General features: G+C 50.7%; 2 protein-coding genes across 2 annotated transcripts; both read left to right on the top strand.

Moving 5' to 3' along the window:
• Positions 1-14,829: 14,829 nt before the first annotated feature.
• LOC137775808 (keratin, type II cytoskeletal 72-like) lies at positions 14,830-29,550 on the top strand. Its single transcript, XM_068561955.1, is given in 13 exon segments — positions 14,830-14,885; positions 14,887-15,005; positions 15,008-15,270; positions 16,744-16,958; positions 19,606-19,666; positions 20,025-20,120; positions 20,883-21,056; positions 21,664-21,788; positions 24,240-24,396; positions 24,398-24,468; positions 25,115-25,149; positions 25,901-26,017; positions 29,423-29,550. Coding segments are annotated over 13 exon segments (1,617 nt in total).
• A 6,664-nt stretch (positions 29,551-36,214) lies between these two features.
• LOC137775807 (keratin, type II cytoskeletal 71-like) lies at positions 36,215-56,862 on the top strand. Its single transcript, XM_068561954.1, is given in 12 exon segments — positions 36,215-36,302; positions 36,761-36,810; positions 36,812-36,881; positions 36,884-37,014; positions 37,647-37,861; positions 38,313-38,373; positions 52,267-52,362; positions 52,704-52,868; positions 53,048-53,173; positions 53,973-54,086; positions 55,489-55,577; positions 56,805-56,862. Coding segments are annotated over 12 exon segments (1,263 nt in total).
• The last annotated feature ends 5,955 nt before the right edge of the window (positions 56,863-62,817 follow it).

Below are 62,817 nucleotides of genomic sequence, written 5' to 3'. Positions count from 1 at the left end.
CCAGTGGATCTTGGAGCTGTGTAAAGCCTTTGATTGCAACCTTTTGTTGGGTACCCAGAGTCAGACAGACACAGGGCCAGAGGAACTTTCCTTAAACCCCTCATCCTCTGGGTTTTCATGTAGAAAAGTCACAGAGTTGATGGTTATAAAGACTTCTGGTTACAGGAAAGAAAATTCTCCTCTCCTCAGTGACTGGCTATTGTGGAGCCCTGGTGTGGCATGGGAAGAAAACAGTTAAGGTATTTCCCAAACTGACAACACTTTTGAAGCATCCTAGGTCAACTTCTTTGCTTGAGAGGATGTGTGTCTCCCCACATCACGCTGTGCTCTGCAAAATCACTTCTTGAAACTCTTCCTGGCACAGAAGGAAAAGCAAGGGGAACTCCAAGGCTGGTATTGAGGGCACTCCGGGGCCTCTAAACCTGTCATCTCTTTCATCAGCTGAACTGGGTGGCAAGCCCTCCACAAGCCCGAGTGGCAGCTAGCCTCCCTTGGGTTGATCCAGAGCAGGGAGCAGCATTCTGTAGAAGGTCCTTTTTTCAGATTAAGAAACCCACATCCTGATCTCCTCTTTTGATGATTTTACAAAAATCGAATCGCATGACAGATGCCCAGATAAACAGGAGAAGTTTGCAATCAAAGCAAGTTCTGGGATGGCGCTGACTAGTAGATTTTTAATGACTATTAGCTTGATAATCTCTCACCAGGAGTAGCTTCCAGGCAGACCAAACCCATGCACACCAACACCTAGTTGGCGGGTATAAAAGGGGACCCCGACCGTATCCCAACAGCAGAATCGAGTCTCCCACCTGAACTCTTCTCAGGAACCTTCACCTTTCCTCTCTGGGCAAAGGCATCATGAGTTGTCAGATCTCGAGCAAATCTCGAGGAAGAGAGAGGAGGAGGAGGTGGAGGAGGATTCCGGGGTTTCAGCAGCGGTTCGGCCGTGGTCTCCGGTGGGAGCGGGCGATCAGCCACCAGCTTCTCCTGCTTGAGCCGCCATGGCGGTGGTGGAGGGGGCTTTGGTGGAGGTGGCTTTGGCAGTCGGAGTCTTGTTGGCCTTTCAGGGACCAGGAGCATCTCCATTAGTGTGGCTGGAGGAGGTGGAAGCTTTGGCCCTTGTGGAGGATTTGGTGGCAGAGGAGGTGGCTTTGGAAGTGGCAGTTTCGGTGGCGGCAGCTTTGGTGGAGGCTGCTTTGGAGGTAGTGGTGGCTTTGGAGGTTTTGGGGGTCCTGGTGGCTTTGGGCCTGGAGGATACCCTGGTGGAGGCATCCACAAAGTCTCTATCAACCAGAGCCTCCTGCAGCCTCTAAGTGTGAAAGCTGACCCGGAGACACAGATCGTGAAGTCTCAGGAGAGGGAGCAGATCAAAACTCTCAACAACAAATTTGCCTCCTTCATTGACAAGGTGAGTCATGAGAAGCTGGCTTCGTCTGAGGCTCAGGATGCTCTACTTCCCGTGTTAACTGAAAAGCAAATGACAGATACATTATTTTTTAGGAGCCATAGGTGTGGTCATACTGGCCTGGGTAATTGGTAGTATGCACGTGGGAAAGATGCAGGCTTGGTGGCTACATCTTCCATAACAGTCTGCAGTTAGGAATTATTTGTGCCTTTGGCTTTATTGTCCTAAACAAACAATACTAAAGGAAAATTCTGAAAATCATAGAAAATCTGATATAGACAAGTAACGGACTAACTAGTTCAGGCCGTGTGACAGTAGGTTTTGGAAGGGATTGGTAAAATGTCTTCTGAGATCATACTTCCTTCCCTAGAAGTTATTGCTTTACTAAATTCTTGGAAGCTGAGCCTGAAATATCTATTTGGGGACAAATGAAATTCCTACCTTCAAGAGAAGCATTCTTAGCTTTGTAACCCATAAAGTTTTTAATTGGTGTCACTTTGGAGTATGATAGGGTTTTCTCCCATTTCAAGGCAGAGGAACCTGTCTAAGAAATTTACAAGGCTCTTAAAAACCAGACTGAGGAGCCCTGTCCTCCAGTGCTCTCATACGCATCACCCTTAGGAGCAGTGCCAGTGAATGCCTGCTTTTGGTTTTCCCCAGAATTTATGGGACCTTTGCTGGGAATTCAACTAGGATCAGGGAGGGAGATGGCCTGGAGTCTTGGGAGCAGCCGCAAACAAAATAGTGGGCGGTGAAGTAGTTCTCTGCGTAGGGAGTGCCAGATATAGCATTAGGAGCCTACAAAACTTTCCAGGTGTGGAGGCAGAGAGCTCAGAAGCTCTGCCCGGCATGATCTGGCATCCAGCTGGTGAGGATGAAGCCATGTAGTTTTCTCTCTCCCGAAGCAGAACCAGAGCTGATTCCGGCCTGCTGGTGGGAAGGGCAACCCAGAGCTCATGTGCTTTCCTTCTGGTCACCGTAGGTGTGGTTCCTGCAGCAGCAGAATCGGGTGCTGCAGACCGAATGGGAGCCTGCTGCAACACATTGATGTCAGCACCCGTACCACCAACCTGGACCCCCTCTTCCAGGCGTACACTGGCAAACTGCAGAATTATTTGGACACATTTTCTGCAGAAAGAACATCACAAGATTCAGAGCTGAACAACGTGCAGAAACTTGTTGAGGATTTTAAGAAGTAGGTGGCAGAGTAAACACTAAGTGGAGATAAACATTAATTTGAGCCGTCCATTCATTGCCCCAGAAAACACAAATCTCCCAAATGCATTTGTGGTGATAAAGGGGAGAGACATCTGTATCTTGGTTGATTATTTGTGAGGAAGACATTTAGGGCTTTAGAGATCATGTTTTTGACATGTTTGAGGGTTAATTTATAGAAAAGCATCCTCATTGGGATATCATCATTTCAAATTAGACAAAAGTGTTTAATATTCCCAGAGAATGGAGTATTTTGGGTGAATCCAGTAGGAAAAGGAAAAGAAAAAAGGAAACACACTAGTACTATTCTAGTAGCTGTGTCCCTGGGTACCAACAGCTATGAGGATGAAGTCGACAAGTGCACAGCTGCTGAGAATGATTTTGTGACACTTAAAAAGGTGAGTAGGAGGGTGTCATGACCGGGGTGGGAGTGAGGGTGCATCAGAAGCCCATTGCGCCCAAACAGACAGGCTGGAGCATACCTCTGAGTGAAAATAGAAGTAGCCAGGGAAAGGGGTGAGGGGTGTCCGTGGCTGGTTCTCTTGGAAATAAAGGTGTCTTTAGGTCAAGCTTCTGGAGATGTTCTGCAAATTTGCTAGAGCATTTCCCATCAATAACCTACTCAAAGCCTCTACTGGATCATGAAAGATGGAAATATAGAAAGCATTTGATTCTTCTTCTAAAGGGCTGAGGAAGGCATGGGACTTCCTTAGACTGCCTGCTTAAAGATGCTGTCAGTAGGGCTGACAAAGGTGTGAGCCTGAAGGCAAAAGTGTGGGTTCTCAGCCTGGTTCCTGTAGAGGCTTTGGTGTAAAATCCAGGAGAGGTGGGATGGATAGATAGGATGCGAGAGTTGAGGATTGCTAAAAGCCACAGAGGCCATTATGCTCTTTGGTGGAAACACACAATGTCTCAAGCAGGAAGGGGAGAATGGTGGACAAAGCTTGGTCCCATCAGAGCTCTGATGGTCTTGGGCGAGTGTGAGCAGTGACGTGGGCGTGGGGCCCCCAGCAGAGGTGCACTGTGGACTCCATGCCGAATGAGGTCCTGTGGTGGCGTGGATCATCTGAGGTGCCTGGGATTTTGGAGAGCAGCTAACAGGGTCTGGGTGGAGAACGGCAGAGAGAGGGCAGGGCAGGGCCCATACACAGAGCGCTGCAAGGTGGGGGCGCGGTGGAGTGAGCTTCACCAGAGGCCCTGATCTTCCCTGCAGGATGTGGACCGTGCCTACATGAACAAGCTGGAGCTGCAGGCCAAGCTGAGACAGGACCTGGGGTTCACGAAAATCCTCTTTGACGCAGTAAGGAGACTGCTCCTGGATGGACCCTTGCTTCCTACCCTTCCCCTCAAAGGAAGTCCTTCCCCATTGGGGAAAAGATGTTGTGGGTGGGGTTTATGGATGGCTGACTTCAACTTGCTGTTGTCCAGGCCACTGAGAGCTTCTATGGTGTAGGTCTTGGAGGAGAGGAACTTTCTCCTCTGATGTCATAGGAAGTAAAGCTCCACCAGGACAACTTCTCCGCACTCCAGCTCCCCTTAGGAAGAGACCCACCCTGTTTCCATCCCTACGTGTCCAATACACTTCAAAATATAACATGCTTCCCCCTTCCCTGCCCAAGTGCACACACATGACTCCTGCAAAAGGAAGTACAATTTAAGGCATTTGCCGTCGACTGGCTTCTTTCTGGGGGCACTTATCAAAACTGCATAAATGGTGAAGGCTATTAATTAGGAGGCTCAGAAATGCGGACCCCTTCCCATAATTCTCAGCACAACCTGGCAGAAGCCTAGGAATAGTGGCGATATCGCTTTAAATCCCACCCAGGCCATGCATAGTCTGAGAGTCTGTATTTCCCTGACACCAGGGAGGGGAATCCCTCCTCACTGCCTTTGGCTGTGGGCAGGGACGCCGTGGCCAGACCTGCCCTGTGTTGCAGGATCTGTCCCAGCTGCAACAGAATGTCACTAACACCAATGTTATCCTGTCCATGGACAACAGCTGCAAAATCCTAATTCTAATCCTAATCCTAATTCTAAATCCTGGGCAAGAGCCCCAGGATGAAGAATCCCTTCATTTGATTGTCTGGGTGGGGCTGGGGCTTTGCTGAACTGGGCAGGCATGAGGTGATGGGGTAAAGCCCCATACCCAGGGGTGGAGAGTCCTGTCCGGGCAGTCTGGGAACTGTCCAGAGATAAGGGGGGCTCATTACTCAGGAGAGGAGAGGAAAAGCTTCACCTGGCTTTAGAGGCTCTTAATGACCCCAAAATCTTGAGCCCCCCCTCCCACCCCACCCATGGATGTGATTCCCAGTATTGCTGGAGGGGCTTTCTCTAAGGAGGACCACTCTTTGTACACAATTTCTAGAGACAAAGTTCTCCTACCAACCTCTTTTTTTTTTTTTAAACATCATTATTGGAGTATAATTGCTTTACAATGGGGTGTTAGTTTCTGCTGTATAACAAAGTGAATCAGCTATACATATACATATATCCCCATATCTCCTCCATCTTGCGTCTCCCTCCCACCCTCCCTATCCCACCCCTCTAGGTGGTCGCAAAGCCCCGAGCTGATCTCCCTGTGTTATGCAGCTGCTTCCCACTATCTATTTTACATTTGGTAGTGTATATATGTCCATGCCACTCTCTCACTTCGTCCCAGCTTACCTTTCCCCCTCCCAATGTCCTCAAGTTCATTCTCTATGTCTGCGTCTTTATTCCTGTCCTGTCCCTAGGTTCTTCAGAACCATTTTTTTTTTTAGATTCCATATATATGTGTTAGCATATGGTATTTGCTTTTCTCTTTCTGACTTACTTCACTCTGTATGACAGACTCTAGGTCCATCCACCTCAGTACAAATAACTCAATTTCGTTTCTTTTTATGGCTGAGTAATATTCCATTGTATATACGTGCCACATCTTCTTTATCCATTCAGCCAATGACCACATACAGTTTTTGAAATATTTTCTCTCCAAACCAATTAGCTGGAGTCAGTGACACCCTCTGTCCCCTGGGGAAGAGTGTGCATTGTCTAGGTTTGTGCTTCCAGCCACGCCCCCATTCCCTGCCCCTTCTTGCATTGCCCTTTTGGTGGTCCTTTTCCCAAAGGGTATTCTGTTGAGGACCCCATCTCTAAGCCTGTGCCTTTCCCCTGGCAGTACCCCCAGGGAAACATGTTTCTGTGTATATAACCCTCTTGCTGGCTCTGCATCTGAAGTGCTGTGGACTTGGGGTCTGCACAATAAACCTCATTTGCAATTCATAGCATGTGATGTGTGTTTAATGTCAAGCCTTGGCAGAAGTGGGTAGCCAGGAGCTATTACTCATTGCTATCTGACTTAAGACACCAGAGAATGGAGAGCTTTGGAAATGATAAAAGGGGGGCTTCCTGGAGGAGGAACAGGCCACCCTGAGGCAGTGTGGCCTGGAGAAGCCAAAGGTGTTTTCTTCTGGAAGTCTTTAAGAGCAGAGACCAGGAGATGCTAGCTCTGGAGTCAAGGGATGCATGCGGTGTTCTCAGAAAGTATTTGCCAGACCTGGGGACTGTGCTATTGCCAGGAGATCAATAGGGGGATATGTGGAAAATTCTGTTTCCCAGAAAAGCCCCTTTTCTTAGGCATTTTCCCACAGACTCCCCTCCCTTTCTGACAGGAGCTCTGATTTGAGGCTCCTTCTCCACCAGGTGAACCAGCCGAGGCCCCTGAGCTCCCAGACCAGGCTGTCTGCAGCTCTGAGCTGTCTTACAATCCTCTTTCCTCCCCTTTACCACACTCTTTCTTCCCTGTCCACTCAAAGGAGGGTCATTAGACAGCTTGCCTCCTCCAGGAGTCCCTCTTGAATGGAACACTTGTGCTTCTTCTACTTGCTGTGATGTGGGGAAGGCCTTGCACAGGAGTTGGGAAATTTCAGTGCTGATCTCATCTTAGGGGTAATTGTTGGACACTGGACTAGTCATTTCTCCTCTCAAGGCTCGATTTCTGCACCCAGTAAGGAGATGGAATGAGATCATCTCTACATATCCCTCCAGCTCTGATAAAAAGAGCCCTGTCTGTGCTGCTAGGTTGGCTAGGCTCGTTTGTGAAGACTCCCGACCTAATGGGGGATTTGGGACACAGTCAGGAAAGAGGATTAGAGGCACCGTGTGTGGATGGGTGTGAGCACCTGAAGCTCTGTGTTGCTTTCATCTTATTTCATTTTAGTTCAGTGATTGTCTGTTGCACAGTGACTGTGGGTTAGGTACTGCACTTGGCTATTTTGGGGTGCCGACACTTACAAAAGACTGCATCTTGCAGGGAGCTTACAGTCCAATTAGGGAGTGGATGAGAAATTTACAAATAGCTACTAAGACAAGGCAACATGTAATTAAGAGCTACTCTGGGAGTAGAGGTGATGTATTAAAATCACCTGGGAAGCTCATTCAAAATGCACATTCCTGGTTCCAATATCCCCCTCTGCCCCGAGTTTTCACTAAAGAAGATTGGAGTGGAGCCTGGAAAAATGCACAAGCTTCTAGGTGATTCTGGTGTTGGTGATGCAGGGACTCTGCTTTAAAAATCACCCAGGGAGGCAAAGGGAGCAGACTCTGTTGTGGGTTCAGTTTTTGGCACCTTAAAATTTGGTGGGCACACAATAAAAAAACTGATGATCAGATGGAAGAATGCGTGACCCTGGACAAGTTATTTAGCAATTCTGAGCCTTGATTTACTCATTTGTAAAGAAGTAGTGATAATACTTCCTTCACAGGGTTTCTGGAAATGTTATATATGATAATAAATGATGAATGTTTATTATATAGGACCTGTGCCATCGTAAGCATGCAGTACTGTTGGCCACTTATTTTTATTACTACTGCTGCTGCTGCTGCTACTACTACTACTACTACTACCACCATTTACCAGAGTTAAAAACAGTACTGTGGGACTGGGGAAGGCTTCATGGATGAGATGATTTTACATCCCCGCACTGAAGGATATGTGGGATTAATTAAGAAATAAAAGCAATTTTATATAAACTTTTCCAGAAGATAGGAGAGGAAGGGATATTTTGCATCTTGTTTTATGAGGCCAGCATTACCCTGATACCAAAACCAGACAAAGATATTATGAGAAAAGAAATAAAGACAAAATCCTTCATGAATATAGATTCAAAAATTCTAAACAAAATGCAAGCATACTGAATCCAAAAATTATAAAAAGGATAATACATCATGACTAGGTGAGATTTATCCAGAAATGAAAGGCTGGTTTAACATTCACTGAATCAATTATTGTATTCACCATATTGGCATATTGCAGATGAAAAAAGATATAGTCATCTCAATAGATAAAAAAAATTTTTTGGACAAAATTCAACATCCATTCATGATTAAAAAACTCTCAACAAACTAGGGCTAAAGGGAACTACCTAGCCTGATTAAGAACATCTACAAAAACCTACAGCTAACATACTTAATGGTGAAAACCTTAATGCTTTTCCTTTAAGACTGGAAACAGGCAAGGATATCTGTTGTTACTACTCCTCTTTGGCATCATACTAGAATTCCTAAACAGTGCAATAATGCAAGGAAAAGAAATAAAAACATACAGATTGAAAGGAGGAAATAAAACTGACTTTATTCATATGTGATGTGATTGTCTACACATCACATATGAACAATTGGAAACTGAAATTAATAAGGCTGTATCATTTACAGTAGCACCAAGAAAGCATAACATACTTTAGATATACAGGTAAAAAATGTATGCATCATTTGTATGCTCAAAACTAAAAAATAGTGATGAAAAAAATCAAAGAAGACCTAAACAGATGGAGAGATACACCATGTTCATGGATTGGAACACTTGTGTAATTGGCTCTCCATATCCTCAGCTTCCACATTTGTGGTTTGTTGAATCCGCAAATGTGGAACCTGAAGACACAGAGGGCTGACTGTAAGGAACTTGAGCATCCTCAGATTTTGGTATCCCCTGCTGACCTGGAAGCAATCCTCTGTGGATACAGAGGGACGACTGTATTGTTAGGATGTTAATTCTTCCCAAATTAACCTATATGTTTGATGAAATCCCTATCAAAATCACAGTAAGATTTTTTTGGGTAGAAATTGATGAGATTATTCAAAATGTACACAGAAATGCAAGGTACTTGAAGTAACCAAAAAAAATTTTGAAAAAAAAAATGTGGGAGGACTCAGACTACTTGATTTCAAGACTTTTTGTAGTAACCCATACAGTGTGGTGGTGGCTAAAGTATAGACATGTAGATTGATGACACAGAATAGAGAGTCAGAAATAGACTATAAACATTCTTAAAAAAAACCAAACCATGAAAGAATTCTTTGTGACCTTGGGTTAGGCAAAGATTTCTTAGCTACAACACCAAGATCATGAGCTGTAAGAGCAAATGAAGTTTAAAAAATTAAACTTCATCAAGATTAAAAACTTTTCTGTGAAAGACACTGTAAAAGAAATTAAAAAAAAAAGAAGCCACGGTCTGGGAGAAAATATTTGCAAAACACATATCTGATAAACAACTTGTAGCTAGAATATATAAAGAATTCTCAAAACTCAGTAATAAGAAAAAAACCCAAATTAATGAAAATGGGCAAAAGATTTGAAAACACTTCTTCAGAGAAGAGACAGAGATGGTAAATAAGCACATGAAAAGATGCTCAACAGCATAAGTCGTTAGGGAAATGCAAATTGAAGGCACAGCAGCGAGATACCACTTCAACCTATTAGAAGCAAGCAAGCAAACAAACAATATCAAGTGCTGGAGAGGATGTGGAGCAACTGGAACTCACACATTGCTGTTGGAAATGCATATTGTACAGATACTTTTGAAAACAATTTGGCATGTTGTTATGAAGTTCAGTATACACTTATCAGAGGACCTAGAACATCCACTCCTAGGCAAAGTGACTGTATGGCTTTTCATTTCCACCAACAATGTATGAGAGTTTTGGTTGCTCCACCTTCTCTCCAACAATGGGAATTGTCAGTCTTTGTCATTCTAATGGCTGTTTTGCTATCTCATTGTCATTTTAGTAACATTTCTCTGATGGCTAGTGATGTTCAACATCTTTTCTTGTGAGTATTGGCCATTTGTACATCTTTTGGGAAGGGTCTGTTCAGATCTTGTGTAGATTTTTATTGGGCAGCTTGACCTATTCTTGAGTTGCAGGAGTTCTTTATGTATTTTGGATAACAGTCCTTTGTCAAATATATGCCTTGTGAATATTTTCTCCCAGTGTGTGGTTTATCTTTATTTTTTTTAAAATGACATCTTACAAAGAGCAGAAGTTTTTAATGTTGATGAATTCCAATTGATCAATATTTTAAAATATTTTGGGCTTTTGGTGTTCTAAGAAATCTTTGTCTACCTAATGGTCACAAATATTTTCTGTTGAATGAAAGCCTAAGAAAGAAGAGAAAAAAATAGAGAGGTTTGCACAGTCATGTTCTGCCTCTTCCTGGGAATCCACAGTCTCTCTTCTTGTCATTTTGTCATAGTTAATCTCTTCAGCCTGACCTGGCCTCTCACCTTTGTCTCACTCTTACCCTTTTAGTTTTCTGTGACCCACCTCAGACCCTCTCTTTCCCAACCCTCATGTCTAGCGGAGCCAGGCTGGTCTAGTGAGGTCCCCCAGTGTCTCTGTAAAGACCACCCTCTGTCTCTGCTCCCTTCTTCCTCCAAAGCCTGCTCAAAATTCACCACCTCCCAACAGGGCTTCCAATCCAAGTCTCCTCAGTATTTAAGGATTCAATATCTGATTCAATTCAACATTTATGCGTTGAGTCTGGAATTAGTCAGCCTTGGTTCAAATCCTGCCTTAACTAGTTGGATCCTACTTAACTAGTTGGATCATTTGGGCAAAGTACTTAATCTTTTGCATCTTAGTTTCCATTTCTAAAAAATGAAGATAATAAGATATCTACCTCATAGTGCTGTTGGGAGGATTAAATGAGATTGCTACTAGGAAAAGATGGGGGCTACTTGGTTAAGTAGCAAGGGAAGGTGTCATTATCACCCCGTTTGACAGGTGACCAAATTGAGATTGAAAAACCCACGGCCATAAAACTAAGAAGTATTGGAGCTGGAATGAAAAATCAAGGCTCTGATCTTGCATCCCACATCATTTCCACTCTCAGTGATCAGATTAGGGGTGTTCATATAGTGGGTGGGGCCTGCAACTGAGGCTTGCCTGAGCAGGGAGGGTACAGGATTATTGGGTGGGGGAGATATCTCGGCTTCTTGGCCTGAGTCCAGAGAAGGAGACCAACTAAGAGAGGTGACTGAGCCCTGCCAGTGCACGTGTGTGCAGGTATGTGGAGTGACTCCTGCAAGGCCTGCAGCTTCAGGGGAAGGAGGAGGAGTAAGGGTTCAAGATGGGACCACCAGTCAGTGTGATAACCTGCATTGCCCTGGCCTGGGTGAAAAGTAGTGAGAGGAGCCCAAGTCCAGAATATGCCCTCAGGCAGCTGCCCTCATAGTTACAGAGTGATGGAAAGAAAGGATCAGGGTCCTTGATCTGTGTTTTCTAAAGGAAGGGCTGCTTCACTTCCCTGCAGAGGAGTTTGGTGCCTTACAGGGCTTGGTTGCTTCTATTATAAAAGTAATACCTGCTCATTATTTCAAACGTGGAAAAATACAAAGATGAAAAATTTAAAAATCAACAATTACATAAATATCATTATATATATAATATTTGGAACATATTTTTCTAAAGTAACTTTAGTAAGTTTAAAAAATATATATATATATATATATATATATATATATATATATACACATACAGCTATGCTCATACTACATCTCTAATCTTACTCCAGGCCTTCTTCTTTTTTTTTTTAACATTTTTATTTTTTCTTTATTGTTTTGGCTGCATTGGGTCTTCATTGCCGTGCGCGGGCTTCTCGTTGCGGTGGCTTCTCTTGTTGCGGAGCATGGGCTCTAGGCGCACGGGCTTCAGTAGTTGTGGCTCCTGGGCTCTAGAGCACAGGCTCAGTAGTTGTGGCGCACGGGCTTAGTTGCTCCAAGGCATGTGGGATCTTCCCGGACTAGGGCTCGAACCCATGTCCCTTGCACTGGCAGGTGGATTCTGAACCACTGTGCCACCAGGGAAGTCCTAGGCACTCTTCTTGACATCGGTACAAAAAGGTGGCCAAGACCTCTGTCTACTGGGAAGGCGGGCAAGCGACCATGTGATCGGAGTATAGTGAAGTAAGTGCAGTCTCGGGGAAGTGCATGTCAGGAGCAAGGTGCCAGACTAGGAGCATGGGGAGACCTCTTTGATGTCGAGCCCTGGAAGCTGAAAGCTAAAGATGAGTTAGCCAGGGGGAGGGGAGTGTTATACATAGAGGTGCTGTATCCCCTGTGACTGGAGCCAAGCATGCGGTCGGAGGTCAATAAATACAGGCTGATAAATGAAAAGGAGGTTGACAAGAGCTTGGCTTTTTGGGCTTTTTCAAGGAAGTGAGGTCTGGCGGAACTTGGAGGGAGAAGTGGTGGGAGAGGTGGGTGAGGCCAGATCCTGAGATGAGAGGCTTTCTGGGTAGATTGACTGACTAGTTCTGTTTTCCTGGGGTATTCCTGGTTTTAATGCCGAAACTTCCAGGTCCTGAGAGCCCACTCAGTCCCAAAAAGATTTGGACTCCATTGCACAGTTTAAGCAGTGGAGTGTTATAGGGACGAGAGTGCTTGTCTAGCAGACAGAGTGCGCCCAAGCCTGTTGCTTGTCCCCCCATATCTTTTCTCCTCTTCTTCTACAGAAACAGATATTGTGGATGAGCACATGGCCACCCACCTAAAGACGACATTTCCAAGCCTCCTTTGCAAATAACTGTGGCCATGAAACAGCTCTGGACAATGGAATGTGAGCAGAAATCATATGCTCCTGATTGTGCCCTTAAAAGGCAGAGCCCAGGGCTTCCCTGGTGGTGCAGTGGTTAAGAATCCACCTGCCAAGGCAGGGGACACGGGTTCGATCCCTCGTCCGGGAAGATCCCACACGCCGCGGAGCAACTAAGCCCATGCGCCACAACTACTGAGCCTGTGCTCTAGAGCCCGCGAGCCACAACTACTGAAGCCCGTGCGCCTAGAGCCCGTGCTCCTCAACAAGGGAAGCCACCGCAATGAGAAGCCCGCGCACCACAACGAAGAGTAGCCCCTGCTCACCACAACTAGAGAAAGCCCGCGTGCAGCAACGAAGACCCAACGCAGCCAAAAATAAAAAAATAAAAAAAAAAAAAAGGACTAGAGTATGGAAAACTCCAAATCTTAAAAAAAAAAAAAAAAACCTTCCCTTTGAAAGACAGTTCTATGTCAGTTTCTCCTGTTTCAATTTAAATCCTTCTCTAACTTTTCTATTCTCAGTGGCCAGAACTAATAAACTCTTTTTTGGGCTTATAGGGGAAGAAAAAAAAAAAATTGGCTAAAATCGTGAGGCAGAGGGAGAAATCTCATGAAATAATGTAAAGCACAATCTTGAGTTTCTCGAAGGGCCTGCTGGTCACCCAGCTAAACTGACACTGGCCCTCCCCTCTCCAGAGAGAATGGACTATAGCGTCTCCTCTTAGGCAGCACAGAGAGCCCACTCTCTTCCCCCCACCAGGACACCCCAGACTCCTCTATGTATTCATCTGTGGCTGGCACCATCTCCATCTCACAGATGTCTCCACAGCCTTGTTCCCTGTGAGGTAAACACCTTGGCTGTTCTTATGCTCTGTGATTGGTTCAGTGGAGGCTGTGTCAGTCATTTACCCCCAGGCACCATGTGGCCAGCCCATTAGGGTCCCAAGGGAAGTCCAGGCTCCACGGAAGGACAGAAGGCACAGCATGAGCCTCATCTTGAGCTCCAGTGTGTTTCACCTTTGTCCTGAATGTCCCTGGTACCAAGGCCTAGGCTGAGCCCCAGGGGGAGCAGAGAGGGAAGGGTTAATCCAGAGCGACCTGTCAATCTGATGGAAGAATGGGACAGAGTCCCAGGACTCAAACAGACTGAGATATAAGAGTGATGAAATAGAACCCCATCTGGATGCCAGAGGAGCAGGAAGGGGCTGTTTCTAAGGGAAGAGAAGAATTGAAGGCAACTTAAGTTGGAGAAAAGGAAACTGGGTTAGATTGAAGAAAGATGCCCCTGAGCTTATGTGGAATCAGGTTCTAAAATCGAGTTCTTAATTTCAGAAAGGAAGAGTCTTCCTTGGCCTTTCTTGACCTGTTGCTGATAGTCCGTCACATTTTGATCCAGAATCGGACTCCAGGGCAGCAAACGTCCTGACCACAGGTTCCTTGATTGGACGAATGATCCTCTTCTGCTATTAAAAACACAAAACAGGACAAAACATAAAACCCAAACAAACCAAAAACCCCCCAAAACAAAACAACAGCAACAAAAACAACCCAAAAACCTCAGGAAAGACCATCTGCCTAAATCTTTCCTGTGCCATCTCCCCAGCCCACCTTCTTCCCACTATCCTAGCTAGTAGCTCCCCAACTCTTGTTCTAGAAATGCTTTTCTTGAGAAAGCTTTTAGCTGTGGCCCCAAATCACCTGCCAGCACTTGTGACCAGAGCTCTCACTGGCTTTATCTGTTACTGTGTCTGGTCTCCCAGACTGAGAAATCCCTGCAAATGGACCAGAAGTTTCTGCCCTTGGAACTTCCAGTGCAGGCCAGAGCCAGCTTCATCCAGAGGCCTGGGCAAGCAGCAGGGGACAGGCTAAGGATGATTCTCTGGAATATTCTTGACCCTGTTCATGTCCTTCTGAAGCAGAACCCGCCTGGACATCTGCTGCCCTGTTACCACGGTCCCTCCCCTACCCAGAGAGGCCAGACCTACTGAAAGCTTCCACTGGAGATCTTGGCAGTGATAGCCCCAGTGACTGCAGGGCAGCAAGGGGAGATAAAGTAGCCAAATTACTATAATGCAGGAGGCAAGCAAAGCAAATGCAGGGTTCTGGGCCATTTTATAGGGGATTCATGGGGAGTTCAGGGAGGAAGAGACAAAAATCTCAGAGGGGAGATGGTAATTTCCTAAATGGAGAACCAAGAGGCCCCATGTGGCCTAAAAGATGTTCCGACCTACAAATTAAGCGGACTCTGGAGGCCCGCGCTCCGGCTATTCAGGGGCCGGGCGGGGAAGGAAAGCCCGGCCGCTCGGCGCCGTCTCCTGTCTCCCGCACCGCCCAGCAGCCTGTGACCTTGACATCCGAGCCATGAGCCGCCAGCTGCACCTCTTCCCCGGCAGGGAGCGCCTGGCCTTCAGCGGCCATCATTTCGGGCCGGGTCAGCAGCTCCGCCTCGTTCCGGGCCGGCGTCAAGGGCGCGGCCGCCTTCGGCAGCAGGGGCCTCTTCAATCCCGGGGGCGGCCGGCGCCTGGCCCTGGGCACCGCGGTCGGGCGGGCTCCGTGCTGGGTCCCTGCTCGGTCACCGGCGGCGGCCGCCTGGGCGGCTTCGTGGGCACCGTCTTCGGCAGCGCCGGGCTGGGGCCCGCGTGTCTGTCCGTGTGCCCGCCCGGCGGCATCCCTCAGGTCGCCGTCAATAAGAGCCTCCTGGCCCCCCTCAACGTGGAGCTGGACCCCGACATCCAGAAGGTGCGCGCCCAGGAGCGGGAGCAGATCAAGGTGCTGAACAAGTTCACCTCCTTCATCGACAAGGTGGGTCCTGGTCTGCCTGTCCCTGCCTTGGTGACCAATGTACTCTGCCACTGACACTGGCGTGGAAACTTGGGTGAGTTAGTTACCCTCTCTGAGCTTCCCTTTCCTCTCTGTAAAATGGGCACAAGAGTAGCTCTAACCCCATAGGGTTGTAATGAGGATGAATCAGATGTTTCTATGGTGCTTAGAACTGGGCCTGGCACACACACCCCATAAAGGGGAACTTCACTCCTTCTTTGCAGGAAAAGACCCTGGGAAGGGAGGGGGTGTGTCAGGGGCAGGAGATGTGTAGAATGGGCCCTCTGAGGACTCTCAATGTCAGACGGAGAGACAGAGACGCAATTCCAGGATGGGGGGTGTCCCAGGATAGGATGCTTGGTGGATGGGAAAGACTTGGAAGGTAGGAAGTGGGATAAGGGTGTAAGCCAGGAAGGTTTCTAGAGGAGGTGAGAGGAAAGGGCCAGAGCATTGAAGGGTGGGGCTGAGGGGAGAAGATTTGGAAGGAGGGCATGCCAAATTATGTATGCACGTTGTGCAGGTGTGTGTGTGCCCAGAAATTGGGGCAACACGGAAGATGGCTCTGGAGATTCATAGGCAGTGACCCCAGTGAATGGGAGCAGACAAAGAATGGGCTTCTTTTGTCTCCGTCTGGAAAGGTCTAGACCATGAGAAACAGGGGACATAATACTAATAATAGCTGACGTTCCTCAGTGCCTGGTGTTGTCCCAAGTGGTTCTTATTTATCAACGCACCATTCATGATTCGATGAACATTCTGCCTTGCAGATGAAGAACTAAGACAGAGGGAGGCTAAGAAATGTGCCCAGGTTAATAGACAGACAACAGTAGCCTGTGTCCCTCACCACTGTAACAGTAACAGGAGTGAGGTAGTTGGAGGAGAGAGGGCAGGAGTGGAAGAAACAGCTGAGGAGATTGGTGAGAAGAGGAATGCTGGTGAGTAGCAGATGGCCTGAAGTTATTTAGTACAAAAATGTGAAATCTTCTGTCAAGTAAGAAGGAAACTTGTAAAGATGTGATAATCTGCTTCGAAAACCAAAGAAACAAATCGAGAGCAATTTAGGCTGCACAAAAGGAAGAACATGCGAACCACCAGAGTGACTTTCCAGTGCCATTCCCCAGTCACTGTTTCTCCCTGCTTCTCATTTCCCTTCACTCCAAAAACACCAGCATTTATAGCAAAAGAAGCTGCCTCAATCCATGGTAAGTCATGGTGGCAGATGATAGCATTGTTTACGCCCACTTCCTGATTTCGTTTAAGACTGGATCTTATTCCTTGTCTTACAGACAAGACGGGCATGTACTCCTGGCTGAATCCACTCTCTGATGAATCTTGCTCTTTCCTGACCCCCGCTCCAGGATGATGACATCTGACTTCTGGGGCCCTGTCCCCACTCTTGAGAGGCAAGAGCATTGGAGTGGGGGATTTGGGGCTATGACCACCTTTGGGTTCCAGGTGCGGATCCTGGAGCAGCAGAACCAGGTGCTGGGGACCAAGTGGGAGCTGCTGCAGCAGCTGGACCCGAACAACTGCAGGAACAACCTGGAGCCCATCCTCGAGGGCTGCACCAGCAACCTGCGCAAGCAGCTGGAGACGCTGTCCGGGGACCGGGTGAGGCTGGACTTGGGGCTGAGGAACGTGCAGGCTTTGGTGGAGGACTACAGAAAGAGGTGAGCGGAGAGGCAGAGAAACACCACCGGAGGGTCTTGATTACAGATGAGGTTGTGATTTGGAGCCAGCATTTTTGCCTTCTTGGATGCTTTGCTGATACCATTGCTACTTCCTTTCCCATTCGGGAGGGAGAGAGATCCAGACAGGATGAGACTTAGGAAGAGAAAAGATCTACCCAAAATGGCGCTCCAAGTTGCCTAGGAAATGGTGTGCTCAATTTTTAACATTGGAAATGAAGGAATGGGGGGGGGGAAGAGAATTGTCTCAAAACCAGATGGACAGCCCAAATGGCTTTGTAGGTCTTCCTGAGTGAGGTTTCCCATGGGAGTTCCCAGGACATGAGACATCCTTCCAATCCCAGAACCAATCTTAAAGCTAAGCAAAAATGAGTTTCTAAAAGTTTTTTTTTTCATGATGAGGCATCTCCATGCTGCTGAGTCCCACCATTAAAGAGAACAGTTGAGGGTGTGCTTGGAACCAAAGGTTGTTTCTCCCTCCAAGGTGAGCCAGTGAGGAGAGAGTGATGCATCTAGGCTCAGTGTAACCTGATATTTTGGTGGTTTACTTCCAGGTGCCGGGATTTCTAGGGATAGACGATTTCTTCCATAATGGGCTGGAGACGGTCAGAACTGAGCTCTTTTTCTTGGTCCACATTCGATCTGCCTGTCCATCTCTATTCTGAAGTCCCCCAAAGCAGGACTCTGGCCTGAGCCCAGTATGGAGACCCTGAGGAAGGAGGTGATGTGGTCCCGGACTTCTGAAAGCACACAGATTGTGGGGACAGGCTTAAAGAACACCTCCAGAGAGCTCCCACTTTTTATATGTGTGCACATACTCAAACACAATTTCCAAAACTTTAGCTCATTCAATTTATAGAAAACATCCACCATCTAGCTTAATTGGAAAAGCTAGCTTTCATTGTCAAACCAGAGAAGTAAGAGTTGCTTTATCAGAAAAAGTCTGGCTTCATATCTAAATTCAAATAAAAGTACAAACATGCACTTTGGGGACTGTTTTAAAATCCTCTCAGCAATACACTAAGGATGACATCTTGTACAGTAGGTTATTGAAAACATTAAAGATTAAAGTGATATAGATTTAACATAATTAATACATCTATATATGTTCTAAAACAGGATAAATCAATGTGTAATTTGTCATGGTTTAGCTTTTAATTATGCATGGTAACGTATTTTTAAAATTATAAGTTATTTATAAAGTCAGCAGTAATATAAAATACATTTTTTTCTTTGTAAATGTTGTATGTGTGTATTGAACGCTGGTGTTTGGTTTCTAGGAGTAAATAATGAAAAGTTATTTCTAATGTATGAATGTCATTAATTTTGATAGCCATTATGATCAAACTTTTTCTATGTATTTTATGAAACAGAAGGATATAAACTGCTAAAAGCTAACTGGTCTACAATCAGCATATACTTTTATTGCTGTTAATAGGATGAATATGATGTGATAATGTAAGATAATATGAGATGAAACTGATTGTAATAGAAACAACTATTTCATAGCATAATTTGATGGAAAGAAGTTTTCAATTATCTTTTGAATAACACCCATAGAATCTGAGATAAATCATTTAAACTATTTTCTGTGTTTTACCCAGTGTAACTAGAAAAATCTGGCAGTCTCAGAAAATGTTCCACTGTTTAAATGTTTTAAATAACCCATTTCACCAACCTGTACTTCTTCAGGCATCCAACAAAGCTTTTTATTTTTCTTGGCATCCAGTGACATGCCTTAGGAAGGAGTAAAAAGCAGAAAAGAACTGCTCATGTTAAAGTATATGAAAAAAAAGCCATTTTCTAGCATAAATTATTTCTCTCCAATGCTCTATTTTGTTTGTGGTCACAAAGGTCCTGGAATATGTTCTTTTTTAAAAATTCTTTTATTATTCTTTTTTAACAAATGGCTCCAGGGATAGGGGACAAGGGGAGGGGGAGGAGGGCAAGTGAGACCCCAGCCCCGCAAACCTTCCCCACCTACCCCTTTCCCCTTTATAAATTTACAACCTATATTCAAGCCCCGGGGGTGAGGGGCAAGTAATATGTTCTTCGATAATAGTAAGGGATGGAACAGTGAGGTCTTTAAGTGAAATGATGAATATTCTTACCCTTCCAAGCTACAATATGTGTATTAAGACTATCCCATTCCCATCCAACCACCCTATTTCCAAGACCTTGCTTCACCTGTATAAGAAACAGGCATAATATACAGCACAAAGGTGGGGATAGTGTTTCGATTGGTTCCTGGGAGGTTTTGCACAGGGCTAAGGCATGTATTAAGGTGCCAGCTGGCAGAGCAGGGACGGTGTCTTTCTGTTGTCACAAGGGAGGTGGGACGGCGGAACCTGCCCGAAGCCTCCGCCTCCATCACAGGTGCATTCCCCGGCAGATACATTTTAGGGTAGCCTGCCTGTGAACGAAGGAGCTGGACATTGATTCCTTTAAACCTGTTCTTGTCATATCCCGTTTAGGAAGGTCTGCATGCCCTGGGGGTACATGAAGCCCAGGTTGTGGACCAATGCCCTGCAGCTTCTGGCACAGAGGTGATAGCTAACTGCTCAGTGAGCATTTGCAGAATGGACCTATCCCAATGGTGATGCTGTCTCCTTTCTCTTGCCCCACGCAGGTACGAGGTGGAGATTAACAGACGCCCAGCTGCTGAGAATGAGTTTGTGGTGCTCAAGAAGGTAAGGGGGACAGGGAGGGCTGGAAGAAGCCTAGGGGCTCCCTGAGCACCTGGCACAGTGATGTTTACAGGCTGAGGAAAGGGCCCTTTTGGGTCACTTAGTCCCTAGTACAGAGGCAGCTGGGATTCTAATTTCCCACTCCTCTCTCCAAGTCCCTTGCCTGGGATGTGTGCTGCTCCCAGAACCTGCCAGCTTTAAATCCAGGTGCAGCCGTGGCCCTGCACATTGGTTGGTTTGCTCTCAGGGACTGGGCCTCCCTGTGAAGCATGGGGTGAGGGGAGAGAGCAGGGAACCTGGGGCTCCTTGTGGCAAGAGGGAGGGTAGGGGGAGGCAGCTGGCCCCTCTCTGTGTTTCCCAGGATGCGAACGCTGCCTGCATGAACAAGGTCGAGCTCCAGACCAAGGTGGACTCCTTGACAGATGATATCAAGTCCTTCAAGTGCCTCTATGAAGGGGTAAGGACCCCGCTGACCTCTTTCGTGTGGTCTGCTCCTCTTACGAGTGGCTCTGGCCCTTGGCCTGGATGGTTTCATGGACCAAAGGTTGGCAGAAAGGCCTTTGGACTCAGTGCAGCTGACATTTGCTGAGGCCCTACTATGTGCTGAGCAGTGAGGTAGGCTTTGAGGAGACCATGATGGAGGAGAAACGATTCCTGTCCTCCAGGAATCCACAGTCTGGCAGGGAAAAAGCATGTACGTGAGCTTTGGGAGAGCAGAGGAGGAAAGGGTGAATTCTGCCTGAGCTGTCGGTGAAGGTTCCTGGAGAAAGGTGAGCAAGATTTCCTCGGGCGCCGGGAACGGCACAATGCTCCAGCCTGAAAGAGCAGAACGAGGGGCGATCCGGAGGCCCAAGCTGTGCTAACGCGTGAGGGGCCCAGAGAAGGGGGTCGTCCGTGAGCCCTTAGAGGACACTGAGTGCCATGTAAGGAGTTCAGACTGGTTCCACAGGCGAAGGGTGGCCGTCGGTGCGGAGAATGGAATAGGGTGGGAGCAGTCCTGCGTGTATGATGGAACGGGCAGTCCCACGCTGGCGCTGAAAGCTCCACGTGTTCATCTCACGCCCACAGGCACTGGCACTGCAGGACTCCGCTGAAGGCCGAGCTCAAATGCCGAGGAGGGGCAGGAAGGGGCAGCGGGGGATTTACCAGGGAGGATCAAGAGAAGGGCCCCCCTCATGCGAAGCCTTTAACTAACTCCCCTCCCCTAAGTGTCCTCCAGGAGATCCCTCAGGTCCAGTCCCACATCAGTGACGTGTCCGTCATCCTGTCCATAGACAGCAACCGGGACCTGGACACGGACAGCATCATCACCCAGGTCCGCACCCAGGACGAGCTCATCGCCCTGGAGAGCGAGGGCGAGGCCGAGGCGCTGTACCAGACCAAGCTGAGCTGAGTGCCAGGTGTGCCGTGGCCCAGTGACCACAGCTGCCCCCCTGTCATCATGCGTGCATGCGTGTATGTGTGTGTGTGTGCTTGTGTGTGTGTGTGCATGCGCGTGTATTGGGGCTGGGCAGAGGCTTCCTTAATCTTGGAGTTGGGCTTTTTGGAAATGCCTTCCTGTGGTCCAGAGAGATCAACCACAGTCTTGGCAGGTGTTGGGGGTATGGCTTAGCCCTTCCCCTGCCATGGCCCTTGCTGAGAGCTGAGGCCGCACTAGCCACAACCTCAATGAGATTCTGACACCGTTTCTGTGCATAATCCACTACTTCAGCTTTTCTTCTGTTTCCAACTTTGTCAAAATGAGGACAGGGAATTTAAATTCCATCATGTCTCTCATGTTTGAGTATCCGAGGATCCTGTTGAACTGGGGCCGGGCCTTCCTATCCAGAAGGAAAGGGTTGTCTTTCTCCCCCTCCCTTTCCCCGCTGCCCTCCTTGTCTTGTGCCTGCACCGCTTGGATAATGAGAACGGTACGTGGGTCCCCTCCCCATTCCCGAACACCCTTAAGGGCTGAATTCTCAACTGTCCTGTGCTCCTCGTCTCTCGTCCCCCAACCTCAGATCCAGGAGCTGCAGGTCACAGCGGACCAGCATGGGGATGACCTCAAACTCACCGAGGCTGAGATCTCCCATCTCAACCGATGGATCCAGAGAATCCGATTGGAGATAGGGAACGTAGAGAAGCAGGTGGCTTCTATGAAAGGAGTCAGCTAACAGCACCTATTGGTTTGAGACCAATTTTGGTTTGGTGCAATCGGTACGAGACCAATTATGAAAAAAGGGTAAAACAAGGTCCCTCTTTCGGGAGAGAGCAGTCAGAATCCATATGGAAGGATGAAGCATCCCTCGCTGGGCATCACGCTGCCTAAGTGCTGTAGGGCTCCCAAGGGGCTCTGGCTGAATGAGGACCCGAGTGAGGCTTCCTGCAGGAGGTGGGATTACACTGGGATGGGAGGCAGAAAGGAGAGGGAAAGGGTCTGGTGAAGGAGCCCGCAGGAGCAGTGGATGTGAGGTCGGCATGTGCGTGACCCGTGTGCTGGGATGAGAGGTGCCGTCCCTGAGCGGAAGGTCCATGATGGGTGGGTGGCAGAGAGCAGGACACCCCCGGGTAGGAAGGGGTGGCTTATGGGTGGTCTTCAAAGTTGGGCAATGGAGTTTAGACCCGATGCAGTGGGTGAGAGGGTTTGGAAATTTCACATGAGGAATCCGTGCTGGAGGAAGGAGAGTCAGCAGTGGATTTTAGAAAAGAGTGGGGAAGGAAGACCCTCCCACACTAGACGTGGCCCAGGGCTCTGCTCTGTGTTTGCCCTTCCCTGTGGTTGTGCTGTGGGCACACTACACTGAGTGCTGCCCATAAGAGCGCTCCACGGGGCCACGCTTGTGACTCCAAAGCAAGCAAACCCACGCCACGAGTTTCCCAGAGTTTGTGAAGGTTGGTGCAAGGATTTAAGGTCTTAGCTTCCTGGGCAGGTCAAGTCCCCCATCTCCTTGTCCTCCCCTGCCCTGCACGTGCACGTGCGCGCTCACACACACACACACACACACACACACACACACACACACCCTCCTCGGTGCAGTAGGCTCATGGCGGTGGAAAGAAAAAAGATGGATTAATTAAGAACTTATGGTGTTTTTACTTAATCATGTTCTGCATAAAAGAACGAAAAACACAAGTTGTTTGAAGCTACCTTCAGTACCCAATTACAATATTTATCTGCTTAAATCCTCCATGTTCACGGTTGGGTGAACTTATTACCAGAAAGTGACTTTTTGTAATGAAAAGGCCACCGTGCTTTGGAGGTCAGGGGAGATGTCCTCCTCAGGGAGCTGGCGGGGGTCACCTCAATGCTTGGTCCCCAGGGCGGCTCCTCTTGAGGGCTCCTGCCTTCCTGCCCTTTTGGCTTCTCCACCAAAGAAGCCCACAGTTTCACATGAAGACTCTGCATTCAGTGGCTCCAGAATCCAGGTGCTAATTGTTTCAAAGGAACCAAAATTTCAGGTCCTCTTCTCAACTCACGCTGCATTCACAAGACCCAAGCTTCTGGAGTCCCCTAGGTCCACCTGCAGGATCTCAGTCAGTGAAAACAGAACAGAGGACAGTTTGGTCAAATTCTAGTCTTACGTTTATTGCCATCCCCCTAAATAATAAGGTCTCCACAGACCCAAGGATGGCGGATGCTTTTCCCTGGTTAGGCAGCTGGGTCCTAGGTGTTTCTACTGAGGCTGTGAATCACTCATCTAAAACACCGTGGGTGCTTGCACGGCTGGGGGCCTGCCTGGCAGAGGAGGGTGGTGCCAGCTGGATAACAGTCAGAAATTCCATCTGGCCTCAGGACCAGCTGTTCTCCTTGGGGTGAAGCAAATTTGACTCCAGAAGAAGGGGACACACCAGAAAAAGAAGCCAGATACTTAGATCCCACCAAAGCCTTAGCCCAGTGACCAGAACACACACCCAAGACTAAAGGCTCAAGGATCACCCTCCCTCTGCCCAGCTTTCACGTGGATGCGGCGCTGAGCCCCATCTGCAGTTTGCTTCTGCAAGTAGCACCTAATAGTGAATGTTTGTGAACACGTAAAACCTGTTAGTTATGCAAAAGTATCATTTAAGGCTGTCGCCTGGTAGCATGATTCTCTGTGGAATTTTGGAGGCCAGATTCTCAGTGGGGTAGGTTTATTGGATAGACATTTTATTAATAGGAACTTAATTGGCCCCCAATTTTTTCATAATTTACAGTGTCTCCCAAGACAACCTTTACGCTGTGGGGCAGAATTAAGGCCAGTGACCCAGAGACTTTTCAGGGTTGGCATTAGAATCTTACAGCCAGTGTTACAGACCAGGAGGGAGAGGGTGGGACCATGTGCGCAGGTGGCCGCCTTCTCAGTGCCCTTCCCCTCCTCTCTCCCAAGGTAAGGACACTCCAGGACACTCCACCTTCACATGCCATGGCATGAGCTGGAGTGAACTGTGCCTGGAATTGGGGGGAAGGACAGATTCGCCTCTGATGATGTCCAAAGATGGGGAAACCAGGAGGATCTCAAAGCACTTACTACCAGTCAGGACCAAATGAGGGGAGGTCTTCTGAGCAGGATCTCGGAGCTGCGCTCTGACCCAAAGCATTAAATCCATTTGCCCCTCGGTGCTCCCACCTGGGGCTGGCCGTTGCCCACGCTGAGCAGTGGGGTGACTGTGCCCTGAAGGATGCCCAGGCCAAGCTGGATGAGCTGGAGGCCGCCCTGCTCCAGTCCAAGCAGGAGCTGGCCCGGATGCTGCGAGAGTACCCGGAGCTGGCCCTGGATGAGCACAAAGCTGGCCCTGGACGTGGAGATTGCCGCCTACTGCCAGCTGCTGGAGGGCGAGGAGGGCAGGTGAGGGGTGGATCTCTTTTGTCTGGAGCTCGATCTCTGTGCTTTAGTTAGAAGGTTGAAGGCAAACAGTTTGGTTTTGTTCAGGCCCTACTGAGGTGAAACTCTAAAAAGAATGGTCTTGACATGGTGCAGTAGACTCTGGACAGACCAGAGTTAGACAGCAAGAAGGACTGGGTTGTAAACACCCCAAAGAGGTGATAGGGGAGGATTAGAGAAATTGAGAAAGAGAGCATCCCTGGCCCTTCATGATGCATTCTCAAGGTGGGGGGAGGGGACGAGATGGTCTCCAAGAGTCACCTAGGCTCAAGGTTGCTCTGGCAAAGCCTGAGGCCCAGTGAGGATGTGAGCTCGCTCCTCTGACTTGTCTAAGACCAATGACGTAACTGGCCGGAAGCGGGGGCACAATTATCCCACACATCAGATAATCCCAAAGCCACTTTGATGGAGAGCTTACTCCTTGCAGCAGATTTTCCATTTTAGTTCTCTGTTTTTGAGAGGTCCCACTGGGGTGTTTGGGAAGAGAGGGGGCTGGGATGGGGTGGAAGGTGGCATGTCTGAGAGGAGAGGCTGATTCAGAGAGGTGACTCCTCGGGTCAAAGGGGAGATGGTTTATGGAGGGTTTATCTGCTTTTTTCTCCCTCTTCAGGGTGTCTGGTGAATATCCAAATTCCGTGAGCATCTGTAAGTATCTGCAGGACCTGGTTCTGCCCTTGGTCACCTACCAGAAGTCTTAAGTCCCTCTACTTCCATGACACCAAAGAAAATTCAGAATAACAGAATAACAGAGTGGGTTCAGGGGAGGCTTAGGGGCACAAAAAGGGAGCTGGCTTTAGTAACCAGGAGAAAAATAATATCATGAAATACAAAAGCATTATCTGTAGAGAGATTAAATGATATCCAACAGCATATAATCCCAAAGTCTACTGTAAGAATGATGCTTAATGGCTACATTCCATCGCTTTGAGGCCAGTCCATAATAAAGGCCCTAGATTGAAATAAGGATTGAGGGGAGCCTGAAAGGCTGAATGATTAAAAAAGCAGAAATAACCTCCTCTAGATTTAAAAGCTAGAGAGAGTGCAAGGGTCTACTGTGGGATACTTCCAGCAGCCCCTTTCTTTAGCAGCAGCCTCAGAAGGCCTCCTTGAAGTGCCTTTCTTCATCTGGTCCTACCCAGAGAGAAACTCACTGATAGAGATTACTTGTGCTTATAGTCTGATATTGATAGATGATGCAGACTAATTAGGAGAAGGTCAAACTCATGGGGCCAAGTACATGAAAGATTATCAACGCTGATGAAAATCTCTTAGTAAACTAAAACTACACAATGGAGAATGGGTCTCCACATGAAGCCACCCTAGTGGAGAGAACTAAGGGAGTGGTCAGGGTGCCCCAGGAGGCTCACCGGCCTGGGTCTTCTCTTGCCTGTTGCAGCCGTCGTCAGCAACACCAGCGCTGGGGCAGGAGGGGCTGGCTTCAGCGTGGGCTTTGGCACCTCGAGCAGTTGCAACTGCAAACCCTCGGCGGTGGATGTCAAAACCAAAGGCAGAAGTTGTTTTCAGATTGTCTATACTCTTTTGCATTTCTACCAGTCATGTATGGGATTTCCAGTCTCTCTGCATCCTCAGCAGCATTTGATATTTTTATTTTAGCCATTCTAACAGCTTGTATAATGGTATCTTGTGGCTTTAATTTCCATTTCGCTGATGGCTAATGAACATCTTTTCATGTGCTTATTTGTCACCCATATATTTTCTTTGGTTAAACACTTGTTCAATCCTCTAAAAAAAAAACAAAAACGAAAAACAAAAACCAAAGGCAGCTGTGGCCGTGAGTTCAAGGATCTCCCTGCCAGAAACCTCAGGCAGCAGATGTGCAACCAAAAAGGCCTCGAGACGAAGGGCAAGTGAAGGCTGGCTCTGTGAGCAGAAAGCTGCAGACCCCATCCATCTCCTCCCTGTGTCCTCATCTCCTGCCGCAGGTCCCCTTCCCAAGTCAGGGAATGCTTCCTCCGGAACCACAATCCCAGTCCCATCCCCCCTCCCTGTTGTCCTCAGCAGGGCAATGCTCTGATGCAGGAAGTCCAGCCATGGGCTCTCTCGGTGACCTTCTCCTTGGTCACCTTTCACTGGGTCACTGCCCCAAATGCAGAGATAACACACATACCCAGGATGCTTCCCTGCGACCAGGGGAAAGCCCATCTGTCCCCCTGCCTTTCTGGGCCTTCACAGCCAAGGGGCTCTCATTGTCCTCTGACTGGGATTGTGTCCAGGTCTCTGCTTTCCCCACAATAAACGATTGATATCATTTGATTCTGAGTGTTGAATATGTTGCCTGGGATGTCGACATCTGAGTTGCCCTGAACAGTGTTTCCTGGTCCAGCTCTTTCTTCCTTCTGGGTCCCTGACCTGACACGGATCTTTACCGTCTGGTCCTGGCCAGGTAGGCTTTGGGTGAGAGGTACTCCTTATAAACAGCAGAGATTTGTTACTGATGCGCCTCTGGGCGGGCCTGGGGCTTCCCGTGCACTGGGGCACCTGTTCCACACAATGGCCCTGCCAGATGGGCACAGTCACCACCCCCCCGCCGTTATAAAGAGGCTCAGGCCTCTGTGATCAAGGAACCAAATCGCCCCCCAGACAGGCATTTGAGCTTCCGCGCGGCTTCCTGCTGCACTTCTCAAAAGCTCCCACAGTGTCCCCCCCCCCCCCAGCTGCCTCTTGTTGCCGGAGAGTCACTCCTTCTTTCCTCCTCACTCTCCTGCCAACCCACCCCCAGCCCTGCTTTCCTCTTCTTGCAGCCGATTCTTTTCCACCCTCACATTTGAGGCCAGCACGCCCACCTGCTTATGGATGCATCTGTATCTACAGTGTCCACAGAGCAGTGGCTCACTAGACAGAGCTTTGGTGACCCCGGCACTGTCAGGCACTGGGAACAGTGGAGTCAGCAAACGGGTGCACAGAGCCTGTCCTCAGAGAGCTCGCAGTCTGGTCGGGAGAACAAAAATCAGCAACGAACAAACGCAGGATACGCTGTCAGGCAGTGACGACCGCTGTGAAGAAAAATTAAGTAGAATAAAAGGGTGCCCTTTGAAGCACACGTGTGTTTCCGTTAGTGTTCTCTCAGAAGCAGTTCGCACTGTCGCCTTGAGCAAGGTGCGGAAGGGCAGAGTCCTCCGGGGCGAGGCCACCTTCCAAGGATGAATGCCATTCGAGGGTGACTTTCAGGGTGCCCGTGACCCCTTCTCCTCCCTGTCATTCCCCAGTCTTCACATCCCAGGACCATGGCAAATATGACTTCCAATCTCGATGCCCATGACCCACTTCTTGAAAGCCCACTCATCCTTCGTGGCTCGGCTGAAACCCCACCTCCAATGGACATGCGTTTTCTGGTCCCTCCAGGTAGACTCCATCAAGTCATCAAGCATTAAATGAGAAGGAACATTAGGGCTGGTGGCAGCAACTCCCCTGGTACCCCCACTATAGAGGCCAGCAAATGGAGGCCTGGATGTCTAAGTGCTCTGCCCGTGTTCACAGTGCTGGTGAGCAGTGGGTTGGAGACCGGAGCCCTGCACATCCACAGCAGGGCACAAACCCGTATTACAGTTGTTGCTTTATTTTCCTGGTGGCACGTTAGCTGCGCACATGTCTGTCCCCTCCCCCCACCCCTCACAACCCCGTGTTCTGTTCCGGGGCCCTCAGTCTGTCTCGCGGTTGGCACTCAATGTAACATTTGCCACAGATATGCACGGCTCAGTCTCACCGACCCTCACTGGGGAGAAAGAGCTCATGGAACACACATGTGTCCTGATGATTTGGCATGCAAGTGATGAAACACATTTGTGTTAATAAATTTGTGCTTTACCTGCATCCACGTGTATGCGGTTTATAGAATTTATCAACCAAACTGAGGCACCTTTATTCTGGACACATGCTAAGCTGGATCTGCAGACAGCAGGCATAAGCCAGGACTGTGTCAGGCGCATGCTGTCGTAGGTCTAGTGTCCTGGCTGAGCGTCATATGTCTGGCTTCAAATCCTGGCTCTTCTAATGGCTAGTTGTGAGTGGGTGCAAGATCCTGCCCTTACGAAATAGGGTCGATACAAGCTGGCCTTTACTGAGTGCTTTCTATAGGCCAGGTACTTCTCTCAGCACTTTATGTCTGGCAACGATGAATTCTCCCAACAACCTGATAGGTATAGTTGTTATAAGGTGCGATTCTAATAATGCAGATCTCACTCGTGAAGATGTTGAGACTCAGAAGGGTAAAATAACCCACCCAACGTCACACAGTTAGTAAATGGCAGAGTTGGGAGTTGACCCTCCGTCCAATCCCGGAGTCCATGCTTCCAGGCACGATGCCTCGTTACCTGTCAAAGTTCTCACTGTAGAGAAGAGTTGAGAATATGAAAAGGGATAATGGAAGTAATACAGTGCCTGGAATATAGTTTGCAGCCAATAGATGTTAGTTGTTATTATAATAATTATTATTAATGCATGTTCTTTGGGCCTTTTGTGTTTGCCAGCTGTGCACTGGTTCATGAGCAGTCAATCCACAGCAGAACTGTGCCCGGAGACCTGGCTCAGGTGGGTTAAATGCAGGGCCAGGGCGAGCACTGGGTCTCTTCACTGACAAACGGTCCCGTTCAGTCACCAACTGCTAATTTGCAAGCAGGAAGAGTAACTCCTCGGTGCCAGTATTTTGTGCATACACTGCCCTCTGCCATCAGCCCCAGGTACTGCACCTTCCAGCCCTGTGCCTCTGGAGGAAAGATTCTTCCCTAAAACGGAGAGGGTGTGGGATGATCTTGGACAGGCTCTGTGCCCACCGTGGAGCTGCCAGCTGGAGGAGATGCTGTTTCGCTCCCTGGCGTGACCAGGCTGGCCCAGCCTCCCTGTTGCCCAGGCCCTGGCTTCTGTCTCCCCTCCCTCTCCTGTCCCATCTCTCCGCTCACAGGATTCGGGGGTAGGAACTGTGGTAGTGCTGGCGTTGCCGCAGCCCGAACCTCTTTCAGGACCTTCAGACAGCTCTTCCTTGACAGGCACCTGAAAATCTTGGTGCTGGTCAGGAAGTCCTGGGAGTGAGAGCCCCCGTCCCTCAGCAATACTGTCCTCTAGCCTCACCTGCACGGTAGCTAAGCTCCTGCCCTGGCTGCAAGGGGGACCCTCTGAGATCTCAATACCACACCCCGCCCCTGCCCCAGTGCAGTAGATGATCCGGGCATGGAGGCACTGGCGAGACACAGCCAAGGGGCTACAGAGGAAGGAAGGGATCAGAGCTGAACACAGACAGCCTGGGAAGGCTTCCTGTAGGAGGTGAAGGGGACATGACTTGTTGGAGACCGGGAGTGTCTTAAGACGTTTTAGGTCTCGTCTGGCAGCTGCTCTGAGGTTTGAGCTGCCCTTTGCCAGCTGCCTCTATTTCCCGCCCAGGACCTCCACCACTCCTGCCATCTCAGGACGACCGCCACTTGTAGGACTAACCCTCTGCTTATGGCACCATCCCTCAGCCCTTAGACTCACATTCGGCAAGTGCTGCACAGATGAGAGAGACGCTGAGGGTCTCTCCTCTCCTGCAGACCAATTTCCACCGCCCTGGCCCTCCCGCCCTGCTTGGTGCACTTCCACACCACACGCCTTTGTATATTCGGTCCCTCTTCGAGGCTCATCACCTGAATCCCTCCTTCTTAACTTCCAATCCATCCATCCCCAGGAGGGCTCTAAGGGAGTCCAGATCCTTCTGGCTGGAACTCCAGATGCAGCACCAAGTTCTAGATTAAAGCTGCTCCCCACTCAGCGGAACTGAAAGAACCATAGCTCGGTGGCTCCAGGCTGGAGTGTGTCTGTGAGGACACACACTTTGCAGTCAGCCAGTCGAGAGTTTGTTTCTTTTGCCACTTATCATTGCCACTTGGGCAACTCAGTCTCCCGGCTCCTCTGTTTCTTCATGTGTAAAACGGGAAAAATAATAAGAGTATTGACTTTGTAGGATTGGTATGAGGATGAAATGAATTAAAATGTACTCAGCAGGCCCTCAACCAGTGATCACTCCTTGTCTACACCCAAGGCATGACCGTCAGGATCACTTCCAGCTGGATTCCAATCCCAGGCCGGCAGCTCTTCCCCCTTTCTCCTCTGCCCTCCTGGCCCACGTCCATTTCCAGAAGGTTTCTGTCCCATGGCTGCTGGTCCCTCGCAGCCCTTTCCTTGGCTCTCTGTTATGACATGCATCCCCACCCTTGCTCCACGCTGCCCCTCTTTTCCCTTTCCCTTAACTGGGAGCCAGTGTGCCCCGGCCCTCTGTGTTCCCTGGCTCACATTGCAGACCACTTGCATCCTGGCAGCTGTCGCTCTCCTTCACTCTCTGATTTGCAGGCTCTTTTCACAACCAGCTTCCTGAACCCACAACTGCGTGTCACACCTTGTAGCCCAGACATAACGTCCCACTTGCTTCAATGGGTGTGGCCCAAGACACTGGGGAGATGGGGGCTTGATCTCGAGGCCTCCTTCTCTACAAAGGGGAGTGGACGGAACTCTCTGAAGGGGCTCGGCCGTGGTCTCAGCTCCAGATGGAGGAGCTCACCGGCTGACCCCAGCCTCAGGTGCCAGCGTTGAGTGTCACCTCAGCACCACCTGCCTGAGCCCCTAAGTCCGTGGCAGGCTTGCATCCTGGAGGGTGGAGCTTAGGTCCCTCTGCCCAGCGGTGAAGAGGTTCCCTGTAGCCAGCAGGTAACTCATCCCTTCCACCCAGGCTGGGGCTGGATGGAAATGCCTGTCATGTATCCACTGGGGGCGCAGGCCAAGCCCCTGTCTCCAGCCCCCGGGCTCATTCTCCTCCCTCTCTACGCTTTGGCTCCTCCCCTTAGGACCAACCCCTTCCTCCCCACTGCCCAGGGAGCTAGAAAATCTCCCTTTTCCTAAAACACCCATTCCTTATTTCTTATACTTCTTTCTGGACTTCCTGCTTTTAGATTTTTTGCCTCCCGGTTCCTACTTTGCCTGTGGTCATCCAGGTCCCTTGGTGCTACTGCCCTGCTGGGTGTTCCTCCCCTTCTCCTGTCCCTCTCCTAACTCCTGTCCCTAGGACCCCGCAGGCTCAGTTATAACATGGACACAGGGAAGGGGGGATGGCTATTCCCCTCACACCTGAGGCAGGTGTCCCCAGCCCACCACTCCGGCTTCTCCCTATTGGATGCGATATGGATGGGCTGTTCTGTCCCGTTTGAGGACTTGTCATTAGGATGACTGGCTTAATTACATCCTGCCTCACAAAGCCCGCTTGTTTGTTTTGGAAATGGGCAAAGGAAGAGGCAGATCAAGCATCAGACTTCACAGCCACCATCAAAAGATTAAGGCATTGCCCCCGGCCTCCCTGTTCTCTTTCAAAAGAAGAGTCATGCAACAAAGGGGCTTGGGGGTCAGAAAATACGATGCAAACTTCTTCCAGAAGGGGCTGGGGTTAGCGGGGTGGTCTGAGGTGAGGAGATGGATGGAATAATAGAAGCATGGGGGCTGGTGGTATTTTGAAAAGAGCAAATGAAAGCCAATGTGTCCTTCCCAGAGCAAGACGGCTCTTGTCTCCACATACCTCTGTGCATTTGAGCTGAGGAAAGCTTTGCGGATGACTAGGCAGGGGGTGGGGTGGAGTTTTAAAGAGCCCAGAGCGCTTTTCTTTCTAAAAAGAGGAGAGACAGAGAACTAAAGCGTGCTTGATCTCCACTGCAGGGCTGGGGGTCTAGCCAGCCGTGAAAGCCTTAGGAGCCAGAGTAGGAGGAGAGAGAAAGAATCAAGAATGAGGAGTTTAGTGAGGCATATCCACGAGGTGTTGAAGGCTAAGGATACTCAGGCTGCGTACATTGAAAACTAGTCTGCAGATCCCTAAGCCAGAGGGCAGTGGCGCCGGGCAGAGTTCCTAGTGGATGGAGCCCAGAGTGGGCAGAGGCGGGTGGCGGGGGTCCATCACTTTCTTTCAGGAGCTCAGAGAGGAAAAAACCCAGGGGACTGGAAGTCAGAGCGCAGGCCTGGAGAAGTAGGTGACAGCACGGGGATGGGGGTGGGGGAAGCCAGGAGACCCTGATGACCCTCGCCCTGGGAGCAGGGAGAATTCTGGCCAGAGGCTCCCACTCACCTGTATAACACCAGCCTATCCTTGAGATTCCGGCAGGCACCAGGGCTGTCCTGAGGGCTGTGCGGGCTGTGCCCGGCACTAGGGCCCGGCGAGGGGGTGAGTGGGGGCTGAAATCCAGCTCTGCACTCCAGTGAAGGGCTGCATCTGCACAGAAGAAGAACTGGCACAAAGGCGCCTTAAGGTCCCTGCAGCCACTTGGCTAAACTGCTCTGACATTTGTCTCCTGACCTGGACCACAGCAGAGGGAAGGAAGGAGATGCTGGTGCTGAGGAGAGGATGTAGGGAAGGTCTGAGACTCAGAGATAGGGTTTGTGGAGAGACGGTAGAAAGTTCTATGAGACCAGCTGTGATAAGGAAGCTGCCGCCAGGTTTCAGGTCACCGAACATCCTCTGCTAAGTTTTAATAAACAGAAGCTTACTGCACAATGTCTTCTACCCTAATGGTCACCAAGAAGTGGGAATTTTGACCACGCTGACTGCCTGTCTGGGTTTTCACTCAATACAGTGTCTTATAACAGGACTTGAATAAATGAGAGTGGAATTGAATTTAAATTGATGCCATCCAGCTACCTGTTTTCTTAATAATCTAGGGAATTCATGTTGACAAGTGTGTGTTGGGTGCAGGGGACAAAGGACCAGTAAGGATGGAGAGAGGCCAGTGAACTGCCTGCGCATGTAAGTTTCACAGACTTGGAGAGTTATAACTTCAGTGACCCCCATAAACTACTAGAGAATTTGGTACTCTCTACTCTGTGATATGGTGGGTGATGATAAAGTGATCAACTGTCCAGATTTTCCAGAACTGTCCAGGTTGTGGCATGGAAAGTCCCATGTCTTACTTGGAAAACCCCTCAGTCCCAGGCAATCCGGGATAGTTGGCCACCCTACAAAATAGTCTTTAGCTGCTTCAGTCATCTTGCTTGGGGTGCTTGCCCTCGTCTTTTGTGCCCAGCATTGCCCCTTTCCCTTTTTGCAATCACAGAACTTTCTGCTTCAGTCTCGGAACATCCTGTCCCATCCACCGTGTCCCCAGCCCTGTGTCTAGGGCCCAGATTGCAACTGTGAGCTCGACCCAAGCTTTCAGTCCCATCTGCTGTTGGACTTGATACCCTAGGACGCAGGGAATTTCATGTCAGGAATGTGAAGGGTGTTGGGAGGGGGCGTGGGGAGAGAGGGAGAAAAGCAGAAGAACTCTCTTGCTTGAGTTAGCTAACTTTGGACGAGAATGGAAAAACAGGCTCCTTTCAAACTGGTTCAGACAGGCTGAGAGGATTCGGTTTGTGCACTGAGCTCATTTTCTTTTTTTTTTTTTTTTGAACAACTTGTCCAGAGAAGAACTGGGGATTTAATGATTTTGACTAGTTCTGTGACTGTCCAGCACCCTATGCTGCATCTTTGTAAGTGGCGTGCTGCCTCGCTGTAAATACCGGGGTGAGGCTTGTTGGGAGATAGTTTGCCCGTGGGAACTCCAGGAGGAAATCTGCCAAAAGTCAAGGTCAGCCCCTTGAAATCCTGCCAGTCCCAGGCCACTTTATAACTGTTCCCCGGGGGTAGATCCTGTGTCAAGGCCAAACACTCGATTTTCTACCTGCCTTGCTACCCCACCACTGCTGGGCTATGAAGGGACCACTTAAACAATTGAGAGGGGAGCTTGCTCTCAACACGTGGACCAGGAGGCTGACTTGAGCCCTGCGAAATATCACTGGGCATCCCAGGAGAATCGTCCCGGCGCCTACGCCGTGTTAACCTAGGGGCAACTAGTCAACACCACCCGAGCCCAACTGTTGACACCGAGGGACCAAAGGACTGCTGCCAACCACCTGTCAGGACAACAACTCACTTTTGGCCCTGAGCTCATTTTCAAAGGGAAAGCAGAGAACTCAGTTTCGTGTCCTTTCCATTCTTAGGTGCTGTGGTTTGCCCCCAAGTCTTATTACCCTTCAAGCTTCCTTCAAGAATCCTTCAAGCTTCAGGCTTCTTTTTCTTTCATTAATTACCTTCTACAGAATGCTGACTTCCTTGACTGTGTCCAGGAATAGTCAAAAGGCCAATGGACTAGAGGAAAAAGACCTTTGGTATCCATTCTCAAACCAAGCAGCCATGACTTCGATAAGGTCCATTTGGGACTATTGGTGGCACTGCCTTCTATTCCCCTCCAATGTGGTGTGCTCTGCAGAGCAGGACTCTTACCCTCCAGGAGCAGCTTTAACCAAGATGGTGGGAGATTATGGTGCACATGGGCTCAGCTCCCTCAAGGCTCCCTGGGCTACCAGTCTCCCCGATGGGTCTCCTTCTGCAACCCAGAGCCTGTTTGTCAATCGGAAGCACAGGCTCTGTGAAGTTTCTTCCCCAGAGGACCCTTACATGATTCCACACTGTTTTCAGGGAGAAGGGAAGTGTCTTGGCCTGCTCTGTCATCTTTCTCTCATCAACCTCTGCTTCCCAAGTCAAACCTTCCCCTGCAGCCCTCCTGGGCTACTCACTGCCTCTGGGATGCACTGTTGCATCTGTCCAGTCTGGCCCACCTTCCCATTCCCAACCCCCGCCCCAGAAAGCCCAATGTATTTTATTCTGATTTTTTTAAAAAAAGCAGAATTTCAATAATGGCTTGTCTGAGTCGCTCATTTAAACATATGGAATTAAACTATAGCAATAACAACAGCAAAACAACTTTCACGTGCTTATATTTTGTCTCCTGTTCAATTTCAATCTCTTGGAAAGAAGGAGAGGGTCTTAGATGTTTCTCGTTCGATGTCTAGCATAGAGCAATTCACATAGTAGCACTCAAATTTCTACTTATTGAATGAACCAATCTCTTCAAGCCTTGGGACACACATTAGTCCAGTGAACTCAAAGACTGGGGTGTGGAGTGTGGTGACTAATTAGAGAGTAGCCAGCACGGTGAAGATTGGGACTGTCAGAGATCCTACTGTGTAGCAAAGGCAATTCCCTGCAGTTAAATTGCCTGGGAGGGTAGCTGTGCTTGGCCACGCTCACAACACTATTACGAGGAAATTCCCCTCTGCCTCTTCCTTTTCCTTCTATGTTATAACCACCACCACCACGGCCATCACCATCCTCACCATCAATTGACTCTCAATTGCCCAGCCCCCAGCGCAGGGCTAGACCTACACCCCAGCTCCTCAACAAGACCGGGTAACAGGGAGATGGGTTCTCTGGGGAGGAAGCCTGGGGTTTTGCGAGGAGCCCTCTCTGGACAAACCCGGCCATTTCCCCTGCGCTTTACTGATAGATAAGCAAGAAAGAGGCAGCCCTGGAAAAATAAAGCTAGAAGATCTCTGAAGGGGGTCACTCTCCACGTCCCTAATTATGAGCACAGATAAACGCCCGATTAGACCCCTCGAGTCTGCAAGGACAGCATATTCCACTCGCTATCAGAACTGCTTTGTTGCTGCAAAGGGCTTGGAGATGTCTGTTCCCCAAACTGTCCACAGCCCCAGGCCCTTCAGCAGGAGGAGAGGAGATAGAGGAGAGACGCCCTTTTCTGGTGTCCAGGGACGGACAGGAAGAAAGGAAGCCGTGCTCCGGGTGCCCCATCGAGTGTTCTCTATCTGTTGGTGACTGCATTTCTCCAGCTCTGCCAACTCCATCTTTGCCACCATGAGCCGGCAACTGAACATCAAGTCTGGTGGTGACAAGGGTGGCTTCAGTGGGCACTCGGCAGTGGGGCTGAGGAAGGCTGCGGGCAGTGTGGCTTCTTATTTATTTATTTTTTTAACTTTTGGGTTTATTTATTTATTTATTTATTTATTTATTTATTTATTTATTTATGGCTGTGTTGGGTCTTCGTTTCTGTGCGAGGGCTTTCTCCAGCTGCGGCAAGTGGGGGCCACTCCTCATCGCGGTGCGCGGGCCTCTCCCGTTGCGCGGCACAGGCTCCAGGCGCGCAGGCTCAGCAACTGTGGCTCACGGGCCCAGCCGCTCCGCGGCACGTGGGATCCTCCCAGACCAGGGCTCGAACCCGCATCCCCTGCATTGGCAGGCAGACTCCCAACCACTGCGCCACCAGGGAAGCCCCCAGTGTGGCTTCTTACCGTGCAGCTGGCAAAGGAGCTGGGGCTGGCTTCGGCAGCTGAAGCCTCTACATTCTCGGAGGGAATAGGTGTATTTCCCTCAATGTGGCTGATAACAGCTTTCGGACTGGAGGTTACAGCTTTGGGCTTAGCTCTGGGTATGGAGGGGGCCGGGCCAGTGGTTTTTGCCGGCAGCATGTTTGGCAGTGTGGCCCTGGGGCCCATGTGCCCATCCATGTGCCCACCTGGGAGCATCACCAGGTCACCGTCAACAAGAGCCTCCTGGCCCCCCTCAATGTGGAGGTGGACCCCGAGATCCAGAAGGTGCGTGCCCAGGAGTGGGAGGAGATCAAGGCGCTGAACAAGTTTGCCTCCTTGATCGACAAGGTGGGTCTCCCAGGAGGATAAAACAGTCCAGTGAGATGTGAGTGATTCCATGCTGCCTGGGAGTGCACGGGGCATTGTGGATAGAAAGGTTGCTGCTGGACCTCAGGAAGGGCGGTGTGATCATAGCAGGGAGAAGAGCAGACCTGTAAGCTAGGTGGCACGAAGGAATAAATGAATGTGCTGCTTTCTTCGGGGATTTTACAGAGAAGGGTGGGAAATTGGGTGAAGGGTAGCCCTACCTTGAGAAAGAAGTGATGGGAATCTGGAGAACAGCTGGATGCATCTCCGGCTCTTTAAGGCAGATGAATGGCTGATAGAATCAGCACTAATCAGGGGGAAAGGCTCATGGTGCAGAACAAACCCTTAGCTGAGACAGAGGAAGAGCACCTCCAGCGGGCTGGGTCAGGCAACAGAAGAGCCCTGTGGAGTCTCCTTCTTCAGTGGGTTTTCAGTGATTGGTTTTATTCAAAAGGCTATGGAAGGAGCACTTGTAAAGGGTCTTGTTTGCATGGAATTCCATGAGTGGAGAGTCAGGACTGGAGCCAAATGACTTTAGGAAAATCCATATAACCGGGGAGGGGGGCGGTCAGTGGAGTTCTCCACGGGACACGGTAGCATCCGTGTGATTCCAGGTGCGGTTCCTGGAGCAGCAGAACCAGGTGCTGGAGACCAAGTGGGAGCTTCTGCAGCAGCTGGACCCGAACAACTGCAAGAACAGCCTGGAGGCCATCCTCGAGGGCTGCACCAGCAACCTGCGCAAGCAGCTGGAGACGCTGTCCGGGGACCGGGTGAGGCTGGACTTGGAGCTGAAGGGCACGCGGGACCTGGTGGAGGACTAAAGGAAGAGGTGAGTGGGCCCAGCCAAGGTCATGGGTCATGTTCTTAAAGGTTCCTGGGCTCACCCAATCTCTGTGCCACTTTTTAGGAGGGGAGGGAACAAGCACCCAGGGTCAGGGGCTCACACCTCTCCTCTGACTGTGGTGGAAGGACCCCCCCCCCCCCCTTGTTTGATGAGAACTTCCTACCTAGTTGATGGGAAGAAGTTCCTTTGCTCATTGATCCACTGATTGGTTCAGTGACTGGTTTGGGGAACCTGGATATTTTCCTAGGATCCAGAGAGTGGAATGAAAATGAGGCAACTCAGGGACACGGTACTGCCACCACCAGCCCCTGCAGTGCTCACTTCCGGGAGATCCTGCGGGGACTCTGCATCCCCAGCACTTGCCTGGCCAGTGGGAAGAGTAGGTCACTTGGCCGAGAGGACTGAGACCTCTGCTATCTTCTCTCCTTGCGCACAGGTATGAGATGGAGATTAATCGGCGCACGGCAGCTGAGAACGAGTTTGTGGTGCTCAAGAAGGTGAGGGAGAGAAGAGCCTATGGACTCTGGTTTCCCTCGAATCCCCATCCTAAACAACCCTGCTCAGGACTCCAGCCCTGGCCTCCTGGGGAGGGACTGGTGCCTGAATGGAGATGGAGTCGTATTCTGGCCTCTAGCAAGAAGGAGAAGACACACACCCAGGAAATGGACAGAGGCAGACAGGAGAAAATCTGGTCTGGAAATTGGGAAACTCTGGTCCAGCTCAGCCTTCCTGTGTGACTTGAGGAAACTCACTCTACCTCTCTGGGCTTTGTTTTCTCCAGGTGTAACAGAGGAAGAGCAGACCCCTTCTTCTTTCCCTATTTCCAAAGATGCAGTGAATAGGAGAGAAAAGCAATATTGAGGGATTTTATTCATCAACATGTTTCCCTTTGTGGGCAAAAATAGGAAATCAAATGGTTTCTGGGGCAGGGACAGGACAGCAGATGGGATGAGGGTTGTATTGACCAATGGCTCTGGGTGCCTCTCAGCAGGAGGCAGATGCAGCCTACAAGGTCAAGGTGGAGCTCCAGGCCAAAGAGGACTCTCTGGACAAAGATATCAAGTTCCTCAAATGTCTGTATGATGCGGTGAGGACACTCCCACCCCTCCCCCACCCGCCTCTTTCCAGCTGAGGGCTTCACCTGGCTCTTCTAAGGAGATGCCAATAGGAGGGATTTAGGATAAACAGAATGTAGGGTGTTTTAATGGAAAAGTGCAAAACCCTGCACTGGGAGACCACGGAAGTATAGGATTCTGGTCCCCAGAGGCTATACACACAGGAGACAATCTCATTGGGACCATGATAATGACCCCATGAGGCAAAAATGACCCCGTGAGGTCCTACTAAAACACAGATTCTTGATACTGTGAATTGCAGGAAATGCCTCCCACAACCTGCTACCCACGCAGGGTCCATCCTGCCATGTGAGCCTCTCCCTTGGCTCCAACAGACAGATTTGGGGGGTAAAATCCATACATCTATGGCCATTTTGACAAGAGTACCAAGACCACCCAGTGGAGGAAAACAATATCTTCAACAGATAGTGCTGGGACAATTCGATTCCTACAATGCAAAAGAGTGAAGTTGGACCCCTATTTCACACCATATACAAAATTAACTCAAAATGGATTAACAACTTAAATATAAGAGCTAAAACCATAAAACTCTTAAAACAAAATGTAGGGGATCGGATTTGGGAGTATATTCTTAGATATGGCACCGAAAGCACAGGCAACCAAAGAGAACATAGAGAAATTGGACTTCATTAAAATTAAAAATTTCTATACATCAAAGGACGTTACCAAGAAAATGAGAAGACAGCTTACAGAATGAGAGAAAATATTTGCAAATCATGTATCTGATTAGGGTCTAGCACCCAAAACATATAAAGAACTCCTACAACTCAATAACAAAAAGACAACCCAATTTAAAAATGAGCAAAGGAATTTAATGGACCTTTCTTCAAAGAAGATATACAAATGGCCAACAAGCACATGAAAAGATGCTCAACATTATTAGTCATCAGGGAAATGCAAATCCAAACCACAAATTGGTACCACATCACACACACTAGGATGGCTATAATAAAAAATAATGGAAAATAAAAAGTTTTGGCAGAGGTGTGGAGAAATTGGAACCTTTTTACGTTGCTGGAGGGGATGTAAAATTGTTCAGCCACTGTGGAAAACATTTGGGCACTTCCTCGAAAAGTTAAACATAGAAATGTCATACAATCGAGCAATTCCATTCCTAGGTCTACATCCAAAAGAATTGAAAACAGGTGCTTAAGCAAATATATGTATGTGCATGGTCATAGCAGCACTGTTCACAATAGCCAAAGGTGGAAATAGTCTGCTATGGTCTGCATGTGTGTCTCCCCAAGATTCATGTGTTAAAATCCTAACCCCCAAAGATGATGGTATTAGGAGGTGGGGCCTTTGGGAGGCGCTTACGTTATGAGGGTGGACCCTCATGAATAGGATTAGTGTTTTAATAAACGAGACCCCACAGAGCTCCCTGGCCCTTTGCACCATGTGAGGACAGAGCAAGAAGGCACTGGTTATGAATCAGGAAAATGGTCCTCTCCAGAATTCGACCATGCTGGTGCCTTCACACTGGACTTCTCAGCCTCCAGAACCCTGAGAGAGAAATTGCTATTGTTTATAAGCCGCCAGAATGGTATTTGTTAATAGTAGCCTGAAAGGACTAAGACACAGCCCTAATGTCCATCAATGTCTGAATGGATGAAAAAATTGTGGTATATACTTTACTACGGAATATCATTCAACCATAAAAAGGAAGGAAGTATATGCTACAGTGTGGATAAACCTTGAAAACATTCTGCTAAGTGAGAGAAGCCAGACCCCTAAGGTCACATATTGTATGATTCCATTCATATGAAATGTCTAGAATAGGTAAATCATAGAGGTTTGGTGATTGCAGGGATTGGGGTAGGGGGGATGAGTTGTGCCTGCTAGTGGGTACTGGGTTTCTTTTTGGGGTGATAAAAATATTTGGAACTAGATAGAGGTGGTGGTTGCACAGCTTTGTGAATGTACTAAATGCCACTGAATTTTCACTTTAAAATGGTTATTTTTATGGTATGTGAATCTAACTCAAATAAAAAATAGATTGTGGGGGGGTGGGTAGCAGAGAAGAGGCCAGAGAAACTGTGTCCCTGGAGTTGGCTCCCAGCCTTTCTCACCATATGTCAGATAGCAACCTGGAATATAGATAGGGTGAGCAGTGGCGCCCAGTAGAAAGACGGAGATAACTTTCCCTCCATTTGATTGGCAGAGGGCAAGCCTGGGGGTTGGGGGACCTCTGTCTTCATCTGTCTCTGGTATGTGGCAAATGCCTGGCCCTGAATGCTTGCTCAGTTATTGCAGAATAAGTCACTGATGCAAAAGAGGATGGCAGTCACAATGTCTGTGCCCTGTCTCCTGGAACCTCCTTCACTCTTTCCTGCCTCTCCTCCCTGTGCCTTTCCTTCTGCCTCTGACCTTCCCCATTTTCTGATCTTTGCAAACGTCCCAAGCTTGCTTCCAAGCCTGGTGAAGTGTTAGGCTTTAACTGATTCATCCACGTTCATTGGTAGAGAAAGTCCCATTAAAATGGATACTCTGGGCTTCCCTGGTGGCGCAGTGGTTGAGAATCTGCCTGCCAATGCAGGGGACACGGGTTCGAGCCCTGGTCTGGGAAGATCCCACATGCCGCGGAGCAACTAGGCCCGTGAGCCACAACTACTGAGCCTGCGCGTCTGGAGCCTGTGCTCCGCAACAAGAGAGGCCGCGACAGTGAGAGGCCCGCGCACCGCGATGAAGAGTGGCCCCCACTCGCTGCAACTAGAGAAAGCCCTCGCACAGAAACGAAGGCCCAACACAGCCAAAAATAAATATAAATAAATAAAAATTAAAAAAAAAAAAACAACGGGTGCTCTGACCTTGAGAAGTCACCTGGTCCACCCTCTTACCCGTGGGAAGGGATATTCTTTCTTGCTTTCATGGTCTCAGGGATGTTGAATGAATGGATGAATTTGATTCCCTCAATTGGTTTCCAGCTGGGAGTCACCACATTCCCCATTATTAAAAAAGAATATAATAAAAACAGGACAATCTGATCTCACCTGTGTGCCACTAACAGAGAGGAATGGAGACATGGAGATCTGAAAGTGATAGCTAGTCTACTATGGGGCCCATTGTCGTGTGGGCTCTCAACAGAAACTGGGGTACACACGCATAGACACGTGCTCATTGGCTCACAGACTCAAGTCTACGGAAGATACTCAAAATACTTAACAACTGGTATAATCAGGCACCAACTCATCAAAGTACTTGTCAGCCACAGACAACCGAGACAGCCATGCCAGTCCCTGGGCACCATTCTGCTTAAGTTCGTGTTCACGACCACCCGCATGTAGATGTGGACCCCCACGTGGCCTCTGACACATATGGGAGAACGTCTTTCAGCTGGTGAGCAGTGCTCACAATTCCTATCATGAGCCCGAGCCTGGGTCCTAGCAGCAGAGAGCATCGCCTGGCCTCGGAGGGAACTGTTAGGCTGGAGAGATGCACACAGCACCTGGGCAAGAGGGTTGTGTGCAGAAAGGTGCAGCTGACCCAGGGAGGGCTTGGGGGAGGTTTCTTAGAGGAGGGGTGTCTTGATTTGTCTTAAAGGATAGGACAAGCCTGCCCTGGTGGGCAGGAGGCTGGAAGAACAGCCCAGAGCATGTCATCAGGGAAAAGCATGATGCATGTGAGAAACATGCAATCGTCTCATAAGCACACCTACCCAAGTCCTGAAATTACAATTGTCTTCAAAAGAGTAAAGCAGGCTGAGAAGGGGAGCGAGGGAGTCAGTTCCGCTGCCTAGAGAGTCTGGGACAGGAAGAAGAGCGCGGGAAAAGTGAGTGCTGGTGAGCTCAGTTTTTCACACCGTGCAGGCACCTGCACTGGACATTTGCACATGAGAAAGCCAGGACAGTGTAGAGGCTACGAGCACAGATGGTAGCCAGGCTGCCTGGGCTGAACCCTGGCTCAAATCCTGGCTCAGCTACTCACTAGCTGTGCAACCACCAGTAAGTTACTTAACTTGTGCCTCAGTATCTTCATCTGTAAAATGGGGATAACAACATTACCTGCCTCACAGGGCTGCTGTGAGCATTAAATGAGTTAATATATGTGTAGTGCTTAGAGCAATGCCCAGCAGAGCTCACACTGTGTGTTAGCTATTATCATTACCATCATCATTATTATTTACAAGGTGCCTCCCATCCACCTCTGGGAGTAGGTGGAGCAGGTATTAGCACCCCCCTTTTTAGAGATGTGGAAACATAGGCTTAGGAAGTTGGGAGACCTGCCCGTGGTCACATGGCAGGACCGAGACCTGGGTCCTCAGAATCCTGAGTCCGCACACTTCACCAGAGGCTTGGGGTGGGGCTGGAGGTAGGAGATGGCCAGCAAAACTCAAAGGAGATGGTTCCGGCCACGGAGCTGGGCAAGGAGGAAGCGAGGGGGACGGGGCTGCCCTGGAAGGCACCTCTCTGGCAGCCAAACAGCAGGATGGGAGCAGAGCTGAGTGTCTGGCAGGACAGTCCTCCTCGGCCTTTATATCCTAGCTCCTCTAGGGTGAGCTCACCTTCAGTTTTGCCAGCTGCAAACCTGCTGAACAGCTGTCCTGCCCCCAGATGTGTGGCTCTGATTGTGGCCAAGCCCCCCAGGGACTGTTCTCCATCCAGCTAGCTTGGGACTGAGTGCCCTGCCTGCCCAAAACTATAGGAGGATGTAGGGGGATGAGGACGGGGACCTGTGGGGGGATTCACAGAAAACATGCTCATTTCCTGGGTCCATCTGCTGAGGAGGGCTGGCAGGACCGGAGCTGATGTCATCCATATAGCCCAGCTCATTCTCCCTGATTTTGGAGGCAATTATTTGCTCAGAGAACCACTTGCCCCTTTCTCAGTGCCTCTAGCCTCACGCCCCACCCTCGCTCCTACTCACACAGCAGCTAGATTGTGCTTCCTCAAACACGTATTGCTCAGGCTCTGTCTGGCTCAAGAACCCTCAATGGCTCCCTATCACTTGCCCCGTCACATGCATAGCTTGGGACCTGGGGTTCCCTCCACCTTTCACTCATAATCACTCCGGCCTGGAGGGTATTTCCCTCACGAATGCCCTTCCTCCTGCCAGCCTGGGTTGCTTTTACCACTCCTCGCTGACAGTCTACCCAAGCCTTTTTACCTTAAAAGACTGGAATCCAAACCCCCTCCTCCTCCAGGCAGCCCTTGTGGATTCACTGTCCCCAGGTCTTGCCTCTCCTCTGTGCATTCCCCTTTCCTCTCACCCAGCAAATACCCTCTTTGATTGTACTAGATTTTCTTGCCTTTCTGTCTTTGAGGCCTTCTCTGGAAGCTTATAGAACCCCAGAATGCTGAGGGTGGGGAGCCAATGGGTCCTGTCTGAGGCCATGGAATTACACAAAGGTGCCAAATTGATCATTGTCACAGATGCAGGAAAAAAATACAAAGAAAGCTACAAATTATTTGTGTAAATTGAATAAAACATTTTGGCTGTAGAGCCAAGAGCCATAAAAGTGTAATTTATTTAACAAGCAATGTAAATTTTCCTTGAATGTTCAAGCTAGATGTTCCTGGTAACTTGGGGGTTTGACTCTCTGATCTGACACACTGCCTCCCACCAATTCACAGGTGAGTAAAACTGCAGCCCAGAGATATCCATGCCGGGCCAAGCATCGCCCAGAATTTAATTCCCACCCAGAAAACTGGGCAATACCCGATACTGCAATGAGCATGAGGGGAAGATGAAGCTGGGATGGGGGACGTGGTAGATCACATCCTCTCTCCCTCACCAGCTCGAGAAGTCTCCCAAAGCAGGGGGCTCTGTCTCCTCCTGCCTCTAAGTCTCCCCAGATCTCAGTTAAGGCTGGGGCAGGGCCTTTGTAACTTGGTGAACTGCAGCCCTGTCCTTCCCTTTTTTCCCTCCAGCAAAAACACCAGTAAGCACCCTAGGAGCCCCACCTGGGCCCACCCTTCCTGTGGGTGGCCCAGAATGCCCCTCCTTCATCTTCTATCATCATCTTCATCAAAACATTGGGTGTTTCATTCCTAATGGCCAGTATCTAATTAACTAATTTATGCTAAGGTGTTCATGACTTGTTAATAGCTTGATGAGATGCTTTTCCCAGGGATACCTATGTTTGGAGGGATCCAGAAGCTAGGTTCTCTGAGGGTAGGATACTTTGTATCACCTCCCTCAGTACTTGGTAGGTGCTCAGTGAGTGTCTGATAAAGGGATCAATATCAATATACTTAATGTTTGAAAAGTGCTTCCTATCAAGTCTTGTACTTAGCAAGCACTTATTAGACAGTGGCTATTATTATTCCTAATGGTGAATTTTCCATTATCAGAGATGTTCTGTGCGGAGAGATTCCCTGAGCCTGGGACCACTGGGAACACCAGCCCTTCCTTGTCCCCCAAGAGCAGATGACACCGTGTGGCAATGTGCTGATCCAGAGGAGAGAAAGGAGGAGAGGAAGGAGAGAGAGGAGGAGAGGAGAAGACAGGCCGATTCCTAAATTCTCCTTTATGCTCTACTTTTGGTCATTGATTAACGTGTACTGGACATTGAAATATACCAGGCACTTGCCAAGGCTTTACGTGAATTAACACATGTAATCATCACAACTACACCATGAAGAGTTATGATCCCATTTAGAGCTGGGAAGTTGAGGCTTCGAGGGGTTAAGCAGCGCTGGGTGGTGGCGTGGAATTCAGACCTTGGGAGCCAGCTCCCGGAGCCTGGGCTGCTCCTACCTGGCGCCATTCGAGGTGGATGCAGGTGCAGAGGCTCCCTGCAGATGCACCATCCCTGCCGTTTGGTTGCTGCTCCAGCAGCTGTCAGTCCTCTCACACCTGGGAAGGGATGTCCAGAGGCTGGTCCTAGGCCCTGAGGGAAGGTACAGAGAGAGGAGTCGACCGGGGCCCATGGAACCCTTGTCCGGACCCCTGGCCCTAGGGAACATGGCAACCTCCATCCAGGTGTCAATGGACAGAGAAGCCCAGGGTGCAGGAGAGCAAAAAGCAGCCAGGAAGGAGGTTGCTAGATGGGGCAGGGGCAGGGCGGCAGCTGCAGGGACTTTGAAGGCTGGGCTGGGGAGCCGTCCTGCGCGTCAGAGAAACACACAGCGAGCAAAACCTTCAAGGGGACCACCCTCATGTGAGGACTGGATTCCAAGAGCTGAGATTGGCCTTTAGTGCTGTACCAGAGCTCCTGGGCACAATGCCTGGCACACAGCAAGTGCGCAATAGAGATTTGCTGAGGGAGAAGGGGAGGGACGGAGGAGCGCACCAGCAGGCATCTGATCTGGGAAACTTCAACTCTCCTTACGAAGGAAGCTGAGATGACGCGTGATGCAGCCTCCAGAGGAAGCTCGTGGAAACTGCCCACAGATTCTCTGTCCTTCCAGCTCATGCCAAGAACATGCCAAGGGCTGAGGGAGATGGGAGAGTCAGGCTCTGCTGGCCCAGGAAGACCTCTGCGAAGAGGCCGGGAGGGGCGAGCAGCAGAGCAAGAGGGAGAGAGGGAAGGATGGATGGAAGATGGAGAAGAGGGATGAGGCGGGATGGAGACAGGAGGTAGGAAGAGAGAAGGGAGGGAAAGAGAAATTCTGGTGAACCATGCAGACAAGAGGGCAGGGGGAGGCTGGGGAGGAGATCAGGGGCCGGGGCGGGGGGGGAAGGGATTCCAAGTTAACCCCCTGAACAAAGTGACAGCGAGCCCCACACCAGCCGGGCCCCAGATTCTCCTCCCTCCTGTGGCCACACCCAGCCGAGAGTCACAGCCCACCCACGGGCCCCCAGCAGGGATCTTTGGGCAACAGAAATCTCCAGGGGCCAGAGCCAGTCATGGGCAGAGCTGGGGCCACAGCAGCAGTGGCAATCATGGGGGAGGACTGGGGTCCACTGTGGAAGCCAGTGACCCAGGAGGGAGGGGGCGGCAGGCAGAGTCTGGGGCAGGGATCACAGGACTGTTTGGAGCGGGACGCACCATGCTCACGTGGCCACCTCTCTTGGCCAGGCCTGCACTCCCCAGGGAGGGCCCCAGCCGGCCTGCGCTCTTGGCTTGCCTGGGTCTGGAGGGAGGCAGTAGGAGTCCAGTCTCACCTTGACAACAGCTTCTCATTTACATTCTAAACAGATGGTTGCTGACCTCAAGGTGCTCCTAGTCTTATGAGCAAATACACCTCGGAGGAAAGACAGACATGATGAAATGGACCACTCAGGAGGCTTCCCCTGAAACCTCCAGGCCCTGGACGAGCCTTTCTCCTTCCTCCCAATTGACTCCAGGAATTTCTCAGCCACCTGCCCAACTCCATCTTCCTCTTTTCTTCTTCATTCTGTCCAGTGCTTGAAGGGCTAGACACCCCTTGCACAAGCCTCTAACCTGCCTTATTTTGGGAGTTTGAGAGAGGAGAATGTGGCAATCCCATTTCTTGGAGAACTTACAGAAGCACAAGGGCCCCCTGTGTCCAGGGTTGGCTCTGGCCTGGGCTGCTCATGTCCCCATGCTAGGGAGAGCACCCCTAATACCCCACAGAGAGAGCTGCTGTCCTCTGTGGGTTAGAAGAGGCCATCTGTGGGGTGTGTCTCAGGGGCTCTGGGGGAGGGGTAAACAGCTCAATGAATGGCCCCTTTCCAGAAAAGAAGAGGACTCGGCTATGGTTGAAGCCCCCAGACACTCTACGCTGCAGCCTGCTGTGTCCAGGGCAGTCCATCTCTTCCCACTGGGTCCCCAAGAGGAAGCCCACAACCGAGAGAAGATTCATCAGGATAGGGATGGTGAAGAGCCAGCGACATCCCCCTGAAGAGGCTGGGGCCTGGGGGAAATTACCCTATAACAGCAGGTTAATTAGATAAGACCCAAATTACATGAGCAAAGCTTGCAACCCAGCAATTTGATTGTTTCATGTTGTTTCAGAGGTGGGGAGGCTTGATCTCTAGCTCAGCACAGAGAAAATGACTTCTTGCTCCCAGGCAAGCCAAACCCACGAATTAAGCTCTCCACTGGCCAGCCATGAGCCCCAGTGCCAAATGCATATAAAGAAGGGCACCTGCCAGTCCTCGCTTCAACCTGCAGAGCTGTGTGGGAGTTTGCCTCCGTCCCTCCTGTGTCTGAGCTCCGTCTCCATCGGAAGCATGAGCTGCCAATTCACCTGCAAGTCGGGAGCTGCCACCAAGGGGGGCTTCAGAGGCTGCTCAGCTGTGCTCTCGGGGGGCAGCTTGTCCTCCTACCGGGCAGGGGGCAAAGAGCTCAGCGGGGGTTTCGGAAGCCAGAGCCTGTGCAGTCTGGGTGGCTTCCGGAGTATCTCCTTCAACATGGTCAGGGGCAGTGGGAAGAGTGGAGGTTATAGGTTTGGCTGGGGCCGGGCCAGAGACTTTGCCGGCAGCATGTTTGGCAGTGTGGCCCTCGGACCCGTGTGCCCGCCTGGAGGCATTCACCAGGTCACCGTCAATGAGAGCCTCCTGGCCCCCCTCAATGTGGAGCTAGACCCTGAGATTCAGAAAGTGCGTGCCCAGGAGTGGGAGCAGATCAAGGCTCTGAATGACAAGTTTGCCTCCTTCGTTGACAAGGTGTGTCTGCTAGGACCTGCGGGACCTGTGAACAGCACTTCTCTTTTCTTCTTGGAACATGAGCTTTTGTTGCAGCAGGAGGGATTGAGGTTAGAAATGAGAAGGCACTTACTGTGGACAAGTTGGATATTTTCTAACCTCAGAGTAACTTAATTAAGGCTTCCTGGGTAGTCTTTCCCGAGAGAAGACAGAGGTGGGTCAATCTCTACTGGCAGAGGCTTGTCAGGGTTACTGGCAGGAGCTCCAAAGAGAAGACAGACCCTTGCTTCTTACTCCTGAGGGCCAGCTTGGTGCTATTGCTAAGCCTGGGCCCATGCAGGCTGTGCACAGGGAAAGCCAGTGAGAGGGAGTCTGCCCCTGAGTGGTCAGGGAGGCTGTCCTCCTCCCATCAATTGCAAGCTGATTTCTCCGCTAGTCATTTGACAGGTGGATTGGGAGCATCGGTGTGTGGTCATTCACAGGCGGCTTGGCCATGGGCATTAGTTTTGGTGGGCTAAGGACTCTCTTGAGAAGCAGAATAGTGTGGTGGGGAAGAGGTCTCCACAGTGTTCTGAAGTCAGACCTGGCTTCCACCCTGGCCCCATCACTTACCAGCTGTGTGACTTCGTGTGGTTAAGCCAGCCACGTAGCCAGCTATGTGGACATGTGGAGAGTCATTCAACCTGTCTGTGCCTCTGTTTCCTCATCTCTGCAATGGAGATACTAACCTACCTCTTGGGGTCATTGTCGGATTCATGAAAGAAAACGCATGTGAAGATGTTGGCACGATGCCTGACACATACTAAGTACTCCCCAAATGGAGGTTATTGTTACTGTCATTTCTATCTCCGAGAGCTAGGGTAGGGGTGTTGAGAAGGAGAAGAAGCAAAGGTCTGGAAGAGGCCTCAAGGGATCATCCAGTCCAGATAGGCCCTGACTTTCCATAGATAAGAAATGATTGCTCCCATTTTGTGGGTCGGCAAAAGCATGGAGGTAATGCCGTGCCCAAGGTGATCTCCAGGGGAGGGAAGGTAAGGTCGGATGCTCAGCCTCCTGCCTCCAGACCTAGTACTGGAGACTGGAGGGCTATGTTGGCCACATGACAGTGAGGCACCAAGGACAAGTCAGCCCAGGACAAATCCTATGTTGTGATGGTCAGTGGCCATCAAAGCCTCGCCTCCCCACAGCTCTGGACCCTGGCTTGGAGGATTCCCTGCTGCCTCTGCTCTCTCCAGGGGCTGGCACCTTCTCTGTGGCTTCTTACCTCTAAGCCTTTTCACCTCTAGGAGATCAAAGTGTTCTGAAGTTTGAGGTCTGGGGGGATGGGAGTGGACTGACTTTTGGCTGGGCTGGTCAAACCTCATTAAGGAGTAAAGTCTGGAGACATGGAAAGAAAGACAAACATGAAGACAGTCACCTCTGTGAAAAAGGTGGTCTGCCTGGGGTGAGGGGGAAACAGGCTCAAAAGCCTGGAGGGTTCCTAAATAATTTTAGTCTCTAGAGGAGTACAATCCCATAACCCAGGGCAGCTGGAGAAGATGGGTGCATCCTATGGGTCATCCAGATGTGGAGTCCAGATGTGTATTGTGGTGTCCTGGGTGTAGGGTTTTCTCTTTGGTCAATGCTTAGTCTTATGAATAGACATGAAAAAGTCAGGACTGGTTAAACCAAACCAAATGCTGGAAGATCTGCTGGACGCAAGCTGTTTGGTGACCAATCCCATCTCAACACTGAATACCGGACAGTTTTCTAATGTCCTGTGTTTCTGACTTTAAGGGACACAACCTTGTTTAAACAGTAGCTGCGCTCATGTACGATTAAGGGAAGTCACATTAAAAAAAAAGCCCCAAACCAAACAAGAGAGGTGCAGGCAGACCCACCAGCTGAGGTCAGTTTCCCGGCCCAGTGAGGACACAGTGGCATGGGGAGCTCCGTCTGTTCGTCTTGCTGCATAAGCCATGCTTGCTCTAGGGAAGATGGTCCTGAGCCGAAGGACTAGGGAAGAAGGAAGAGGCAGGAGCAGAGATGCGGTTGGAGGCTGATGCAGGAATTTAGAGCACCCAGAAGTTCTTGGTCCATTGAGCCTTGCTGAGCTTGAGATGTTAGAAAATGGAGAGCAGACTGCCTTCTTTAGAGTGGTCAACCTTTTCAAAGATGAACCCCGCCTGACTCTGCTCCAGTACTTTCAAGCTCACCCCTGCCCTGGGCTGGTTTGGCCACAGTGGGTTCAGAGTGATCCGATGCATGGGTTATGGGGACACATACCTGGGTTCAGTTCTGGGCTCCGCCACTTATTAAACTATTGCACCTTGGAAAGAAACCCAACTTCTCTATGCCTCAGTTTCCTTTACACAAAATAGGGTTAACGACGCACCCACCTCATGCAGATGTTGTGAGGGGTAAAGGAGAAAATGCAGGGGAGCGCTTTGCAAAGCTCCCTGGGAGTGACGGGTGTGACTGTTTTCGTGGTGGTTCAACACTTCTGGGCGTTGGGTTCCAGGTGCGATTCCTGGAGCAACAGAACCAGGTGCTGGAGACCAAGTGGGGGCTGCTGCAGCAGCTGGACCCGAACAACTGTTAAGAACAACCTGGAGCCCATCCTCGAGGGCTGCACCAGCAACCTGCGCAAGCAGCTGGAGACGCAGTCCGGGGACCAGGTGAGGCTGGACTCGGACCTGAGGAGCCAGCGGGGTGTGGTGGAAGACCACAAGAAGAGCTGAGCTGGGAGGGGACCCCCTGTAGCTACACGACTGTCCCTGTCCCTTTTGAGCTCGTCAAGCAGGAGTGGGCAGCTACCCCAGCGTAACATTTCTGGAGGTGGGGGGAGGCAGTGTTCCTTGTCACACCAAGCAGAATCACCCCCAAGAAAACGGAAGCTTGCCCCCTGCTCCTCCAGCCTGGCACTTAGGACAGATGTGAGATTTCCTACAGGACATTCATGCCCCATGCTCCTTCCTCATTTTTGAAGCTGGATCTTCAATAATCTCCTTCTTCCAAAATTGGTGACCACATCTCCTCCTCCAGGAAGGCTTCCTTGCCTGGCTGGCCCTACTGGACCTGGACTCTGCAGCCCCTCAGCATCTGTGCCCTCGCTCAGGGTCTTCCCTGGGCAAACGAGGGTTCTCAGTGAGACATATTCACCAACAGAGCCCTGGCATTCCTGCAGGTATGAGGAAGAAATCAACAGGCGGACAGCGGCAGAGAATGAGTTTGTGCTGCTCAAAAAGGTGAGGGGTAGGCAGGTCTTGGATCTGGGGCTGGCCTGGGACCTGGAGGAGCTGAGCCTGCTGGTGTGCTCTGCTTTCAAAGAAAGTGAACTGACTCAGAAATAGTGAGGGGAAGGCAGGGGAAAACCACGACGCAAGAGTATCCAGAGAAGGGAATAGAACGGCAGAGAGGATGATGGCATTCTTGAGTGTTTAATGGGGTCGGGGTTTGTGGACTTTGTCCACAGTGAAGAACAGCGGAGGATGACACACAGGGGCTCTCCCTGCAGTTGCGGGCCTGGCTCGGATGTCACAGTGATGACTGACAGCAGCCTCGATGGGTTCCCTTCCTTAGAGGGGCGCCCCATCCCTGCCGCCGAGGGAGCCCATTCTCAGGATGGGGCAGGCTGGGCCTTTTGCTCCTTCCTGCCCTTTCCCATGAACCTCCCAAAGAGAAGAGGTGGCTATTTCCCCGTGCAGGGGACCCAGGCTGGGGTATGTGTCGCCTCCTGGGCTGCACTGGCAGTGACCTGGGGACAGCTGGGCTATCTTCCAGGACGTGGATGCAGCTTATGCCAATAAGGTGGAGCTGCCGGCCAAGATGGACTCCACGGACCAGGAGATCAAGTTCTTCAAGTGTCTCTACGAAGCCGTAAGTCCGTCTCTTCATTCCACCCCTCCGAGGGCCGCCAGCGGGTAAAACTCTATTCTGGGGCCGGGAGGGGCACCCAGGCCCCAGCTCTCAACCACTCATCTCCATCTCAGCCCTCAGGGGCTCCCCATCTCCTCTCTGGGTGGGAAGGAAATGGTCCTGGCCTTATCTCCATAGCAGCAGGGCTCTGTCTGGGGCCTGGAGGGAACTCGCTTTGCCCAGAGAGCAACAGCCTTGGTTTGGAGCCTCTAAATTGGCATCACCATGATTTGCTTACCTTGGGAGGGAGGTTGTTGGCCTCCATCAGTCAAGTCCTGAGACCATCATTGTTTCCCCTTCAGGAGATCGCTCAGATCCGGTCCCGCATCAGCGACGTGTCTGTCATCCTGTCCATGGATAACAACCGCGACCTGAACCTGGACAGCATCATTGATGAGGTCCGCGCCCAGTACGAGGAGATCGCCTGGAAGAGCAAGGCCGAGGCCGAGGCGCTGTACCAGACCAAGGTGAGCTGGGCTGAGGCCGGGCCGGGGAGGGTGACTCCGGTAGGCGTGAGGGCCGGGCCAGAATGTCTAGTTAAGTGTCCAGCATGGCCTGCCCCCATGGCATCACTAACCCCAAGCCGCCATGTACTCCCACGACCCGCTCATCACCCCCATGCATGGCTCCGCCTCTGGGTCCCCAGTTCCAGGAACTGCAGCTGGCAGCTGGTCAGCATGGGGACGACCTCAAAAACACCAAGAATGAGATCTCAGAGGTCACCCGGCTCATCCAGAGGATCCGCTCAGAGATTGAGAATGTGAAGAAGCAGGTGAGGTGGCTGGTTGCCTTTGCGTGGGGTGGACAGCACAGCTGGAGGGGAATGAGTGGGCCGAGAGTGTCAGCCTCCCACATCTCTGCCCAGCAGAGGAAAGGGACCAAAGAGGTCACTGTGTCAAACCCTTAGAACAGGTGTCCCTGGGGCATCTCATCTGCAGCTCGCCCCAAGGACCCCTGCTTTGAAGCCCCCTCCCCTAGGAAGACTTCTCTCATCCGCCAGGGTGGGCTAGGACCACATCCCTCTGCCCCTCCTGCCCTGATCAATGTGCTCTCCTGGCACTTGTGTCTCCCCCGTACTTGTCAGGCTTCTGTCATTGCCAGACACCTGCATGTCCCTTCTTCCACTGGACCAGAGGGAGGCAGAGAGCTGGCTGCTTTGCTCCCATTGTTTTCCCAGCGTCTAGTACAGTGCCTGGCGCAGAGTAGCTGCTTAATAAACATTTGTTGATTCAGTGATTGAGGAGAAGTGGGCTCAGAGAGCACCCCTTCAAGTTCCTTCTGTGGATATCTATTAAGGCCTTACTCGGAGCTGCTCCTGGGAACGTAGGCTGCAGTCTCAGTTCTAGTAGGTGGGGAGACAAGATTCTCATGTGCATTAACAACAGCAGCATCTCCTGTCATTTTATCACACTGAATCCTCACAAAGACTCTGTGACGCAAGCGTTACCTGTTGTTACAGATGAGGAAACTGGGGTTCAGAGAGGTTAAGAGGGTGGCACTGCGGTAAGTGGTGGAGCTGTGATCTGAACCAAGGTCTCCTGACTCCTGGCTCCCACATGCGCTCTCCCTAGCCTGCTCTCAGCCCCACTCCCACCGTGCTGGCCCTGCTTTTGTACCTCCAGTGCTGGCCTTGGCCACCCACCTGTGTCATCCTGAACCTGGACAGTTGTGGACGACTAAGCCTGGTGAAATTCCTCCCCGCACACGCTTGGGGCTCTCCTCCTTGGCTGTGGTCCCCAAGCCATGCCACCAGCTCCCAGTCTTCCATCCCCTGCACAGCCTCTGGCTCAGTCGCTAATTACTCTCTCTGGCCCCGTGGGTCTCAGACTGAGGACCCCCTCCCACACTGGGGCCTTTGTCCCAGCTCCTACTAACTGCCTATGGTAGGAGCGGCTCTGTGTTCAGGAAAAGGAGGGCTGAAAGACAAACGACCAAGCGAGGCCATCCCCGCCCCTCCCTGGCTGGCTCATGACTCACTCTGAGTGGACCAAGTACAACTCAGGGTCTCTTTCTTCGTTCTCCTGCACCCACAAGCAGGGAAGAGGATGCCTGTTCGTTTCTCCTTTCTTCTTAAAGGCCCTCCCGCTGCATCCTCAATAAACAGCATGATCTGATGCCTTGGCCTCTTGAGTAGTTAAGGTGTGCACATGGACCTCAGTCCAGATACTTACGTGAGCAGACACCACACACCCACACGGACACACCACACCACCGCGCATCGCCTGTGCAGCCTGTATTTCCAGGTTAATCTTCTCTGTAGAGCAGAAAAAGAAGACATTCTCAGACCACACACGGCAGAGGGGCCGGAAGCACTTCTGGGGCTGCAGGGAGGTGAAGCGCAGAGAGGAGTCTGGGGAGAGGGCAGGAGAAGGCGTGGGGAGAAGAAAGGAAAGCAGAGAGCGGGGGTGTGTGCAGCTTGGTTTGTGGTTTTCAACAAAAGTGTTATCGGTGTCCACTGGCAGAAATGGTCCTGCTCCTCCTGACCGGGGTCCTGGCCTCTTCCTGAGAGCTGGATATTTCTCAGAGGGAAGGTAGGGGCTTGGTGGACAGGTGTCTGCCTTTGTTCAGCCTGTTTCCCACTCTCACAGTCCTGGCCTTCCGGGGCGGGGCGTGTCTCCAAGGAAGGGTGGAGCTGGTGGGAACCACACATGCTGGCCCCTCTGTTAGAAAATCTAAGATAGGGAACGAGAGTTCTGAGCACCTGAGCCTGGACTGAGGGGGAGTGAGATGGGGGTGGGGCAGATTGTGAAATTTAGTGACTATGCAGTTGGTACCTCTCCAGATGCCTGTCCACCCTGGAACTACTGTTGGGGTGGCCAGTCCTGCCCTGTGGTGAGGAGGGCTGGAAGTAGGACAGATGGACAGATTCCCCAGTGACCAGCAGGAGCCAGCAAAACTCAGCCAGGAAGTCTTTGGGAGTCCGAAGGGCTTCCAGAGATGGAGGTAGAGGGATTGGAGGATGGGAAGGATGGGCTGGGCTGATGGATTGAACTTGAGAGTAGTGGCTGGGGCTTAAGGTAAGGCCGCAGGGCCAGGCTTGAGCCCCTGCCCCCCTCCAGGAGGTGACCATCAGCTGCCCTCAACCAGGAAGTCAACACCACCATTCAGCAGGTGTGGGTGGAGGAGGGCAAGCAGATCAAGACTCAGAAGCAAGTTTTGCTTCCCCGGTTGACAAGGTGAGGCCAGTGTGTGTGTGTGTGTGTGTGTGTGTGTGTGTGTTTCCAGAACTGGCTGGAGACCCTGCCATTTACTCAGCAAAGGATCCACACACACCTGCTGCCCCTGCCACCCTGTTCCCTTTGCAGCAGTAAGGACTGAGGTGGGATAGCAGAAAGAACTTCCCAGTTGAGAGGCTTAGAAGAAATGCTAGATTCACAAATATGGGGATGGAGGCTGCTTCTCTAGATGCTGCCATTTTATCACCCAGATTCGGGGGTGGGGGGCAGTGGTCGGGATGGAGTGAGGAACTCTCCCACATCCCTTTCTGCCTCAGGGCTCCCAGGGGTCTCCTGGGTGGGAAGGTGGTTCTGGGTTCTGGGTCTGTTGTTTAGAGCAGCAGATCAAGGCGCTGGAGACTGAGTGGAGCTTCCTGCAGGAGGCAGTCAGGAGCCCCACACTGAGGCCCGCGCTCGGGACCTGAGTTAGCTTGGTAGGTCTGAGGGTGAGAGGGCTGGGCTGGATGTGCATTACAGACCAGACAGGACTTGGTGGACAGTTTGGGAAACAAGAGAGGGCTCTGGCGACGGGACTAAGGACAATGAGTAACAAGCAGGGTAGCCACTATGTTACATGAGTCTACGTGGTCATTGGACTGTGGTTGCCAAGAGCAATATGGGCTGAAAAATAACCTGGGAACTTTTTAAAAATGCTGATGTCTGAGCCTCTATTCTAAACCAATTAAGTCAGGCTACTGGGATGGGGCCCAAGTTTCACTGGTATCTTTTGAAAGTTAGTGAAGTGGTTCAAGGGAGTGGCCATAGCTGAGAACTGTAGGCTTAGGGTGTGGCCTTAACCATCCAGAAGGGAAGAAGGGCGTCATTGATTAGTAATGCCTGCCATGGCCGCAGGTGGAGTGAATCACAGCACACGATGCCCTCTCTCATTGGTGCCCACCTGTGGCTTCACAGTTTACCAAGTACTTTCACACCCACTGTCTGAACAGCACTGAGAGTGAGGGAATGCTTCTGTTGTCATTTTACAGAAAAAATATTGAGGCTCAGATCCCCTGTCTATCAACAACCACCCTGGGCTGGAGAAGACCCTGAAGGTATCCTGTCCCTTGCCTGCCTAATTTTATGGGGCTGAGGGGAGAGTGGGGGCAGGGCTTCGGCTCCAGTGCATGAGTCTGGACAGGAGTTTGTCCTTGGCAGTGCTGCCACGTGCCTGCTCCCCCCTCCTGGCAGGTTCCAGGAGGAGGTCAACCTCAGGGTCAGTGTGGAAGAGGGCTCGGTGCTGCCCTGACTCCTCCCACGGTCCTGATGTGGTGGCCCTTCTGTGCTACATAGCAGGAAGCTCTCTATTTATTTCACCAGTGAACTGAGACACAGGGAGTGGCAGGGGCCTCGTCTAAGGTCACCTAGGTTGTCAGGGGCAGAGCCAGGCTCAGACCCCAAAGCCCGGTGCTCTTTCCAGCACATCCATGGCAGGATGGCATTGATCTCCAACATGGGTGAGGGGGGGGCATGTCCTGGAGGTTGGCGGGTTAGGGACCTGGGTAGCCTCGGGAGCAGAGGGGATGCTGGACAGTCATAGGGGGGTGAGCACTTTACAGCCTTCAGTGGCGTCGTGGGTGGAGGAGTGCAGGTGGGTCTGCGGCAGCTCAGGGAGCCTTGGGAGTGGGCAGCCAAGGGGGAGGCAGGGCAGAGGCTGTCTGGGGAAGCAGGAAGTACATCACGTGTAGCCAGTCGGCTCTTCCCCACTCAAGCCTCTGCTCCCTGAAGCCCAGGAGGAGCAGAGGGAAGGAACAGGGTCTCTGGAGACATTCAAGGCAAGGAAAAGAGGTGTGGGTTCACTGTAATAAGGATGAGGCCCATGTGGAGGGGCCTTCAGTGGAGCTGGAGTCTCAGACGGAAGGGCTGTGAGGAGACCTGCTTCCCAGGGGGGGTCCCATCGAGGCTGGCCCTGGGGGTCAGAGTTGCAACTGAGCCAGTTGACACGGGGCTAAAGGTGCCCTTGGAGTTAACATGGCCTGGTTTTCCTCAGCTACTGAGCTGTTTCCATCTCCCCCACCCCCAGGATCACATTTCATGTCCATTTCCCACTTACACACCCCAAAACTGAACCTCAGAAGGGGTAAGTGATGGAGCCTGGCCCAGGCCACTGACTCCAAATTCATTGTTCCTGAAGGGTTCCTACCTGTCATAACAAGTCCTGTTGGATCCCCAAATCTATCTGGTGTGGGGACCCACAGGGTAAAGACCTGGTCACGTGCACTCGGTGTATGAAGTGTGCCCTAAGTCAGGGAGTTCCTCATGCTACTGTGTCATGAGAGCTGGCCTGCTGGCCTGGAGCTGAGCTCCCCACCGCCTTGCAGGTGGGGACAACCAGGCCTGGGCCTCACACACATCCACGTTCCTTTCCACGGGCAACAAGCAGCTCCTGGACCTGGCTGCATCATCCCAGTAGGAGAATATGGTCAGGGGTGGGGGGGGGCGTGGGAGGGAGGCCCAGGCCCTGGAAGACCAGGGGGCCCTGCAGTCCTCTCTGGCTGGGCTCCCTCTGTCTTCTGAGGGCTCCAGGGCAAAGGTCTGTAGTGCTGAAACCCAGGCTTAAATGACATCAGGCAGGAAGGTTAATAAAAATTGGGCAGGGAGATTCACAGAAATAAGATCTCCCTTGACCTTCGGAGTGGGTTCCTATAGATTTGGGCTTGGGGTGAATTCCTGGGGTGCTTGCTATAGGTATTGAGTCCCTGGAGCCACGATAAAGTGACACTAAGGGATGGGAAGTGGGGAAGCCAAGGACAAGAACGACGTGGGGGAATCATGCAGTGAGGACTGTTATGAACCATACTCAAGATGGAATGGGCTGCTTTGAGACATAGGGTGTTCACCATTATTGGAGATGTTCAAGGACAGACTCAACAACTCTTGATCGGTTTTACAGGGGACTTAAGAATTGGATGGACAGTTTGACTAGACCAATGCTTGTCAGACTTTCTTTTGCATATCAGTCTTCTGGGGACCTTGCTGAAATGCACCTTATGCTTCAGTAGGCCCAGCTGGGGCCTAAGAGTCTGCATTTCTACCGAGCTTGCAGGTGTAGGTGATGCTGTTCATCCTTGGATATCACTTCCAACCTGAGAGCTTTAAATTCCCAAATAACTGAACTGTTTCTGCCCCAACGCGGCTACTAAGTCCCAGCAGGAGATTTCATGGAGAGAGCCAAGCCCAGAGTAAAGGGATGAAGGGCATTTGTATCTAGAGTAGTGTTTTCCGATTTGGGCTTTGTTTTCCTTTTGGTTTCATCCTTGGAACTTTGTTAAGTTTCTGTACGGTGGGACAAGCCCATCTGGGCAGTTGGGCGTTTTCCCGAGGGGCTGGGACTCTTCTCAGGGAGAGGAGAGAGGGGAAGAATCAACAGGGGCCACCTTGGAGTCTGCCCACCGTAGTGACTGTGGGTAGGGGATGGATAACAGTCTAGGGAGACATTGCGGTTTCTAGCTTAGGTGACTGGGAAGTAACACCATTTACAGGGAAAGGGAATATAAGAAGAAGATTAGGTTCTGAAAGGAAGATGTGGAGTTCAGGCTTGGAGAAGCTGAGTTGTACAGTCAAATGGAGATGTCCAGTAAGTGATTGAATTAAAAAGGGATCAGGCCTGGGATTCAGATTTGGAAGCATCAGAATTTGGGGACAGAGAGGACACCCAGAGAGATAATTAGGGGGTCTAGAAAAGAGCCCTGGGGCAAAGGGGGAAGATCCAGCAAAGGAGACTGAGGAGGAGAGATAGGCGGAGAACAGGAGAGGGCATTCAGGAATCAAGAAAGGAAAAATCCTTGAAGAAGAAAAGGATGAAGAGGGGCAAATATTGCAGAAAGGCCAGGAAAGGGAAAGAACGAAAAGACAGCTTTGGGTCTAGTGATGGGGATGGGAGGAGACCTTGCTTAAGTGGCTCAGGCGAGAGTTGGGCAGAAGCCCTATAGAAGTGGGAGTGGGGTGGGTCAGAGTCAACTTGACCATGAAGGGAGAGGGACACATGGGGCAGTATGAGGTAGAGGGTAAGGAGCATGGTGCATATGTATAGTCTCTGGGAATGTGATCGGTGGAGAGAGTGGTTCAAATTCCAGCTGATTTTGTACAGCAGAAACTAACACAACGTAGTAAATCAACAAGAAAAATAAAGTAGATTTTGAGATGTCAACAAACACACAAACAAAACAAAAACAAATTCCAGCCAATGCAGCAAGGCCTTGGAATAAGGGAGTAGAGATGGTATCAAGGGATTAGAGATGGCAGGATGAGCTCTGAAGGGGACATGGGGATGGGAAGCTGAAAAAGCTCATATCTAATAGCCTAGCCTTTTGGGTCAAGTAAAAGGCATGGCCCTGTGCCGAGTGACGGTGTGTTGCGGGGTGTGGACACAAGCAGAGGGCGAGGGGCAGGAAGGGAGCTGATCCCAGGGCTGTAAGAGCATTGTGATGGGCCTCAAGTCCTGCCCCCAGATCTGTCCCACTTTGCTGTCTTCCTCACACTGAAGGGATGCTCTGTGCCATGGATGCAGGAGAAAGAGAAAGCAAAGTTATAGTCTCTGCACCAGGAAGCGTCTGGTCCTACAGGCAGGAAAAGCCACTCAGGAAGAATGCAGGTGGAGGAAAAACTGGTGCAAATGACTCAAGTATGAGACGTGGTTGTAGAGACTGACTCTAGAGTGGGAGACACAGAACACTACGAGGCACAGAGCTGTGTCCTTCCCTGACTAAAGGGCCAGGTCCAGGGCCCAGGACACTTTAAATGGGCTCCCACAGTGGGAAGAGGGTGACAGGGCCCACCTGACACCTCTCACGCAATACCTGAGGCTGCAGAGAGGAACTGGGATGTCAGAAGGTCAATCACCAGGTGTGACGGAGTTGCTAGGGCAGCTCTTAGGCTGGAGACTGGTCTAAGACAGCCCTAGAAACAGCTGGACAGCTCCACTGGACAGGGTAGTTTGTGCAAGAGGGAGCCTGGAGTGGGGCTGAGGGGCAAGGGCAGGGCTAGGATGGCATCCCAGGGGTATAGAGGCTGTGTTTGGCCATGACTATGGGAGAAGAGGAAAGAGAGGAGTCATCATGTGTTCCTTTCCTCAAATGCCGATAGTGAAGGCCTTTGGTACTCGACAAGTGGCCCTTGCTTTCTGAGACGTCTCTGCTCCCCTGCCCACCTTACTCATCACCTCCCCCAAAACCAGTGACGGGGATGGAATCGTGCTCCTTTGTACTCCTGTGCCTGGCACGCCATTTGCACTCAGCACAAGCTGGTGGACTACGTACCCCCCCACCTCTCCGCAGGCCCTGACTCCGGGCTGCCATCATGGCTCCTGACGGGAGCCGGCCTTTGGGACACCCCACTGGAGGCCCCTGCAGCAGGAAGGCCAGCCATAGCAGTGGCCCAGCTGGGGGACTATTGGGGGCTGCTCGGAGTCAGGCTGTTCATGTGGATGTTGGCACCCTCTGGACAACTCTGGAGGGCAAGGAGAGGAAAAGGGGTTCCACGCTGCACCCAGGGGTCCTGCCAAGGGGCTGAAGCCTCCCGACACTGACCCCTGCCCAGCTTCTTTTCTCCATCTGAGAACCCTCATCCCTTAGACCCTCTCCTATACTTTAGGCCCAGAGTACCAGGTGGGGGTCTGAGGGGAGGGATTGGAAACTAATGTTTACAGAGCCCCTACTACTGGATCAGAATCTCCCCTGGCTGGGCACCTCTCTGAGGCAGGTGTTGTTCCTAAGACAGACACGCTAAACTCAGGGCCACAGAACCAGTACCTGGAGCCAGGATTCTATGAGCTCTGTCTCTCCAAAGCCCACTCTCTTTCCACATCGCCACCGTGCCTCCTGGTGAGGAAACTGTCACCCAGCTGCTTTGTGTTCGTTCCCACCCTACACTGACATCCCACGGGCTCCCTGCCCGCTCTTTGTTGGAACTTTCATCATATTCCGTCATTTGAAGCCTGACGTCTCTGAGTCCTAGGCACCGGGCTGGGCTCCCTTTCCACCTCCTGACTGCCGTGTAAGCCATCTCAGTTTCACATACTGCAAGCTTCCTGCAGAGACTGTGGCCACACTGTCACTGGTCAGTCACAGAAGCTCATCCCCTCAATGGTGGGCGTCGTCAAGGCAGCACCTTGATCAAGCTCCTCTTGAAGTCCTGATCTCCCAGGCCAGAGGCGGCCAGGGCAGTGGGGTGGTGTTGCCCCTGGAGCAGGAGCAGGGGCGGATAAGGAGGGAGGCTGTGAGGAGGTGGTGAAGGTGGGCCAAGTGGAGGCGGGTGGAGGGGGCTTTTGGAGGGAATGGGGCTGAAGCAGACTGGGGCAGGCCGTTTATCCTGAGAGGCTGGCTGGGCTCTGGGACCTGAAGCATCAAAATGAAACCCTAGATCAGCAAGAAGAATCTGGAGATACACGAAGGAGACAGCCCCGGCCATGCAAGTCAGCTCTTCTGGGCACTGTCCTTTGTCTAGACATCAGTGTGGTAGCCAGTCCAGCCAGCTGGAGACGGCCGCCACCTCTGCCACCACCCCCGACAGAGGCATCTCCATTTTTCTTGAGCGTCTTCTGAGGAGACTCTGGGGTCTTCATGTCTCACAACCTGACCTTAGAAAAGTTCTGCTTCCTGTCTGACCGCCACCCCTCCTGCCACCCAGGACCTGGTTCCCTACCCTGCGTGCATTACCTTGCCCGGCAATGAAGACTGTTTCTCGTCTGGCTCACTCACCTGCTGCTTCTCAGGGCTGGAGATTCTCGGGTCCTGTAGCCTAACCCCACTGGCCCAAATCTCATCAACTGTGGGCTTATCAATGCCAGCTCGAGGAGACAAGATATTTTCAAGGCTAAGCGTCAACCCTTTCTCTGCCTTAGCTCTTTCTGTTCCCCCATTCTAGACTGAATACAATCACTGGCCACCGCCAGTGCTGGTGGAAGAAGGAGAAAAATCCATCCAAAAATGAAGACTAGGCCACAGAGCAGATAATTCAGAAGCGTAGATGATCCAAGGATTATTTCCATTACAAGCAATAGAAAATATATTTATCCTCTAGGAACTAGCTCCCCTCACTTGGTCCTGATTCTTTTCTTTGTCTGAATAGCTCATAGATAGTCCTGGCATCCAGCCAAATCAGGAAAGAGGGACCTCTAGGTTGCCATAGAAAATCCTCGAAGCAAATAAAAGGTGGATGAATCATGGCTTTGACTGCCTGAGGGATGGATGCATGGTGGGAAGAT

The sequence above is a fragment of the Eschrichtius robustus genome, chromosome 13 (assembly GCF_028021215.1).
Source record: "Eschrichtius robustus isolate mEscRob2 chromosome 13, mEscRob2.pri, whole genome shotgun sequence".
Classification (NCBI taxonomy): domain Eukaryota; kingdom Metazoa; phylum Chordata; class Mammalia; order Artiodactyla; family Eschrichtiidae; genus Eschrichtius; species Eschrichtius robustus.
Note: the sequence above shows the minus strand (reverse complement) of the source record. Positions and strands in the feature narration are given on the sequence as shown.